This window comes from Lissotriton helveticus, chromosome 4_1 (genome assembly GCF_964261635.1).
Source record: "Lissotriton helveticus chromosome 4_1, aLisHel1.1, whole genome shotgun sequence".
NCBI classification, from domain to species: Eukaryota; Metazoa; Chordata; class Amphibia; order Caudata; family Salamandridae; genus Lissotriton; species Lissotriton helveticus.
The window spans coordinates 52434761-52506849 of record NC_136063.1 but is presented as its reverse complement, the minus strand read 5'-3'; the positions used below and the strand labels follow the sequence as shown (position 1 = coordinate 52506849).

Here is a 72089-nt window from a genome sequence, read left to right as displayed (position 1 = left end):
AAAAGGACACCCAGATGCACCACTGAAAGTGCAATTTAAAAAAATGTAGCAAATACACTTGCCCCAAAGGCATGTGTGTGTGCAACATAGAACTTTGAAAAATGCACTTTGTGCATTTTTCAAAGTTTTCGCAAATTACCATGCACTTTAAGTTGATGGTAATTTTTGTTGTTGCATTGCATTTAGGGAATTGCAATTTGTGATACCCTAAATGCAATCACAATTTAAGTAAAAATAGCGACTATTGCATTTGGAATGATGCAGCCCAAATGCCGACATTTCGATCGCAAATGGGCAGATACTGTGAATCTCCCTTTTTGCGGCCACAAAAAACAATGATGTATGTGCCCCAATGTCCTATCAGGAGTGTAAAGGGGCAGTTTCTGGGGATAAGTATGCACTGTGCCCTAGCAGGCATGTAGGCAGGATAGTGTCTGATCATAGGGAGGCTCTGTGGTCTTGCAGATTTTTAAAGGAGCAGTTTCAGGTAACATGTGGGCACTGAGCCCAAACAGGTGTATAAAGGGACAGTTCCTGGTAGTAGATAAACCATGTGCCCTAACAGGTGTGTAAGGGACAGCCTCAGATGCTAAGTGGGCACTGTGCCCTAGCAGGCGTGTACTGGTGGAGTTTCTGAAGGCAGGTAGACACTGAGTCCTAGTATGTGTGTAAGAGTGCAGTTTCTGAGAATAGGTGGGCACTGTGCCACAGCAGGTGTGTAGAGAGGACAGTCTCTGGTAATATGTAGGCACTGTGTCCAAGTAGGTGTGTGAGGGGTTCAGTTTCTTGAGGCATGTGAACACTCTTCCCTAGCAGGCATGTGAGGGACAGAGTCTGATGATAGGTAGAGATTGTGCTCTAGCAGACTTGTAAGGGATGCTCTTTTTTGAGGTAGTTGAACACTGTGCCCTAGAAGGAGTCTAATGGGGCTGTTTCTGCATATTGGTGTGCACCGTGACCTAGCAGGCTTGTAAGGAGAACTTGTTGATGCCATGTGTGCCCCCGATCTTGGCATGGAGTTGGTTTCTGCAAGAAGTTGGGACCCCAGGAACCAGGTCTCACACCCAGAATCCTGCATGTTCCTGCTCAATGTCTAAAGGGTGTAGGACATTTGTAGGGGATGAGATCCCTCCAGCGGCTGTGGATCAAAAACTGTACTTTACTCAAAGTTGTGTGCCTGACCTTCACCAGTCTCAGCTGTGCACCGCATCTTTACCTTCAGCTGAAGAATAACAGAGATCACTAGGATCTGCCCGCCAGGGCCATACATTTGTTCCCTAAGTGGGATGTGTATGTCCAGATGCAGGTCCCTTGCTCACTGTGCCACTGGATTCTTTTTTTTAAGTTCAAAATGATTTTATTGAATTATTTTGTAAACAGAAGAAATAGACAAATACAATACAAAAAAAAAAAATCTTACACGCGTAAATGCTGAAATTATGAGCAGAAAATGCAATAAGCCAAAAATGAATAGGAAGGGGGAAAAGAGGGGGGGGGGGCGGGGGGATGCACTTATCATAGAATCATAAACTAAAACAATATAGAGTCACAATTAAATTGAAAACAAAAAGGATGGTAAATGAGGGGAAATTAATCATCAAAATACATAAGGGAATACTTAATCATATCATCGCATAACATACGAATCCATAGGAGACCAAAAAGATTGAAATGACTGCGAATTGTGAATAACGCCTTTAAGAGAAAGCTGAGCACCTCTTCTTGTAAAGATAATCCATGACCACCAAGCATGTACTGAAAGAGAAGAAGCATCTTCCCAACAAAAAGTAATGGATTTTAACGCAGCTGTAATAAAAAAATTAAATAACTTTGCCTCTGACTCACTAAGAGGAAGGGAAAGGGCAACTGATTTACATAGTAACATAGTATAAGAAATATCATCGTGTAAAGGTAAAATTTTCAAAATGACATTCCAAACCTCTCTCCAGAATTTCATAATAACTGGGCATTCAAATAACATATGACGAAGTGACCCAGAATTTGAAGTGCAATGCCAACAAACATCAGATGGTAACAATTTCGCATGGCATAATCGAGATGGGGTCCATAGGGCGTTAAATAAAATATAAGCATTCGTCTGATAAAGAGACACCGGAAGCCAACCAGAGATACTGTTAAGCCATATGGAGGACCATGTGTCATCTGATAGGGAGATGGAAAGTTCAGTATTCCAAAAAGATGATATTGCACCAACATTGGAGCCCTGGGAGGAGGTACATTTTTTATAAAAAACAGAGACAGCTTTGGGGGAAGACGTAATAGCTGTAAGGTAAATAAATAGGTCATTAGTGGTGGAAGAGGGAATACCATTGGGAAAAGAATCCAAAATTGAATTACATAAAGATTGGTATTTTGAGAAATCAGAAGCTGGGATATCAAATTTCAACTGTAGTTGCTTAAAAGGAATAAAGGCATTTCCACAATATACATATTTAAGATAAAAAATTCCCTTTGAAATCCATGAGGACCAGAAATTAATGCTTCTGTTTAGTTTAAGTAAAGCACTATGCCATAAAGACAAGTGGACTGTAGCGAGTAAGGGTCAATCAAAATTAGAATCCAAATCATTAATTATTAATCTAGAGGATTTGATTATAGACGACAGAGGCACAATCTTAGATGCAGAAGACATTGACATCAAAGAGGGCAGTGAAAAGGGTCGAACTATTGAAGATTCGATATCAAACCAAACTGGAGGTTTGACCACATGTGAGTTTGTGAACCATAAAGAGCTTTGTTTTAAGATAAAAGCTTTATGGTAGAGGTAAAAGTCAGGAAGGGAAAAACCAGCCTGGGACTTAGGGAGTTTTAATTTCCTGTAAGCAATACGAAGGACTTTTGTTAGACCAGAGAAATTTAGATAATAGTTTATCAATATCTTTATAAAATTTGAGAGGAAATTGAGTGGGAATCATGGCTAATGAGTAGAAGATTTTTGGTGCAATATTCATTTTTATAGCCTCCATTCTACCCCACCAAGGGAGATAAAGGGGAGACCATTTGGACGATTTGTTTTTGATATAGTCAAGTATAAAATCACTATTTAGTTTTAATGTAGCTGCCAACGAGGAGGCAAATAGGATACCTAAGTATTTCAACTTACTGTTATGCCAAAGAATATCGGTGTTTGGTAGCATATCCGGGGTACAAAAAGCATTCAAAGGAACAAATTCTGTCCTACTTACATTTAACTTATAACCTGAAACCACCAAATATTTTTCAATAATGTCTAATAAGAAGGGAACAGAGGAAAGAGGATTACTAATAAACAATAAAACATCATCTGCATAGGCTAAAGTTTTAACTGTGACATCATCAGCAATACCCTGAATATTATCACTGCATCGGATATAATTAAGAAAGGGCTCAATTCCAATTAAAAATAACAGTGGGGAAAGGAGGCACCCCTGCCTAGTACCTCTAAAGAGGGAAAATTGAGTGGAAATGTGTCCATTAATAAACAAACGAGCAGTAGGGGCAAAATATAAAGCAGAAATCATACGAATAAAATGAGCACCAAAATTAAAAGATAATAAAGTTTTAAATAAAAATTGCCAATGAATTTTGTCAAAAGCTTTTTCTGCATCTAAAGCCATCACTCCCGCAGGGGAAGCAAGATGTGGACTTTGTTCAATAACGTGTAACAGTGATCTAGTATTATTAGCCGAGTACCTATTTTTCATAAACCCAGATTGATCTGGATGAATGATGGAATGAAGTATGGGAGCTAATCTAGTGGCAAGGATTTTAGCATAAAGCTTACAGTCCTGGTTAATTAGGGAAATGGGACGATAATTAGCAACCAGGGTAGGGTCCTTATCAGGTTTGGGCAGAACAATGATTAGAGCGTCCGTAAAGGAGCCCGAAATAGTGCCAGAGGAACCAAAATGAGAAAAAAGTGCACTTAAATAAGGTAAAAGGTAAGACTGAAACTCTTTATAAAACTCAGCTGGGATACCATCTGGGCCTGGGGATTTATTCTTGGGAAGTGACTTAATAGCAAGTAAAATCTCATCACAAGTAATTGGAGAGTCTAAGCCTATTCTGTCTGAGGGAGAAACTTGAGGTAAATTACACTTACTTAAAAAGGAATCAATTAAAGAATCATCACAGGGGGGTGGTTTACTATATAGGTTAGAATAAAAATGTAAAAATTCTTGGACAATATCATTATGGGAAATAGCAACTTGACCTTGAGGACCACGTATTGATGTTATTTGAGTTTTATCCTTCTTGATTCGTAAATAGTTTTCAAGATGTTTTCCAGATCTATTGGTATTAAAGCGAAATTTAGCATTAGATTTTGTAAGTTGGAGTCCTGCTCTAGTACTAAGTATTACAAAAGGGGATGATGGACGGAGCGTTTGTACAAATCAAACACTCACCCCCAGTCAACTGATCTGGGTTTAATCCATCACCATTCTTTAGTTCACTCAGCCACCCCAGCTCAGACATGGCTATAGGCAAATCAGTCTGACCCTGTGCCTTCTGGGAACAGTCCAGCCCGAACTGCCAAGCCATGTCTTCCCTGGACCGGAAACAAGCATCCTGGGACCGGTTTCGGATTCATAATCCTCATCAGCCAGGCTATCTTGAATCCAGTGGCCAAGTGAACAAGGGACTCACGTCTGAGCATACCCTGCCACACTTAGGGCGAACAAAGCGATACAAAAGGGGATGATGGACGGAGCGTTTGTACAAATCAAACACTCACCCCCAGTCAACTGATCTGGGTTTAATCCATCACCATTCTTTAGTTCACTCAGCCACCCCAGCTCGGACATGGCTATATGCAAATCAGTCTGACCCTGTGCCTTCTGGGAACAGTCCAGCCCGAACTGCCAAGCCATGTCTTCCCTGGACCGGAAACAAGCATCCTGGGACCGGTTTCGGATTCATAATCCTCATCAGCCAGGCTATCTTGAATCCAGTGGCCAAGTGAACAAGGGACTCACGTCTGAGCATACCCTGCCACACTTAGGGCGAACAAAGCGATACAAAAGGGGATGATGGACGGAGCGTTTGTACAAATCAAACACTCACCCCCAGTCAACTGATCTGGGTTTAATCCATCACCATTCTTTAGTTCACTCAGCCACCCCAGCTCAGACATGGCTATATGCAAATCAGTCTGACCCTGTGCCTTCTGGGAACAGTCCAGCCCGAACTGCCAAGCCATGTCTTCCCTGGACCGGAAACAAGCATCCTGGGACCGGTTTCGGATTCATAATCCTCATCAGCCAGGCTATCTTGAATCCAGTGAAAAAAAAAACAACAAAAAAACAGTGTTGGATCTAGCCCTGATCTCTTGACTGGGTGAGAGTACTCTGCTTAATTCAGAGACTCTGTCCATCACCACCCCTTGTTGTAAATAATTTTGTCCACCCTAAGCGTGGAAGGGTATACTCAGACGTGAGTCCCTTGCTCATTGCACCATCAGGATTCAAGCAAGCCGGGCCGAAGACGGCTGAAATGCCAGAAACCGGTCCCCGGAAGCTTGTTTCCTGCCCAGTGTAAGAATTGGCTTTTGTAGTCTGGTCTGCCCTGCTCCCATGATGCACTGGGCCAGGGACAGACTAAGTTGCATACAGCCAGGTTCTGAAACTGGGATGGTGCAATGAGCTAAAAAACGGTGTTGGATCTAGCCCTGATCTCTTGACTGGGTGAGAGTACTCTGCTTAATTTAGAGACTCTGTCCATCACCACCCCTTGTTGTAAATAATTTTGTCCACCCTAAGCGTGGAAGGGTATACTCAGACGTGAGTCCCTTGCTCATTGCACCATCAGGATTCAAGCAAGCCGGGCCGAAGACGGCTGAAATGCCAGAAACCGGTCCCCGGAAGCTTGTTTCCTTCCCAGTGTAAGAATTGGCTTTTGTAGTCTGGTCTGCCCTGTTCCCATGATGCACTGGGCCAGGGACAGACTAATTTGCATACAGCCAGGTTCTGAAACTGGGATGGTGCAATGAGCTAAAAAACGGTGTTGGATCTAGCCCTGATCTCTTGACTGGGTGAGAGTACTCTGCTTAATTCAGAGACTCTGTCCATCACCACCCCTTGTTGTAAATAATTTTGTCCACCCTAAGCGTGGAAGGGTATACTCAGACGTGAGTCCCTTGCTCATTGCACCATCAGGATTCAAGCAAGCCGGGCCGAAGACGGCTGAAATGCCAGAAACCGGTCCCCGGAAGCTTGTTTCCTTCCCAGTGTAAGAATTGGCTTTTGTAGTCTGGTCTGCCCTGTTCCCATGATGCACTGGGCCAGGGACAGACTAATTTGCATACAGCCAGGTTCTGAAACTGGGATGGTGCAATGAGCTAAAAAACGGTGTTGGATCTAGCCCTGATCTCTTGACTGGGTGAGAGTACTCTGCTTAATTCAGAGACTCTGTCCATCACCACCCCTTGTTGTAAATAATTTTGTCCACCCTAAGCGTGGAAGGGTATACTCAGACGTGAGTCCCTTGCTCATTGCACCATCAGGATTCAAGCAAGCCGGGCCGAAGACGGCTGAAATGCCAGAAACCGGTCCCCGGAAGCTTGTTTCCTTCCCAGTGTAAGAATTGGCTTTTGTAGTCTGGTCTGCCCGGTTCCCATGATGCACTGGGCCAGGGACAGACTAATTTGCATACAGCCAGGTTCTGAAACTGGGATGGTGCAATGAGCTAAAAAACGGTGTTGGATCTAGCCCTGATCTCTTGACTGGGTGAGAGTACTCTGCTTAATTCAGAGACTCTGTCCATCACCACCCCTTGTTGTAAATAATTTTGTCCACCCTAAGCGTGGAAGGGTATACTCAGACGTGAGTCCCTTGTTCATTGCACCATCAGGATTCAAGCAAGCTGGGCCGAAGACGGCTGAAATGCCAGAAACCGGTCCCCGGAAGCTTGTTTCCTTCCCAGTGTAAGAATTGGCTTTTGTAGTCTGGTCTGCCCTATTCCCATGATGCACTGGGCCAGGGACAGACTAATTTGCATACAGCCAGGTTCTGAAACTGGGATGGTGCAATGAGCTAAAAAACGGTGTTGGATCTAGCCCTGATCTCTTGACTGGGTGAGAGTACCCTGCTTAATTCAGAGACTCTGTCCATCACCACCCCTTGTTGTAAATAATTTTGTCCACCCTAAGCGTGGAAGGGTATACTCAGACGTGAGTCCCTTGCTCATTGCACCATCAGGATTCAAGCAAGCCGGGCCGAAGACGGCTGAAATGCCAGAAACCGGTCCCCGGAAGCTTGTTTCCTTCCCAGTGTAAGAATTGGCTTTTGTAGTCTGGTCTGCCCTGTTCCCATGATGCACTGGGCCAGGGACAGACTAATTTGCATACAGCCAGGTTCTGAAACTGGGATGGTGCAATGAGCTAAAAAACGGTGTTGGATCTAGCCCTGATCTCTTGACTGGGTGAGAGTACTCTGCTTAATTCAGAGACTCTGTCCATCACCACCCCTTGTTGTAAATAACTAGTACTAAATATAGCATTAAATTCATAACGATGCTTTTGCAGTTTAAATTTGAGTTGAGGGTCATTAGAGGAAATAAATAAACGTTCATATTTAGCAATTTGTTTTTCCAAATGTTTAACATTAGAGTTAAATTGCTTGTTCTCATGGGTCATAATAGAAATAGTGGCACCTCTAATGTAGGCCTTAAAGGCATCCCATCTATTCACAAGTGAAGTTGAACCTTCTGGGTTGAGTAAAAAATAGTCTTGAATAGCTTGTAAAAGTTTAGACTTATGCTTATCATTAAGTACTACATTCGTGTTCATACACCAACGACTTTGCTTGGCAAAAGTAGAGGAAATATTTAAAACAAAGGAAATAAAGGCATGGTCCGAAATATCAATATTACCTATAACAGGGTTGGTGGCTGATTGAATTAGTGAAGGCGAAAGCAAAAAATAATCAATCCTAGAATGAGAATTATGGGGATTAGAGAAAAAGGAAAACCATTTATCAGTAGGAAAAGGTAGCCTCCAAATATCAGCCAACTTGGTTGTGTGAAGGAAAGATTTAAAGGCATGAAAAACTTTAGGAGGTCGGAATTTTGTAGTGGAAAGCCTATCTAGTAACGGATCAATAATCATATTAAAATCCCCCCCAACAATCAAAGGAACCTGCCCCAACTTCAGAACTTCAGAAGTTTAAGTGGACCAAAACGAAGGGTCGTCAGCCGTAGGACCATAAATATTAAGCAAAAAGAAGGTTGAGTCATAAATTTTAACCTTAACCACTACATATCTACCTTCTGTGTCTGCGGATTTAATAAGAATCTGACAGTGCAACCTTTTTGCAAATAGAATTGCAACACCATTTTTCTTTCCCTGCGCAGGAGAGGAAACAATATTATCTACCCACTTTTTCTTCATACAGTGTAAAAATTTTGTCATCAACATGCGTTTCTTGGATGAAACAAATATCAGCTTTGCACTCACCCAGGTAGTCCAAGATTTTAGTGCGTTTAACTGGATGCCTTAAACCCTTAACATTAAGTGAAACAATTTTAACATTATGAGTATTAGCCATTAGGAATTAGGAGGAAGAGGATAGAAGAATGAAGCAGAAGAAGAGAAAATGAAAAACAGCCATGGAAAAGAGCGACTCTATGTAGAGAGTAAGAAAAGGAAAGACACAATAGGAAGAAACACAAAAGGAAGGAAAAATGACAAACAAGAAACAGAGACATAAAGAAGAATACAGAGACGCACACCCGTTCCTCAAGCATGGCCATGAAACCGTTGGAGCCCGTGAAGAGAGAAATATTTAAATGCCAGGATAAAGTAGATTATACACGTTCAAGTAACAGGATCATGAGTGTCCATTGACAGCGAAGCTTGTTGTTCCAGAAAAAGACGAAGATCTTCAGGACGATGAAAAGATTTAGAGAAGGTATCTTTCCAGACTCTCATCGTAGAAGGATCAAATAGACCATACTTAAAACCAAGGCTTCTCAGTTGTGGACGATAAGAGGAAAATTCCTTGCGAATAGCAACCGTTTCCTTAGCAAAGTCTTGATGTATAAAGATTTTACAACCATTCACTAAGAGTGAGGGAATGTCTCTTGCTGCTTGCCTGATAAGGACTAAGTGATGGTGTCGCAAAACCTTAAAAATCATTTGCCTCGGCTTAGTGTGGCGAGGATTTCTATGCGAGCGAATTCTGTGAGCCTTATCCACTTCAAATTTTTCGGGGAATTTGATATTCAGGAGGCCAGGTATTAAAGACTCTAGATATAAACGACAATCAGATCCCTCAATCTCTTCAGGCAGGTTGAAAATACGGAGATTGTATTGTCTATTACGGTTTTCCAATTCCAGCATTTGAGTACGCATTGGTACTATTTGACTCACCAAGGGTGTAAAAGAGTCCAATTTATTTTTATTGTCCTGCATTTTGATAGCATTATCAGATATTTTCATGGACATAGAAGCCACATCTTTGTGAATATTTTTCACTTCAGTCGCAATAGTATCAGTATTCATGCGCATCGCTTGAATTTCCTCCAAAATTAGAGCAAGTGACTGTTCAGAAGAGTCAACAACATTAGATTTAGATGGAGTAGGCGATATCTGCTTTTTTCTTTTAATAGCAGCCAGATTTTTATTTTCCATCTTGAGGTGAAAAAAGAACCGTTTGCGTCAGATAAATACAAAATATGAAAATACAACTCAAAATTTGATAAATGTGAGGGAAAAAGGACATAAAATTCCCTAAAAGCTCTTGAAAAGGACTGGGGCAGCAGCTAAACTGGGTCGTGGGTTTGGCCGGGCCCAAGCCAGGCCCTCTCTTTGTCAGTACTCCACCCCCTATGCAGAGCAAACCGGCAGAAGCTGGAGCAGAGGCAGGGGAGAGAAACCAAGGAGCCAGCTGAGGTACTTCCCCACAGCGAAATCGCCCGAAAATCAGTCACAAGGTAGGAAATAGTTAGAAAAAGGAAGCGCTGCTATTGAAAGAAGATTCCTGACAGGAAAATCGTCGTAAAGCGGCTAATTAGGCTGGTGAACTCACGGAGCTCCGGTGGCGGCGGCCATCTTGGTCGACGCACTCGCGCGACTCCTGTGCCAGTGGATTCTAGCTAGCCTTACTGATGAGGTGTAATACAATGGAATTTCTGGACTAGAATGAAGCATCCCAGGATGCTTGTTTCTGGTCCAGGGAGGGCCTGGCTTGGCAGTTCAGGCTGGACTGTTCCCATGAGGAACAGGGTAAAGACTGATTTGCATATGGCTGGGTCTAAACTGGGGTGACATGGTGAGCAAAAGAACAATGGATTGAACCCAGATCTCTTGACTGCGGGCGAATGTATGAATAATTCAGCATTCGATCCATCATTTGTTTGCGTAACAGCCAAGGTCATAAACGCTTCTCCTGCACTGGGTGGGAGGTCAGGGGTCTCATAAGAAAGAACATCAATCCTACCTCCTCCCTAGTTAGCAGGTCCCACCAGCATTTTATTTACTCCTTGACTTCGTCCTTGGAGATCCTTTAGTTTGTAGAGTGTTCTATATAAAATCTAAATAAGTGAATACCTGATATCTCAACTCTGCCTGGTGAGACGAGGATGAGATGCTTCTTATCGGGTCTTCCATGCCAAATTGCTCTATACAAGAATGAGGCCTCTCTTGCCATTTCCCTTCGACACAAATGCCAGGCACAAGGCACTACATGGGACCTGGTGTATGTGTTTTGTGAGTCCTAATTTATAGAAATTTAGAAGTTATGTCAACCCATAAGTTGCCGGTCCATGAAAAGCAGATGGCACCTAACTCAATGCCTCACAGATCCTACTAACGCTTAGGGTGTCCAACATGAATCCATTTAAGTTTAAAAGTGGAGACGGACTTCCCACTCCTCAAGAGTTCACTCCCAAAGGAGAGAACACCTACTGTCCCATATACACTCTCCTCAGTGCCTTGAAGCCTGCCTTTAACATTCACCATCATATAAGCGAACTCGGACTCAGGATTCCTGTCTGTCTTAAAGAACACTCTTACTTTGGCTACAGACATACTCCTAGGTGTCTAGAAACCTGTCTTTAGCATTGCACCCTCTTATAAGAGTACTCGGACATGTTTCTCATGATTCAAGTCTGTCTCTAGGTGCGCTTTCTGTTGGCTTCCAGGCACACTGCTAGGTGCCTAACATCCTGTCTACTCTCAGCTAGGCGGTACAAAAGGGGGTGTTGATGGACGGAGCATCTGAACCAATCAAACACTCACACCCAGTCAAAAGATCTGGGTTTGATCATCACCGTTCTTTAGCCCACTCAGCCACCCCAGTTCAGACATGGCTATATGCAAATCAGTCTGTCACTGTGCCTCATGGGAATCCAATCCAATCAATCATGCCATTTGTATAGCGCACTACTCACCCGGGAGGGTCTCAAGGCGCTTGGGGGGAGGGGTATGCTACTGCTCGAACAGCCAGGTCTTGAGTTGTTTCCTGAAGGCGAGATGGTCCTGGGTCAGCCGAAGGTGGATGGGGAGGGAGTTCCAAGTCTTGGCAGCCAGGTAAGAGAAGGATCTTCCTCCGGCGGTGGCTCTTCGGATGCATGGTACGGCTGCAAGGGCGAGGCTGGTGGACCGTAGTTGGCGGGTGGGTGTGTAGAAGGTCAGGCGGTCGTTGAGGTACTTGGGGCCCAGGTCGTGGAGAGACTTGTGTGCGTGGGTGAGGAGCCGGAACGTGATCCTCTTGTCGACGGGGAGCCAGTGCAGGTTCCTCAGGTGGCTGGAGATGTGGCTGCGTCGGGGGACATCCAGGATGAGTCGGGCGGAGGCGTTCTGGATGCGCTGGAGTCTTTTCTGTAGCTTGGCTGTGGTTCCGGCGTAGAGGGCGTTTCCGTAGTCCAGTCGGCTGGTGACGAGTGCCTGGGTGACAGTCTTCCTGGTCTCGGTCGGGATCCAGCGGAAGATCTTGCGAAGCATACGCAGGGTGTTGAAGCAGTCCAAAAGGGGGTGGTGATGGAAGGAGCATCTGAACCAATCGAACACTCACACCCAGTCAAAAGATCTGAGTTTGATCCATCACCATTCTTTAGCCCACTCTGCCACCCCAGTTCAGACATGGCTATATGCAAATCAGTCTGACCCTGTGCCTCATGGGAACAGTCCAGCCCGAACTGCCAAGCCATGTCTTCCCTGGACCGGAATCAAGCTTCTGAGGACCGGTTTCTGGCATTCCAGCCGTCTTCAGCCCGGCTTGCTTGAATCCAGTGGCAAAGTGAGCAAGGGACTCACGTCCGAGCATACCCTGCCACACTATGGCGGCCAAGAGCGGTACAAAAGGGGGTGGTGATGGACGGAGCATCTGAATCAATCAAACACTCACACCCAGTCAAAAGATCTGGGTTTAAACCATCACCGTTCTTTAGCCCACTCTGCCACCCCAGTTCAGACATGGCTATATGCAAGTCAGTCTGACCCTGTGCCTCATGGGAACAGTCCAGCCCGAACTGCCAAGCCATGCCTTCCCTGGACCGGAAACAAGCTTCCGAGGACCGGATTCTGGCAGTAATACCATATATATAGCCATAGATTAATATACTGGAGAAGCTCCTTGAAGACGTAAGTTTCTCCTTTTTTCTTTTCTTTAGGATTAATTTGTTGTTCTCCTCCTGACTGCACGTATTCCTTCTTAAGGCCACAGAATAGAATTTTGGCACAACTAAGATTAAAAAAAATAGTTGAAAGTTTAGGGACATTACCTTAGATTAAATACAATTCCTTTCAATATACTCGTTTTCAGAATTACAACTGGCAGGCATGAAGTTGTTCTAAAAACCTGTTTTCTAAAGGTAAGTATTCAAAGGTTTTACTATGATCTCAAGGGTGTGACTACAGGTGCTGCCACACTTCAGAGTAGACCATGATGAAAAACACTGCCCACAGTAGGGTATGTTTGAATGCATGAACGTGTACATGGCAATTGTCTCCTCACATTTTCACAAAATCATATGTGATGTTTCGGTGTTGGCTTGTAGTGATACACTAAGGACCATGTGTGTCGATAGCATTATTACACCAAAAAATAAGGCTTTGATGTTAGCATTGACATAAAATCCTTAATTTTAATGCATTTTTTCATATTTGTCTCTAGGTGTAAACATTCCAATAGGTAAAACTAAGGATATAGGCTTCATCATCCAGAATAAATGATTTCAGGTTAACGGCTTAGGTCATTATGGATGGGACATATTTGCCCCTAGCTTGTACCATGTATATTTTCAAGTATTCCCAGTTCCCTGCGTCCATATTAGTAACTTGTGGTAAAAGGCCATGTACCCTGCATCCTTATCAGTAAGTCCTAGTAAACTTTCAGGCACTCTGCATCCTTGCCAGTGATAATATGTAAGCACTCCATGCACCCTACTTCCTTCCCAGTGATAACAAATAGGTGAGTCATCCATTGTCCTTCCCACTGATAACTGATGAAGTATGCTAGACACCCTGTGTTGTTCCCAAGGATAACAGATAAGCACGCCAGGTACTTGTGTCTTTCTTAATGATAACAGGTATCTAAAACCCTCATCAACAAGCTCACAGCCATCAGCAACACATCCATCACCACAAGACAAGTGGAAGCACGCTGAAGTCAAAACCGTCCTCAAGAAGTCTTCCACCGACCCCAACTAGCTAAAAAATTACCAGCTCATCTCCCTGCTCCCGTTTCTCGCCAAAGTCCTCAGAAAGACATGGACGTATCTGCGTGAATCACAGCACCGAAACCGCCCTCATTTAGCCACTGATGACAACAGAACCCTCCAAGACTGGGGAGAAGCAGCTGCCTTGATCTTCCCTGACTTTCTGTGGCTTTCACACTGTGTCCCATCACACCTTGATCAGAATCCAGGAGGATGCCCTTAAATGGATCATATTCTTCCTCTATCTAGAGACTGTCACAGAGATTCCGCCTTCCACCATTCACCTCTGAACCCAAGAACATTATTTGCGGCATCCCTCAAGGCTCATCTCTCAGCCCTACTCTGTTAAATGTCTAAATGAGTCCCTGGCCAACATCGTGGAAAACCACATACTCAACATCATCTCCTACAGAGATGACACCCAGCTCATACCTCTCTGTAGCTGAAGACTAACAATAAGGTGATGGTTTAAACCCAGATCAGTTGACTGGGGGTGAGTGTTTGATTTGCTCAAACGCTCCGTCCATCATCCCCTTTTGTATTGACTAACAATAAGGACCAACTTTCACCTGTGTATGAACAGCGCCACCAACTGGATGCAAAACAACTGCCTCAAGCTCAACACAGACAAGACTGATTTACTGATCTTCGGGAACAACACCTCCCTACACAATGACACCTGGTGGCCTGTTGCACTGCAACACTGCAACACTGCTCCCACCCCCACAGACCACACTCAAAACCTCAGCATCATCTTGAACCGCAAACTCACCATGAAGAACCTGAACAAAGCAGTCTCCTCTGCCTGCTTCTTCAACCTGCACATGCTTTAAAAGATCTTCTAATGGCTCCCAATCCCCACCAGACACACTGGGCCAGATTCACAAAGGCAATCCAAGACAAGAGTCTAACTTTACGACTTTTGGTATTCACTGAGGTCATTTACGAGTCATATCTTTACATCCTGCACTCAGGCCAGAATCTCCAATTTGGGCCGCACTCTCTGGCTCGGACCGTATGAAGTGTAATCAAAGGCCCGGAATGCAATTTTTACAAAAAGCACATTAGGAATGTGTGATAAATGGTGGAGGAGGTCATGAAAATCAGTTTGGGAAGGGAAAAGGACGTGGTCAGGCACTACATCATATCCCAGAAAAGTTTGCACATTTGCATTATGGTACATGCAGTCCACAATTTGCACTTCAGTCAGTGTTGACTGTAGTGTTACAGCAAAGTTTGGTGTAACTCTACAGTCAGCACTGAGTGTTTTAGGCTCTCTTTGATTTCTGACAGCTTAACAAACCTGCTTCCATTGTCTCACTGTTACCAAAGGTACTTCTGGGACAGGTGCTGTCACATCAAGGAGACACTCAACTCTGCGACTATGAAAAGAGTGTATCCAGTTATGGAGATCTCCACATTTAAAAGTTGTAGCTGTCACCAAGATGACTTGATACAGCCTATGCGCAGGATTATGGGACCTCGGTGTATAGGGGCTAAGCCTTCCTACTGCCTAAGAGCCCACGAGCCCAGGACCGACTAGCTATAGTGTCTCACTCACTCTCCTATGCACAAATGTAGAAATAAATGATTAGGCAACCCAGAACACAACACTCCCGTAGCTCTAAGGAATCTCAGTAACATGACACACCTTTTCGCTCACACTCTCATATTTGTCCACAATAAGATTTGACGAGAGACAAAGCTAGTTTAAAATATTTATTTTGACAAACGTGCTCTAAAATGCAGTATACGTGCCACAACCAGAAGCAAAATGCATAATATCAATACAGTTAGCATTGCAGCAGGGCCATATATTATAAAGGGAAATGTCATTTTATAAAAACAGTGGATAGAGGACTATAAGGCCTAACCACCCTCTTATATAATAGAAGATCTCTGTGCTTTGTAATCAGACCCCATACCTCAGTCCATAGATCGTATTTCTACATCACATGTGTGTGTTGCTCTTCTCCCTGGAAATGTCCCTCTACAAGTGTGTGTTACCTAAGCATGTATCCCCTAAATATCAAAGTATAAGCTCCAGAAAAAAGCAAAAATAGCTGCTGCGTTATGTTTTGTCTAAGTGCTAGGGCCTGACCAGAACTGAATAACAAGTGTCAGTATTTATTGACCTTGCTAACAATGTTTAGACTAAACTCCAGGAACAGGCAGGGAATGAGCCCAGCAGAGAGTTCTCATGCGAAAGGCATAAACAAAGACATGTAGGGTTGTGCGCAAAAGCAGCATCATGGCTACTGGGCTCATGCTAACGTAAAGATGTTGACAATGACTCCAGCAACCATGTGATTTTTTTCAATCGTTTATTGTTGGATTAGTAAAAATAATTACAATATAAAAGAATAATCCACATTTACAAAAACGTGTTGTTGTTAATATACTTCGTAAAAGGTAATTTTTAAAACTGTTCCTCAATTCCCCCCATAAGCTGCACTTTTAGTTTTGTTAGTCTTAGGCAAGCAAATGTGGGAGTTAAGATCACGTTAATAGATATCCGGCCATGGTCACTTTTTTTTTTTTTGTTCACTGATTGTCCTGAAGCTGTTTTCTTACTTCAATCATGAATTTGAGGCCCGACAGGCCAAGATTGAAGAAGATCCTCCCAGCCAGGTTATTACCGCCTGCCAACATGTTTTTATATTCAGTTTGATCAAAATGTCCCGTAAGTACAATCTTCTTGGTGCCAAAAGAGCAGGGCACACACAAAACGAATGAGGTAGGGTTTCATTATAGTATCCGCACAGTCTGCATTGCGGGCATTCTTCTTGGTATTTCCAGGACGGTCTTAGGTCCTTAGAATCATGAAGACCCATTCGGTAGTCTGTGTAGATCTTTTTTAAATATAGGCTAAAGTGGCTTGCCAGATAAGTCTGAGGTTTTTGTAGGTTATAGGAGGAAATTACAGTCCAGGCATGACGTCGGTGGGTCAGTGTTTTTTTGTCCTCTAGTAATGATTTCCTTTTTGCTGATATATTAGCTGTTTTACTAAAGTATGCTTGAGCTGTTTTTTTGTTTCAAACTTCTTGTAATTCCAGCATGGACAGGAAAGTTCTCAAGTAAGTTGCCCACGAGTTTCTCGAAGGCACAGCAGCATCGATATTTATTTCTTGCCAACAGGTTTGATTTATTGACTCTGGTTGAGCTAAACGGAGTTTGTGGCATAGCTTCACAAATCTTGACATGAACCGAAATGTTTGATTTTGTAGTCCGAATTCAAGACGCACTTGAGCCGCTGATGCTGATTTAGGTAGTTTAAATACAGCCTTATATATTTTGTTTTGTAGGTCGTTTAGTAAACTGGCCTCCCCTAATAGCCATGTTACTAATCCGTATTACAGTGGTGGTAGAAACTGAGTGGCCATTACTTTTAGGAGGTGAGTATGGTTTGGGCCATCCATTTTTAATTGAAGTTGCCTGTAAGCGTAAATTAGCATTTGTGACTTTGCTTTTATTGCCAGTGTGTGTTCTTTTTTTGAAATACCTTGGCCGAGAGTCACACCCAGGTACCGATAAAATTTCTGTTCTTCTAACGCTAAGTTATCAATTGTCCATTTAAATTTGATGTTCTTGTGCTCCATTAGTCGCACTACTTTTGTTTTTTCCCTGTTTAATTCCAGGATTTCTTGGTCTAAGTAGGATTGTAACATGTTTATTAATCTTTGTAGCCCTATTGGAGTTTTGCTTAAAAGGACAATATCATCGGCAAACTGCAGAATTGGTATTAGAACGTGGCCGAGTTAAGGTGCGTGGCTTTCGATTTGTCCTAGATATCTGCCTAAGTCTGCAAGATATAGATTAAATAGGCATGGGCCAGGGCACAGCCCTGTTTTAAGCTGTCCAGTGTTTCTATTTTGGATGTTAAACTTGTTCCTTAGCCTTGTTTTACCCTAGCCCATGTGTCCGTATAAAGAATCCTGACTGCGTTTAGTAGATTATTTGGCAGCCCCCGTTCTTTGAGCTTTCCCCAAAGTCTCGACCTGCTCACTCGAACGAATGCTGCTCTTATATCAACAAAGCACCCATATAGCCGTTGGTTCTTTATTTTGGCTCTCTCCATTAACAGAGCAAGGGCGGTCAAGTTTGTTGTTGTCTCCATCCCTTGTCTGAAACCGATTTGAAAGCTGGGGATTAGGTTGTTGTTTTCCACCCATTCTTGGATCTCCTCCAAGAGGCATGAGGCGTAAAGTTTTGCTTCCACGTCTATTAGGGAGATCAACCTGTAGTTCCCCGGAAGTCTTTGTCACCCTTTTTAAAGATCGGGTGGATGATGTTTCCTTTCCATGATGTTGGCATCTGGGTACGGGTGAAGACTTGGTTAAACAGAGCTGTTAGAGGTTTAACCCAAAAATCCTCATTGTGTTTAAATACGGCGGTGGGAAGGCCATTTGGTCCTGGTGCACCTTCGGGTTTACGTTTTTGTGAAAACCTTTTTACACTTTCGCTGGAGATTGTTGTTAACTGGTTATTCACCCGTTTTTCACTGTCTGTATCGGTAGGGAATATTACCATATCCAATGATCCTACTAGATTGCTAGATTCCGTTTATCTTTTTAGGCCTTGAGTCTTATCGATTGGATGGGGATCCCTTTTTAAGTAAATGTTCCTTACATGCTCTTCCCAACCACCGTTGCTAATTCCGGGGTCCTGTGACATTGTTTTGCCGTTGTTTAGTTTGTTAATGATGCCCCAGAAGTCCTGAGTATTTTGCTTTTTGCTTGCGAATAGCAATTTTGCCCACACTGCTTCTTTGTATTTGGCCTTTGCGATCCACACCATCTTACGGTATTCTCTTCTCTTGCTCCTAATGAGGTTGTAATTTGGATTAAATCCCTGGTTTTTGTTCCTTAATTCCTTCCGTTGCTCCCGGGCAATTTTGCTCTTTTCTTGCCTTAAGTCTTGGTTAAACCAAGGTTCTCTCAGAACTTTAGTGCCATTTTGTGGAGCGGGAGGAGCGGAGTGCTTGTAGGTCAAGGCCTCTAACAGTTTTTCCCAATTCTTTACGTGGTTTCCGTCTTGCTGATGTTCATATTTTATCATAAATGTGCTTGCTGTTTCTTGGATAGCTTTCGTTTCACGGCTTCTCCATCTTATTCTTCGTAAGTTAAACTTCTCAGGTTGTTGTAGCAGGGATGTTAACTTTTCGGACCAGGTAACCCCGATGTTTATTCATGTGATTTGGGGAAAGTGTTCACTTTCTATACGTTGGACTATCTTATAGTCTTCAATGACATCTAGTAAATTGTCACTGATTATTGTAAAGTCAATTGTTGACATGACTTTACCGCTCATATATGTTGGTACTGACGTTGGAGCTCCCATTTTCGTCATTTTTAAAATTGTTAGGCCCAGTGTTTGTAGTGTTCTCAATGAGAACGGATTGTTCCCATCTCGTGGTATTGTCTTCAGATTGTGAGTGAGTGTACCGTTGCTTGTTAGGTTAGAGTTGAAGTCCCCTGATATAATCAACAGGCATTGGGAGTTTGATTTCTGGAAAACTTTTATGAGTTTGACGAGTGTGCTCATTTTCTCTTTTTTAGTTGAACGATCTTGGTGAATGTAAACATTTATTAATAGAAGTTGCTGCTGAGGTTTTCTAGTAATTTTTGTTACTTGGACCCAACTCAACCCCACGTCCTGATTCTCAGTTTGCCAATTATATTTCTGTGAGGCATACTTCGATAGCCCTCCACAAGGATGTCCATAATTGGACGATCTCTCTGCAAGTATATGGTGTTCTGAAAAACCTGGGATTGCCGGGTGTGACAAGTTCCAGGTCTCTTGTAGCAGAATGATATCGTAATTTTGAAAAAAAGATTGAGTCTCATGGTCCTGATCCATACTGCTAAATCCGTGGGTGTTCCAGGTGCACATGTTAATTTTACCCAATGATTTCTGTCCGTGCATTTGTCTTGGATGTTTATGTCTAGAGATAATGTTACATCTGTTTTAGGTACTCTTTTAGTATCTTCAGGATCCATGACCAGGCCTGGTTGATGCTAGGGGGCCCTCCTTTGTGTGCCTGGTTTGGATAGATATTTGTTATTCCAAGCGTTTTCTCCTGTGAGGCTGATAAGGCATCAAGGAGGCATGATGACTGCTTACAACTTGTTAAATTCTCCCCTCTTAAGTTGGGTATACTTTTCAAAAGGGGGTATGGATATATGTGTTGTATAAGGGTTATTCCCCAACACTCAAACGATCCTCTGTTGGCACAGATCTTGGCGGCTATCTCCTTGGAGGCCCAGGTAGTCACTGAATCTTCGATATCTGGGTTATCTTTATTTTGACGGAACTCTACCGCTACCATGTCTTGAGAAACCATGCCCCTTAGCTCTGGAATTACATTGATTAATTTTATTAAGTTTCCTCTGTTTAGTGTGTCCTGCCTACCCTTAGTTACGTATTCTGGTGTAAATGACAGAATTGGATCGATTTCGTCTATGGAGGTTTTTTGTATTCCTTGGGAGGTGGGTACGGGAGGTTTGATTCCACTTGCAGGGCTAGGTTTGATTTTGGGTGCCACCTGTCCTGTGTGGCCCTCTTCCCTGGTATCCTTGGTGAGTGCCTGTCCTCTTTTTAAGGATAGATTATTTTTTACTTGATCTTGGTTTTTGCTTAGGGCTATGCATTGCCGGACTTGTCCGTTTTTTATGATCTTAATAGGGGTGGTATTCTCAATCGGTTCTTGTCCTCCTATTGTTTTTAAGTTAATTCCCACCTGTTCACAAGGTTTGCTTTGTTTTATGCATTGTCTGTCATTTCCGTTTTTTATAATCTTGATTGGGGTCAAGTCTAACTCTGACTGACCAGGCTTTTTTTCCTGGTTTCGGTGTTTCCAGTTGTTGTTCGGTGTTCTGCAGGTGCTTTCTAGTAGTGACTCTGTTGTACGGTTCTTCTGGGGCGGGCTGCCCTCTGTGGCTATGATTGAGTCTCCTAGTAGCGGTGAAGGTTTTGCTGAAGGCTTCGTTTGGTGGTGTTCCATTGTTGTTGTTTGGTATAGATGATTGCTTATTTAGCCTGTTTAAGTTGGTTCTAGCAATGGGTGGTTGCAGGCACTGAGTCGGTCCTTCGAGAGTTGTTGGGTATAGTTCATAGTACTGTTCCCACGTTGCCGGTTTCTCAAACAAGAAGCTTACCCGGTCGGATTCTTGGTCTTCTGGCTTGTTAATAGAAGTGTTTGATGAACTGGCTATTGTTGCATGGTCTTGTCTCGGGTCGTACTTGGGTATTGTGAAGGGATTCTCTGTGGCAAACAGTTGGTTACCTTTTGGTTTGGGCCTTGCCTTTCTTGCGCGTTTCCTTTGTCTTTTTGTTAATTTGTCTTGGGGCTGAAGGCCAAAGTTGCCCGGACATTTGGTTGTTTGGGTTTCCGGAATTAAGGTTTCCTTTATCTGGTCTTTTGTATGGTACTCTGGATTTGGTTCCCTGTCTCCCTCTCTACTGTGTTTTGGTTTAGTTTGGACAATTAGGGCATTTAATTTATCCTTGCTGTTTGTTTTTCTAATGAGTCTTGATTGACCATCCGCTTGTTCCCTGTTTTTACTGCTCCGAGAATATCTTTTAATATTTCGCGGAGAGACACATGTGTCTCAATGATACTCCCGCAGTCACACGCACTTTGTTTTATTGGAAGTTGGTCAATGGTTCCTTTATTGGTCGAGACCTTTTTGGGGAGATCGTCCAGGTTTCCTTTGTTTGCCAATAAAGATATTATTGAATCAGTCTTGGAGCTGATGTATGCGATGTGCTCTGCAATAATATTTATGAGGTCAATTTGAACTTCCATTTTGTCGGACTGATAGTTAAGCACCTTTATGGCCTGGTCCAGGGTACTGATTAGTGCGTTCCCCCAGTACACATTGGGTTCTTGACTGCCTATACTCCCTTTTGGGTCATCTAAATGTGTAGTCGAGCTTGCTGACGAAATGGAAATTGGCATCTGCATGATTCCTTTAGTTACTTTACCTCCGCAGTTAAAGCTGTCTTGTATCAGAATTCTATGGTTGCGACTGTGTTCCATTAAATTGTGTGGGGTGTATGCAACTAGGCTCAGCCTTGGCTCCTTAAGAGTTAGATCCTGTGCTGGATTAAGCCCTTACGAAGACGTTCTTAGTGCTGACCTAGTTGTGGTTTTGGCCAAATTTAAGTCACTAGGCACTGAGAGGGGATGTAGCCAGTCATCCACCCCTTCTAGCCTCTGATTTGTTTGTTCTTTGGTTCCTCCTAAGGGTGTCTCTTTACGTTGGTCTTTACATGGATTGTCGTAACTGTTGTCCCCCAAACTGATTTTGTTTTTGGAGTTGTTGAAAATGATCTCCAGAGAATCTTTTCCTGGGGATGTCGAGGAGATCAGTGAGGTTTGTTGTTCGCTCTTCATAGCTGGCATTCTTAGTTGTTGTTTCTCTTCCTCCAGTCGGTTTAGCTACGGCTCAATTTCGATCAATGATTGGTTAGATTTGTGAACCAGAGCCTGCACGATTTCCATTTTTTTAGGTGTTGATTGTTCGATTGTTCGGAGCGTAAAGCGAAAAGAACTGTTGTAGGGTTATCAGGTGTTTGTTCTATTGCCGGCTTGCCCACATTTAAGCTTCCCGACCGACTTGATGGTTTTAGCTTGTCGGGCCAGATAGCGCTCAGTAGGTTCAGTGCCTCCCTTGTTGTTGCAAAGAGTGCGGATACAGGGTCTTTCAGAAAGAAGAATTTATTGATCTTCTGCTGTTTTCCTGTAGTTGGTACAGGTTTATCTGGTGTCTGAACTAGTCCTTCTGTCTCGGTTGCCCCCTGGGCTTCAGACCCCCCCTTCCGGACTGCAACTGGGGAGGGTTTTTCTTGGAGGGACTTGTCTAGGTTAGATTTTTTCATTTTTTTACTGTGTGGAGCTTTATTCGGTGCTGCTTGCCGTTTTGTTCCTGAACGCATTCTCATTGTTGTTTAATTGATTACATTTGTGCTCTGGTCGATTGACGGCAAGAAGATGTGCAGTTAATTGGTAAGATTATGGCTTATCAGGCTTGTTGGGGTTGTTGATCCTTTGTCGACCTTGCTGCCCTTGATGATTCTTATAATAATTCTTATATTGTTTTTCTTATGTTGTTGCACGTACAATATGACCCTTAAATGTCGGTTTGGTTGGTTCAGTGGTAATTGCGGATCCTGTTGTGCTGATTGGCTGCTTTGTACCCTCCGTTGGACTGTTGGGCTGGTGGCCGTTGGCAAGCTGCCAGACAGCTTCCTATAGGCTTCCTATTGGGTGAGTAGAGGGCTTGATTGTGAAGGTGGGAAATAGATGTTAACTGTGAACCCCCCCACTACGGCTGCTGGCAAAAAAGGCAAAAAGGCAGTGAGGGGGCTTCAAGTAGGTGCACAAGAGCGCAAAGGGGCTAGACACGAGCGGGGCACTCAGGGGGGGACCGCGGGCTAGATCAGACCTAGTCGGATCTGCCTAGTCAACCCCCCGGGCTCTTACTTCGTGGCTGCCTCTATCAGCAGCCGCGCTCGTGTCTTGTTCCTTGCCCCACCCTCAGAAGGGGCCTCACCTTCTTTGTGCTCCGAGTCCCGGTGCCGGCGTCAAGGCTGAAAAGCCCGGCGGCTTCTGCAGGGAGACGTGTAGGATGTAAAAAAACGATCCCACGCTGTTGCCGGTGCTGATGCCGACGCCGGGGAATCACTGCCCGACGCCTGCTGCCTGCCTTCTCTTTGGGACGCGGCTGAATCGGCGCTCGTCCGCGGCTAAGGCTAAGTCTCCGCAGCAGTTTGCAGCGGCGGTTTTGCTCCTCGCTCCTCACTCTGCTCCTTGCACCTTGCTCCTCCGACCACTGGGAGTGCTGTTTTCCCAGCAACCATGTGATGCCCTCCCCTTGGCCAGGTTGTTGTGCATAGACAAACAGGTATCAAAGATAAGCAGAGTCAAATAGTCTCCTTAATATTAGAGTTAATCGAAAAAGGACATATTTAACAAATGTGTAAAAAAAATGTTTTATTTTTATTTTATATATAATTGTGGTCTAGTCAGAATATACCAAAAGAATGCATGCAGCGTGAAATGCCATGTTCTCAAAAAGTGATATAACAAGAACACAAATGCCAGTACTGATGCGTAATAAACTGATTATTTCATCCAATCATACGTGATACTCTCTGTGATTGGAAAAATAATTTGTATTCTTTGTTTCTTAGACGTTTTAGGATTCAATTTCATAAAAACACATTATCAATTCATGCTCTTAGTCCATTGAACAATTAGACAAATTTACAAAGACCACATTAAATTACACACACATATAACATTGATATTTAATCACATATATGAAACAACAGTCAACATAACATTTGACAGACAAAACTTAATAAAAATACAAGCTCAGGTACCAAACTTCATAACACATTAAAAATGACAATGACTGAAAAAGAAAAAGAAAAGGAAGTGCACGGATGAAGAGGTTGGAAAAACTTATTTCAGATCCAGTTCTTGGTTTGAAGAAACTGTACAACCTCATACAGGGCACTGGCCAAACAGTGTGTTATTCATGTAACCCAAGTGCTTTTATCCCTAAAGATTCAAGGGCTTGGTCGTGAAAATACATAGAAAAAGGTTAACCTGATAGTGAATTAATGTTCACTTATTGGGACAGAAAAAAGTTCAACGCGTTTCGAACCCCTGACCGACTTCAAATGTCCTCAGGACCTGGAATAAGAGTGCTGGAAAAATGAGAAAAAATAGTGCTTGTGTTACCATTTATATAACTCCATTCATCCAGGCACTCCTTCCCTATTCATTCTGTTTCTAAATTACCTTGTATGAGATTTCCAACCTCTTGCACAAAAATGTCTGTAATGCTTTACTTAAGACAACTGCAGAAAACATAAAAAGAAGAAAGACAGGGAGAGGACTGTGTCAGTGATAATAGTATTATTCATAATGAGGATTTAGTGTGGCGGTGCATGGAGCAATTACTTTGCTGCTACTCGGAGTTTGAAGCGGTAGCTATCGTAGGGTGTCTTCAAAGGTCTATTTGTGGCTGAAGGAGAGGTATGGGTCCATTTTTGCTAGAGCACCAGTATTGTGCCTGCATGTATTTTAATGCCTTAGCTGGTACAGAAATTAGGAAAAAAACGCCCACAGGTTGCATTTTCCCTTTTATAAGTACATACTTGACATTGCAAATATAATACTAAGTTCCTCTTTTAGTATCACTGTGCGGATTCCTACAACATTAAAAAAAAGCCAGGAATCATTTTTTTTTTATTTAAGTTTTTTATTGACCTTTTCTAACTTACAAAGAGACATAATAGCTTGCAGTACATTTGCATTTTTGCACCAAACACAATCATAATGCACAAATTCACAGCCCATATGGCCATATTATATTCAGAATTATCAGCTGACCCCCATGACAGCTCGTCTTCCCACAATGTTTTATATTCAGTTTCACAGTGTGTCCTGCTTCTTTCCCACAGCTCCAGTTCTCTTACCGCCTCCCTGACCCACTGATTTAACATGATTACTGGCGTTCTGCCAGGCTAATCTCAGCAGGTTCATCTGGCGGTATCTTGCAGCGCCCTCCACCTTTGCCCTCCCTAGCCCTCTCCTTCATGTGCAGGGGTATGCTTGCTCTGGGTGTCATTGTCTTTTGTCACAAGGTATGTCGTGTATAGCACCCAAAAACATTTGGGGTGACTACGTGGTAGAAGAAGCTCACTATAGTTCTCGGTTTGTGAGCTTCAGTACATCATGTTTCTAGACCAGTCGGCCATCATGGAGTCGGGCCCCTAGCCTAGCATATCACCACTCTACGCCTGGCAATTCACAGACCCATGTCCATCAGTCTTCTGACTGCTTTTGGGAGAGGATTAGAGTACCCTAATAATGATGTTAGGTGATCAGGTGTAAGTGTGTTTTCTATGGCTGCCCATAGTTTCTTAAAGACTTCAACCCAGAAGTTGGCTATTCCTGGGCACAGCCAGGCTAGGTGTAGGAAGCCCGCCACTTGTTCATCTGCCATGCAAGGCGAGCCTTAGTGTTAAATATTGGAGGGATTTGTTAGCATGAGCTGAAAGCCATTTTGTATTTCTGGCAGCCATTTTGTTTGCTCACCATATGCTCTGTCCTCAATCAGTGTTGACTGCTCTTGTAATCTGCCTAGAAACGAACTATATTTAGCATCTTCCACCTTCGCACATGCCCAGAAGGGCCTAGCTAGTAGAATGCACCTGCTTCTCTAGTATAACTGTCAGGCTATTTTTGCTGCTGTATGGAGAAGTATTTCTCCTCCCACTTTGTTGAGCAAGCAGATCTTGTATGCCCATCTTAGTCATTTTTGCATGCTTACATGTGCCAGGACTGCCCCTTGGTCTTATGATGACTATGTAACCCTAAGCATATATGAGGCATCTGTTTTCTGCACTCCTCAGACTGCCTCATTCAGTTGCTAAGGCTTCTGTGTGACGTAGTCTGACTCATTTGAAGTTAATAAAGATGCTCTTTTATATTTCAGCTTCTGTGCAAATTTCTTCTTTGTTGGTTTAAAAGGACCAAATATCAGTTGGTCCCCTGAGAAGGATTTTATTTTCTACATTGGTATAATGTTTTTTCCAGTACCCAAGGGACAAAATATAAATCTTTGACACAGTTTTATTTGTGGGTTCAGTTTTAAATACAAATGTGAGCGGGGCCAGTTCAGGAGGCTCCCCTGGGTCGCTGCCCAGTAGGCCCAGCAGTGCGTGTCTCATTCTATGAAACTGGAATCTGTGTAGCAGTGTGGCATTCTGTGCATCTTCCCCAACCTCCTCCCAGTTCTTTGGCGTACCCTCCAAGAACAAATCTCCATTCGTCTGTACATTAAGCGAGCAGAGCTCCTGAGTAACCCCTCTCTCCCCGCACAGTGTATCAGGTGGTCCATGTATCCAGTGATGGGCATGTTCACACTGTGCTGCCCTTTAATATACGTCCAAGTCTGGAGCCCCCAGCCCTCCCATACTATATGGAAGTGTAAGGATGTCCCACCTAATCCGAGCATGTGTCCCAGCCCAGGCAAGTATTATCAGTAACGAAGTAAGTGTACAAAAAAACGAACCAGGGAGAACCATTGGAATATTTAGTAAAAAGAAAAAGAAAGGAGGGAGAATTACCAATTTCATTATTGAGACCCTGCCAGCCAGCGATAGCGGCAAACTGATCCATTTATCAATATCATCTTCCATTTTGCTGATAGCAACCCCGTAGTTCTCTTTAAACACCAGCTCCGTAGTGTGCTCCTTGACAACTAGGTATTGAACTGGGTCCATCATCCAGTGCAGCGGGTAGTCTGGGGTGATTTGCCTAGTGTCCAGGGTGGGGGGGAAGATCATGGATTTTGTCCAGTTTTCCTGTAGGCCCGATACTGTGCCAAATTTCAGTACTTCTCTCAATGTAGGATACAAGTTGTGCTCAGGTTCTCGCATGTAAAGCAGTGTATCGTCAGTGTATCTGGATCAGTTTGTAACTCAGGAAACAAATCTCTCTATGTCCATGATATTCCTGCAGTGCGCAAGCCAATGGCTCCTCCACTAGGGCATATAAAATCGGGGATAGTGGACACCCCTATCGCGTGCCTCTAGTAATATGAATTGGGGCCATCACTAGGTTTCATACCTTAACTCGAGCTGTGTTAGAGTTATACAGTACCCCTATCATTTGTAGAAATTTTTCACCCAAACCCATTCTGGTCAAGACCTGCTTCATGTATGGCCACTCAACCGAGTCAAATGCCTTTTCCATATCAAGGAATATCGCCACTGCTAGTACATCTTGTCTACTGTGCCACCTGTTCTGGGGCCACTAGTGTCGGGACCAGCGGTGTTAGCCGGGTCACCAGAATCTTTGCGTATATCTTAGTGTAAACGTTCAGCAGCGACAGTGGACAGTACGACGTGCTTTCGGCCGGCGACTTATCTGGTTTCAGGATGGCTACTATTATCGCATCTCTCATTGTCGGTGGCATGGCTCCATCACCACACATCTCTTCAAACATTTTCGCTAAATGCAGGACCAATAAGTCCCTAAATTCTTCACAGAAGTGGACAGTAAGCCCATCGGCTCCTGGCACACTGCTAGATTTCATCCCTGAGATTGCCGCAGTTATCTCTTCAGTCTCCAATGGCCGAAGAAGGTGCTCCCAATGCTCATTAGTGAGCCTGGGCAATTTAAGGTGCGCCAAGTAATCTAAGAAGTCATCCTCTGTGCCCGCACTCTGCGAGCGGTATATGGTCGAATAGTACTGCCTAAATCGCTCTACGATCTCTGCCTCATCCGTGAGGACCTCCCCATTGGCACTTTGTATCTCTGTATCTAATGTTGCCTCTCTGCGTTTCCTCAGAGGCAAGGCTAGGACCGCTCTAGGGCACTCCCCCTCCCCATTGACATGGGCTGTCGCATACTTTCCAAGGTGTTTAATCTTTGAGTCTGCCGTTGCGTGGTATTCTGCTAACAATGCTTGGAACTCGGCTGTAACCCTCTCTTCCGTTCCGCCTAGCAGTCGTGTTTCAAAGGCTTTAAGTGATCTCTCCAAGTCTGACAACCATTTGAGGAGGGCCCGCAGGACTTCCGTGTGCTTAGACATGGCCATGCCCCGGATGTATACTTTAAAGGCTTCCCATACTATTGTGAATCTGTCCACAGATCCTATATTACATGTGGAGTAGGTGTCGCTAGCTTCTGCTAATTCGGCTTTGAAGGCTGTACCTAGCAGTGAGTATGTCGGGAATCGCCAGGTAAATGGAGGGATATATTTCTGTGAGGTTTCCACTACAAGCAACAATGGGGAGTGGTCTGAGAGAGTGTGTGGTTACACCACGCAATCTCGGATACCGCCATATATGTTCTTGGCTGCTAGGCAATAATCTATCCTGGTATGTAAGTTATGATATGCAGAGTAGTGTGTATCTTCCTTTGTTAGAGCAGCATTGCTGCCAGACGTCGTGCGTCATGGCGTGTGCTGATGCAGTAACGTATTTCTCCGAGCCTCCCAATCTATCTAGTTGTGAGTTCAATGCACAATTAAAATCTCCACCCCAGAGTTGGTTCCCCCTCTGTATTTCTGCATCTTTTCAAGCAGTGTTGCATAGAGTTTTGGGTTTTCGTAGGTGGGACCGTATAAATTGACCAGTATCAGGTCTACACCCTCCCCCCGCATCTAGAAATCGCAAATCTACCCTCCTGATCAGTATCAAGTGGTTCCAGTTTGGGGGTAGATTTAGAGTTAACCCACATGATAACTCCTCACGTATGTGTGGTGAAGCCAACCATATTTACATTCCCCTGTAACCCTCTGCTGCATAGCATGTTACTGTATGGGGGCAAGTGTGACTCCTTAAATAACGCTGGATCAATCTCATGTCCAGCAATATAGGCCATAACTTTCCTTAACATTCTGTGATCGTTGAGGCCTCTAACATTCCATGTTAAGGCTCTGATCCTACTGTGTGTGGGACTGTCTTGGGTAATATGATCTGCCATCATGGGGGATGTGCAATCTTTATCCCATTGTGCCGTATCCTGCCTGTCCAATATAATCTGCTCTGATCTCGAACTGTACCTACATCCGAGGCAAACTTACATATAATTAGTCTCTGTACCCCACCTCCCAAGTCAAGCATCCTCCAACTCTGCTATGAAATTCCCTCATATAAACCCCATTTACCATATTAAACTGAACATGTACCAGGTAATCACTTAACAAAAAATGCAAGAAGATTTAGATTGGTCCCCGTGGTCAACACACATTTGCAGATGTTGCCTGCCCCTTCCTTTTAATATACCTTTGTAGGGTGTAGTTCCCCTTTCCCTGTCGGCCATCTGGTGTGTCTAGAGCATCAGGAATTGTAACTGATGCCCCCATTGTCTTCATTCACTCACTGACATCCCAGTCCTAGCAGCTTCTACCCCTTGTTCACTAACCCTACCGACTATACAGCAGGAGCCAAATTGGTAACTTTACGGGCCCCCTTATAATCCCTTCTGAACCTATAATATCTATGCATGGGGTGCGCACCAACGCTGAATAACAGCTCCCAAGTGCAGTCCTCTTCTCTGATAGTCTGTCAGCTTCAAGTATTATTGCCGGTCGTCTAGGCCTTCACCAGTTGCTTCTTCCAAGCTGCGCTGCTCTGGACTGCTCCGCTTTTCCTTTGACCACTCCTTCAGGGCTTTCATCAGCAGTTTGGAGTCTGTGAAAATCTTGGATTTGCCCAGTCAATTAACACGAAGTGTCGCCGGGTACAGCAAGGCATAGTCCAAGTTTTGTTCCCTCAGCTGGTGTTTGAGAAGCCAGGATACAGTGAGATGGCAGAACCCTCGCACTGCAGTGTCTGCTTTTCCCGTGCTGCTTTCAATGCTGCTTCCCTGTTCTAGTAGTTGAGGAATTTCGCAATTCTAGGCCTCAGTGGGGCACCAGGGGCAGGTCTCGGGACCAGCGACTGGTGCGCTCTCTCGAGTACAAAAATAGTGGAGAATGTTTCACTGCCCAGCAAGGTGACTAAAAGCTTTTGTACAAAGAGTGCAATATTTCTGACCTGTGTAGATTCTGGAAGGCCCCTAATTCTTATGTTACTTCTTCTTGACAATGCTTGCATGTCTTCCGCCTTCTCTATTTGTAGAGCCCTGTCCATCTGCTTGCATGCAGTGTCCAATTCAGTTTGGGCTTCCTCCACTTCTGTTATTCTGCGCTCCATTATGTCCTGCCTCTCTACTTGTTTGTCCATTCTTTCAGTCATTCGATTCATGTGTTAGGTGAGCGAGTCCAGTTTAGTGTCAATCGTGGACAGACTTTTTTGCATGGCAGTGAGTATTACACGGATATCTTCTTCTTCTTGTTCCGGTGTCTCTCCCCTCTCATTGAAGGCTCCCTCATGGGTGCTTTGCCTCGTTCTGGATTTTCCCAGTTCAAAGGAAAGTTTGGGCTGCGCCTTGTCAACTTTGCCCAAGGTGACTGAGCTGCGCTGGGCGGTGGTGGCGCGGGCAGGCCTTATTCAGTCTCTGTCCGCTATACCACCCTCCGTTGGGGCGCAGTAGGTCTTGTCTTGTGCTCTCCCGCGGAAAATGCATTGCGGCCCACCTAGCCCTCTTGGTGTGTCCTAGGGGTTGGTGCCATCTTAATTGCTCCTTATGGCAATGTTAGTAAGTTACTCCCCCCCTGTAGCTCAGTTTCAGCAGGTGACTGTTCACTGCCTCTCCCAGCCTCCCACTCTCCTCATCCTCAGTCGGTGCTGCTGGTTTCAGATGCTAGGTTTGGGAGGGTTAGAACCACCAAGGTGTCCTTGCAGACTATCGTGCCAGCCGCCCCGGCTCTTCCCTCCGCAGTTTATTGCTTCATCGCCGCTTCATGACTCTCTGGTTTGGGGTCTCCTCTGAACCCAGGCGAGAGGCCCTCAATGCTTCCCCTCACGTCAGATCTGCCGTTTTGCAGGCCTCACCCAGGTCACAGCCTATCTGTCAGGGTCTCCACTTGGTGCCGGGCCCTGCACGCCAACCGCTGTTCCACCTACCAAGCGCTTTGCAGTAGCTTACTGCATGTCCCATCTTCTCTCCAGCGGGGGAGTGGGAGCTCACCACGGGGACGGCACTGCCCCGCTCCTCTGAAGAATTCAGTGGCTCTCTGCCGGTGCGCAAGCTTCTGGAGCAAATTGCACCCCGGGCAGCCACAGCGCCGATTGCACGGATCGCTGGGTGCCGATGCGCTCCTCACATCAAAGCCCCCTTGCTGTGCGGCTGTATTGTCTCAGCATCGTGCAAGAACTCACTGTCCACAACTTCTTAGTTAGCAAAAAAGGCCACTTTATTAAGACAGGTGTAAATAAAATTCTGATCAAACATCTTTCAATTCATTATTTAATAAACCAAAACTTCCCTCAGCTTATCTTAGCATTCTTACTAAAGAGGAAACCCCCCACCAAGTTAACCCCAATAAACCCAGAAGCAACTGTCGATTGTCGATACCCCCTCCTTTCCTTTAACTGCCCTTTGAGGATGGACCAACCCGCTCCAGGCTGCCCACCCCCCCTAAAATCCCGCCAACCAGGAAAACCAAATAGAGTTTTCCTGCCCCACCAAGACAATTCAAACACGTTCATTAGAACACCACGGATGCACATCCAAAAGTTTAGCAATCAAATCCCGCAATTCCAGGAAATAGAAAAACTGACCCATCTGATAAAGGTGGACCCAATTTTCCCGAAAAAGGTGTTGTTCTTCAAGCTGTAAATGCGTGTGAACCAAAATATGAAAACCAATCCCCGCACAAAAAAGTCTCATAGCTGTTTCAGTTTCCTCTGTGCTCTTCCCATGGCTGCTTGCTCACGTGCTCCGCTCCAGTGCAATCGTGGTACAAACTCCGTCCAAATCACCATGGAGCTCAACCAGGTGACGGTGATGATCGCCAGATCCAACGATCATTGGTAGTAAAGACAGGCCAGATAGAGCCACCAGATTGTTCTTGCCCAGGTGAAGTACCAGTAGATCTGGAGGCCCCCCACGCACATTGCAGACAACAAAGGAAACAAACTCCCCAACGCATTCCCCCTGTACCGTGCCAGAAAACCCCATATGTAACAACGTGGCGACCAAGCGCTCTCCCGCAAAATCCGCTGCTCAGCAGAAAACGCGGCCTATATAACGAAGGAGTTCCCACAAACCAAGTCGTCCTTGTACCTTGAACAATCCTGTGCAAAGAACCTAGGCAGAAAAAACATGGATTAACAAGAAAAGAAGAAAATTGAACTATTTTCTGACATACTTTTCACAACATTTCAACAGCCATCTCCCAATTCTGCAGATCTGCGACCAATCCCACCCCAAACGGGCAGCCTCAGTCGCCGCCCCAAGGCGAAAGGGATGCGTCCCAAAACCAAAGGATCCTCCCCCAAAGCCAACAACCTTTCTCAAAAACAGCCAACAACTGGCCAATAGAAATAGGACTCCCGTCAACGTGAAAGAAAAACAACACCAGGCAGAAAACCAAGAAGAAAACAAGAAGAAACAAGATCAAACCCAAAAACCTCCCACTCCTGAACCGGCAACAGAAATCCAAACCACTCCTCCCCAAGAAAACCTATTTGCCTCTGCCCAACTGATCAGTCTTAGAAACCCTCAGCCAAAGTCTCAACCAAACACCCTCCACAAAGACCATATGAATAGTCATTCCAACCCTGGTTCTCAAACCCAATATCTCAGAAAACCCGGGATGCCCCAAAAATACCATAGAAAACACAAACCAAAGTTTGGCACACTCAAAAGCATCATAATAACAAGAGGGCAACTTAAGCAACATCTTCTGAAGCAAAGCAAACTTCACTGGCTGCCGCAACCGTGTAGATCCAGCTCCCCAGACGACCCCCATGAAAAGGAAACACATTACCAAATTCCAAAAATACCTGCCATGTTCACAGATAACTCTGTCCCGTAGGTTCAGCCACCGAATTCTCAACCAAATGGCCAATCCCCAATCCTGAAAATGGGAATTGAGGAGCACTCATAAATATGAACAGAAAGTAATCTAATTTAATCCAAAGGTGCTACTCTACGGAGTTGTGTTTGGCTGACACAAACTAGAGCTATCCTTATTAAAGAGAAGCAGGAAGACCTGCTTGTAGAGTGCACGCCCATACGTACTGTAGGATCTGAGTCTGATTGAGCTCTGCCCCAGGAGCCAGTCTGCGGGAATCCGTCCACTGAAAAAAACAAAAAAAACAAAGCGTCCTCTATACAAACATTAACTTCTGGGATATGTCTCGCTTTGAAAACAATATTCAGCCATAAACACCTCAACATGAAAGCACGCAGCAACTTCAGCACACGCAAATCCTTTGCTCTCTGCCTGTTGAGCAAGGCAACCAACGCCAAGTTATCCACATGGAATAACACAGCCCTGTTACGAAAATCCTCACCCCAGACATACAGAGCCAGCAGCAGTGGAAATAGTTCCAAGAAGGTAATACTGCGGCCCTGACTCTGCCATTGTGAAGGCCAACTGCTGCACACCATTGCCCCTCCCAGAATATGCCAAAACCGTTGGCACCAGAAGCATCCGTGTAAATTTGTACCTGCCAAAAACGTGTCTTCATCCGCAAAAACAAAGACACGCCATTGAATTCTTTGAGAAAAGTCAAGCAAATATACAAAGCTGCCATGACAGCTACAGAAATGCGCACTCGATAATGGAAGAGACATGCCCCAGACAAAGACATACCCAACCTTCTACAAAATGCCCGACCAGCACGAACCACTCTACAATGCAAAGTTCTGGTAACCTAACAACTGTTGTACTTGATGAAGCTTGAACTTACGCAGCTTCACAACAGACAACAAAAATGCAGAATGAGGGGACCCAGGGAGAGACCGGCTCGCGCACGGCTCTCCCTGGGTCCCCCCATGTACCGGGCATACGCCAGTCCCCAGCTCTACTCATGGGTGTTTGCTGTTAGCATTTTCACCTGCTCTTCCAGCTTCAGAATCCTTCCGTGCACCACGCAGGAAACTCCCCTCCGTATGACGGGATTCCCCTCCGCTCATTCCAGACCAGGCACAGCACCGCTCTCCCAGCCGCTATAAGCCCCATGACGCAGCTCCAAGTCTCGTTGTTTCCTTCAAGTTACTCTTTAGTGTGGCTGTTTCAGTCGTCGCAGATGGTGTCACAGCGTGATGATTACACTGTCGTTTCCGAGCCCAGGTGTTGATTCTCCTCCTGATGCAGGATACCTGCCGAATTTGTAGATACATGTTCGGAGCTCCCAGTCGAGGCAGCCATCTTCGGCTCAGTCATGCTCGGCCTCCTCCACTTTCTTGCTTGTTCATTGTGGGTATTTGTTCAGCAGCATCTTTGCCTTTAAAAGAGTCCATGTCTAGTTCTCATGTTAGCATTTCTAGCTATTGCCTTTTTGTCATTGCTTAACTTGCATGTTCTCATTACTGGGCTTCCTCTGATGACCCCTCTTTTGATGTACACACCATTAGCATTCCATTCCCCCTATGGCCAGGCTGGTGCAGTGCAGTTGCTTGTATGTTTAGTTCTTGCTATAATTATACTACATGAGAGACTGCAAAACCCATATGAAAGGCCATCTCTAATTTCCTTATTACAAGTGACCTGTGTTGTCATTAGTCATCTGTATACATTGCATAGCCACTCACTTGTATTAACAGTTCTGACATGACTACCAGCAAGCAAGGGTGAAAGGCCAGTCAGGGACCAGAAGTACAGCTGAGATTTAAACAAGGAAAATAGGAACTGGCTGTCCTTCATCTGATATGTTTGCCTAAAATGAAAAATGTTAAACAAACGGTAGGTAGTTCTGGCAACATTGTATATTTTCTTGTTCTTTTGATCATTCCAGGAAAGACACAATCTCTCTATTATTCAACACAGTAAATCTGACTCACAAGGAACCTATCTTATGCATAGTTCATATGTGTGCGTGACAGCGGAGTGTGAATTTTAAAACAAACTGAAAGAGAAACCATCTCTGCCCAGTGGTGGCCATTCTTAGCATTCTTATCATATCAAAAGATAACAAAGCACAGTGAGCCCTGTGACAAGGTTGGTTAGTGCCTTAGAGCACAGTGACACCTCAATTACACGTTATTTACTGCACATTATCTTTAGTTACCTGTGAAATGAGGAAGGGTGCAACGCATGAACTGTCAACAATGTCACAGAACTGGTCCCAGGAGGCACTGCCCAGAATCACACGTCAATCATGCAGAGACATGAAACTTTCCCTGATGGTGAGAATTCACTGCCTTATTCAGAAACAGTGCAGAGCTGATAACAAACCAAGGGGCAGATTCATCAAGAGTTTGCAGTGCCACGAAATGGTGCAAAGCTGGGAAAGGGGTGTGGGGGGGTTAACATGGGTGTCATAGCAAAAGCATCAATTCAATTGAAGCAACATGAGACCTGCAAAGATTATCAGACTTTATTTCACTTAAAATAGTAACACCTCATGCACCTCATGCAGGCAGGAAGAAAGTGATGTAAATGTTTTTATTTTCCAATCATCTTGCACATTGTGGTCTACATTTACTTTTACACAATAAATGAAACACTAAGCCATATTAGCTGTTTTATCTTGTATATATTGAATATTTTTTATATATAATGTTTAGTCTACTATAGTTTATCTGTAGTCAAAAATGTATTCATGTAGTCATGTTTGTTTTTGTAAAATATGATGTAATCTGGTATTCCGAACTTAAGTAGCTGTGTTGTGAGTTATTTTTTGAAAGATGTTAATTGTCCTATTATATATAGTGAATCTGATTCACTATATATAATAGGAGAGTAAATACAATAGTTGTTCCCAATGTTATGTAATTTTTGGCCTATATTTGCTTATTGTAATTATTTTATCTAATTGGTTACCAATGGAAATTTGTTGCACTGCTGTATTGTCCATCCCCTTGGAACTGTGACTTCTTAGCAGGGTGGTCCCTTTTTCTATATAATGATCCAGTAACTTTGTGCATGCCCAATACCTCTCTTGCACTCAATCTGTAGCGACACCCCCTGGCCCCCTCCTGGCATAGACAGCTAATATTAACTACACAACAGTGGCTACCTTAGCAAATCCACCTGTCGAAGTTACTTGGTTGTTACCTTCATTTAAGGAAAGCTCAGGAGGACAGGGTTACAGTGGGCACTTACATTGCTGGAATGTTGTTTCCATGGATGGCAATGATTGAATAAGTTGTTTACAAGAATATGAATTTACCATGAAAAAACAAAAGACAAGATACATTTGGCAAAAAAGGAAGAGTTGGTTTAACTAAACTCTCTAAATAATACACGGTTCATTATATTTAATCATCGACAGTAGAGCATCAATATATTTTATGCCGGAGGAGAAATATAACAAACTATCTCCATTACCACAAGTGATACCATCGAAAACCAAATTGGGCACTTGGGCTGCATTTACACCCTTTAAAAGTAAAGGTTCATTTGTAGTGCCAGTGAGGCACAAGAAAACCGAAGTACAAACTCCCATTCGCATTCCTCAAGTTACGGCGTCAAGTTCCATGTTGTGAGCTTCAGCACAGCTGCTAATATGGGACTGATATCAGTGAACTACAAGATGAATTTTCATCATGAAATTGTAAGTCATTTACCTTCATTATCTCATTAATATGGAGAGTTCAAGCCCAAAAAAGTAGAATTGTGCAATTGCATTTTAATGAGGATCTCTGTCCTGTAGCTCGAAGACACAGAAGAATTTCCTTTCATTCACAAGAAGCTGGAACCCAGGGCATCAGTTAAGCATGATATCATTGAACGTCCTACTGGTCCTACTCCCTGGGTATCTCCCATAGTGGTAATACCCTAACTGAACAGTAAAGGAGCTGTACGCATCTGCATGGATGAATGTCAAGCAAACAAGGGAACTGAACGAGAACGACTTACAGGTCCACACATTGCTGACATGATAGCACAACTGAATAGTGCAAAGGTCTTCTTATTTCAATAAGGTTTACAATCAGTTGGAACTCAGAGAGAATTGTAGGTACATTACAATCTTTTCGCAACATAATAGTCTGTTTCGATACAAAAGACTAAGGGGTCCATTATGATGTCGGGCGAATTTCCACCGCCAGGTTGACGGTGGCTACCGCCAGCCTGGCGGAGGAAATCCGCCCGACATCATCAGCACAATTCCCCTCCGCCATATTAGGATGGCGGAGGGGACCGTGGCGGTGCGAAACACCGCCCCCCTGTTTTCCGCCCCGGTCGCCTAGCGGCCGGGGCGGAAAACCTGTAACATGGTGGCGGTGTCTTGTAGACACCGCCCGCCATATTACAATGTGCATTTCACTTTGCATTTCCGTGGCGCAATGCCGCCACGGAAAGGCATGCGGAGACTCCCTGCGGGGGCCCGTTGCGGGCCCCCTGGGAGTCGTGGCTTGGGGGGTTGCACATGGGGGGTACCTATGGTACCCCCCCACATTTCAAAGTGCAACATGGCAGGCACCGCGCGGTGCCTGTCATGTTGCACTTTGAAATGAAAACGTGCACTTTTAACATGGCAGCGGCGGAGATTTCTGCTCCGCCCGCCGCAATTGCACCCGTACAGGATGCGCCCGCCTGTGTGGCGGGCGCATCCTAATGCCCAGATCGGGACCCCTGCCCTTAAGGCGGGCGGTCCCGGGTCCCGATGTGATGGCGGGCGGACTAAGTCCGCCCGTCATCATAATGGACCCGTAAGTGTTGGTGTGTCAGCTACAGAGATAATTCAAGCTGTCATAAGAAGTATCATACAACCTGTTGTAAATGCTTTCAACTTCAGCAATGGCACTAATTTTCAGGGCTAAACGGAAGGCACACGTCAAAGCCAAGTGTATTGGTTACTTGTTTATGCATGTTTGATGATACATGCTGAGAAATGTGACTTCAATAAGACATAGCTAAAATTCGCATCTTTCTGATGGGGGTATGACACCAGATTCAGCAAAAGTACAAGCATTGTCAACTGCCAGTCCCCCACAAGATGTAACATTTTGTGTTATTCCTTGGCATGGTGAGGTACTGTTCCATATATGTACAGGACTTTGCCGCTATAAGTGCTCCATTGAGAGAGCTAATGAAAAAGAATGTTTCATTTCACTGGTCATATGAATCAATCAATCAATAAATCAATCAGGGTTTATAGATCGCTAATACTTAACTATGAGGGTCTCAAGGCAATGGGGGGCTGTTGATCTATCTGTTTGCTGGGTTTCTGCCAAAGAGCCAGGTCTTAAGATCCTTCCTGAATTGGATTAACAACAGGATTGCCTGAGGATGGAGAGGCAGGGTTTTCCAAGTCTTGGCTGCGAAGTAGGAGATGGATCTACCTTCAAATGAATGCGAGCAAAGATGTAAAAGAATCCAACAAACTATTGTAAATGCTACTAAAATGACATACTTTGATCCAAAGTTACATACAGAAGTTGTTAATATCACTAGCCCAGTCAGGCTAGGTGCTATCCTTGCACAACACAGAAGACAACCAAATAATCCAAGACCTATTGTGGTCCATTCAAGCAAACGTTTTTCCCAGACTGGACATGCTTATTTGCAAAACTGAAAAAGAAACTTTAGCAGTAGTGTGGGCTTGTGAACATTTCCACATGTTCCTCTATGGGAAATGTTTCACGCTTGTGGCACACCATCAAACATTGCAGATCATATTTGGCAATTCAAAATCTAAGATGCCTCCATGCATTTAACGTTGTGGTCTACAATTACAAAAGGTCAACTACACAGTTATGCATAGTTCAGAGAAAGATCAAAACCCTTCCGACTACTTCTCCAGAGTGCCTGTACAATGTCAAGGTAACCCATCTAAGACACCTGAGACCTACATAAAAATCATTGTGAAATCAAAATCTATCTACAATTTCCTTGGAACAAATTGTCACTGCCAATAGTCAAGATAATTAAATGTTAAAACTGAAAGACATTATTACCCATCAGTCATGGAATTCACATACTTGATCTCTTACCAGTGACAGTGAATACCAGAAATATGAAAATGTGGAAGAATAACTGTCCATGACACAAGAGGGAGCTATCCTGAGGGGTTCAAGAATTGTCATTCCAGAGAGTCTGTGACAGTAGATAATTGAAGTGGCATATAAAGGACATTGGGGAATCGTTGCCACTAAGCGACCTCTTCAAGATCAAGTCTGGTTTCCAAATCTCGATAAATGAGTTAAAAGAGAGATGAAGGCATGTCATCCATCCAACTGCCTATCATCAACAAGCACTCAACACCCCTTAAGCATGTCAGAGTTGCCAAAGTTGTTGTTTCCTTTTTTGAGTCAACTTGACAAATGGACTTCACCTGATGGCAATTGTGGACAAGTACTCTTGCTTTCCATTAATTGAGGATCTCCAGACTATCTCTCAGGAAGTAGTCACTGAGTGATTAGATGGCATCTTGGCGACATGGGGCATTTCCCCAAGTTTAAAATGTGACAATGGCCCACTTTTCAATAGTCAAGTATTCCGAGATTTTTTCAATCTGCTAAATGTGAAGCTTCAGAATAGCACACCCCTTTATCCACAGGCTGATGGCCTTGTTGAACGTTTTATGAGAATGTTAAAGAAAGCTGTTCAGCATGCTACAGTAGAAAAGCTGGACCTAAAGACTGTCTTGAATTCTTCCCATTCAACTCTTCACTCACCCACGGGTGAAAGACATGCAAAGGATGTTGTTTTCACAAGAGGAGATCGAGTACACGTCATGCAGCCAAGAAGACGTAAATCTGATACACCATTAGATGCCAAGCCAATCCATGTTGTAATCAGCAAAGGTCACATGGTGACTGCCCAACGTCCTATAAAATTGATTACTTTAGACTCCTTGCATTTCAGACATGTGTCTCAATGCTCATCCCATTCTGATGCCAACGTAGAAACTGTTTCAGAACAGAAAAGTGAAAAACCCCAGACTGCCAAAGCAGATCATGGGCACTCCTATTGCTGATTTACAGTTTCCGAAGACACGTTCAAGACAAGTCAAAGTGCCACAAAGACTTATTAAAGAGCTTTGATTGTTCAAATTTGTGTTAATTAAAAAATTTATATATATTTAACAGAGAGGGGGATGTAGTGTTGTGTGAGTATGTCTGGCAGATGCTTTTTGACACTTGTAAAGACTTCATAGAGTGATGACTTAAGTGTTTAAATGTGGTGAAGTTAATACATATTTAAAACATTGAGTTCACGATTACATGCAGACGAATAAAGATTAAACATGAATGGCCATGCATTCAAAACAACAACAAAATAATGAGTGAAGGCAAACTATTGTCCATAATCAAGCACAATGGAATCAGTTGATGTCTTCCCAAATGAAAAAAATTGTTGTTTTGATTTTAGAAAGCAGTTCTTTTAGTTATTTTAATCCATAGATCAACTAAAACACAGCATGCAATGGACAAGACCGCCAATGAGTTTCGTCCTCTTAAGGACTTCTTCAGGGCTTAATGGGTCAATGGCATTGCTCAAAAGTTCATAAAGGTGTAACTCTTGTTTGGACAATCAGCTTTGTTATTACAATATGTAAATAGATAGTAATTCTCTTAAAGTCAAGTAGCGGTGTACAGTCCCATGTTGTTTTCTGAACTAGACACCGCTTCAGAGACACATGGGACACTTATCCCGCAGGCGTTATCACCTATGGAGACACATATATTGTGGTCTCTGGTGTTTGGTCTTCTTTGTACCTGGCACCTGGACACCGCTACTTGACTTTAAGAGAAATACTACCTATTTACGTATTGTAATTTCAATCTGATTATTCACACAAGAGTTACAACTCAATGAACTTTTGAAAAATGCAATTAACCTATTAAGCCCTGAAGAAGTCCTTAAGAGGACGACACACATAGGCAGTCTTGTCCATTGCATGCTGTATTTTAATTGATCTATGGATTAAAAGAATAAAAGAAACCGCTTTCTACAATCAAAACGACTATTTTTTAATTTGGAAAGACACCAACTGATTCCTTTGTGCTTGATTATGGACAATAAATTGCCTTCACTAATTATTTATTTGTTGTTTTGAGTGCATGGCCATTCATGTTTCATTTGTTTTAGTGGTTTCTTTAACACTTTTTTGGGGGCGTATGGAGGTCACATCCCAGGTTCATTGCACCTTGTTCCATTCAAAATTGTGGCCACATTATATGATAAACAACTGGTGCAGAATTCATTGCCCTGATCCTTCTTTTTTGTGTTTCAGACGAATAACGATGTGTAGTCATTTACGGGTACCCAGGCTTTGGGGGACGCTACACAGAGTACTGAACTTGAAAGCAAACTGTTCAGATGGTGTAATTCATAGCACATTGAGTACATAGGCTTTGCTGTCACGCTAAGGACAACAGTGACAACATACATGCTTCCTGCAAGGTTAATTTACCACTTAAGGGAGATGGAGGTGGACTGAGATAAATCAATATCACTCAGAATAATACTTTGAAAGAGGGAAGAATATTCATTGTACATTGTTAAGATCTGTCCAATACCGATGTATATATGAGAAAGGAGACACCTAGCATTAAGGGCAGGTATAATAAAACTGGGAAAACCGATACAACATTATGATTGATGGGTGAAAATATGTGGCCTTGAAGAAGTGTTTCAATCACAAAATACCTACTTCCCAGATCTTTAATAGGCTGAGATTGAGTTGGACTTTTATGCCCTCAATGGGAATGCCAAGATGTGGGTCCATTTTTGCTAGCCAGCCAGTATTGTGCCAGCATGTATTTTATTGCTTCAGCTGGTACAACAATCAGGAAAAACGCTTTAAGGTGGCATTTTTCCCTTTTATAAGTACATACTTTACACTGCAAATATAATACTAAGTTCTTTTTTAGTATCATGTTGCAGAATCATAAAACAAAAAAATGCCCAGAATAGTTTTTTTAGAATGCTGTCAAAGCTGTGCGTATTGCAGGATAATTTTGTCACTGGAATGAAGCTATAGCCGACTGATGAGCCCCAATCAGGGTGAAACCAGTCCTTGGTTGTTTGTGTTCCTGATCAGAGAAGACCTGGCCTGGCAGTTTTACTTGGAGCAGGGTCAGGATTGATTGTCATATGGCTGGGTCCAAACTGAGGTGGCATGATGTGCTCAATAAAGAAGAGCTAGGATGCATTTCTGAGTTGTTAGCCTGAGAGTAATATTCTTTTGTAAACTTTGATTTATGTGGATCATTCTACCACCTATATTGTGTTTGTTTGGAAGAGACTGGGGATTGCCAGACGTGACTTGTGTGATGACCCTAGAGATCCTACCATTAAGCCACAGGTATCTGCTTTTAAGCTAGGAGTAGGGAGAAGAGGAACAAAAGATGCTATTGCATAAATATACATAACGTCAATATGTATGGGGGGATGAGCGTATGTTCAAAGCGTGGATTAAGTGATTCATGTGTTGATGCTGTGCTAATGAGAGGAGGGCAGGAGTTGTCAGTTTCTATGAAAGTGTGTCTGCCAATCACTGGTATGATGTGGAGTTTTTAGAATTCCAGGTGCATTCAGATGTTATGAGTCTTTGCTGAAAGGAAAGTCTTGTTGCTATGACAGGGTTGGGTTGAAGCAATTAATTACTTTTTAGAGGGAGAACTGTAAGTGGTTCTGACGATCAACACTGCAGACATTTGGTGTGCTAAACAGTTCAAGTTTCATCCGAATAAGGGATTATATTGTATCATAAATTACACTGCAGGCAATGCAGAGGACTTTGATGGCGGGCATCTGGGCCTGGCTAGCCAGTAGAAGGCTTGTCTGCTGTGGTTGTGAATGTGTAGGTATTGTTTTTTTTTTACCATTTCTCTTACTCCTTTCCATATTTCTGTCTTTATTTCTCTTGCTTTCTCTTCTTTCTAACACCTTCTATTGCTCATCAAATTTATCTTTTTTCTTTCTCACCTTCTTTATTCATGTCAGCGCTCCAAATAGAAGTAGTACAAATGTTACCATGGAAATGCTATAATATCCATCACTAATGCTTGCAAATAAGTATGTGACCAACTCCAAGTATTGTGAAATGACATAATTACTTATTCATGTTTTGCATTATTCCAAGTCCAACCTTCCTCACCACAGTCCTTGCACAGTCAGGTAAACTGCCTTCTGGCAGGCACTCTGTACATGTATATAATAGAGAATAAAAGACCTTTACATAGTGAGAGAAACTAATCTATCCAGTGTAGGATAGCTGAATTCACCAACAAATATGGCTTCAGCCACAGGGGGCACCAAACATCTATGCATAGTTCATATGTGTGCGTGACAGCGGGGTGTGAACTTTAAAACAAACTGAAAGAGAAACCATCTCTGCCCAGAGGTGGCCATTCTTAGCATTCTTACCATATCAAAAGATAACAAAGCAAAGAGAGTCCTGTGACAAGGTTAGTTAGTGCCTTAGAGCACAGTGACACCACAATGACACATCAGGCACTGTGCATTGTCTTTAGCTACATGGGAACTGAGAAGGTTGCAACACTTGAAGTGCCATCAATGTCACAGAACTGGTCCCAGGAGGCACTGCCCAGAATCTCACGTCAATCATGCAGAGACATAAAACTTTCCCTGATGGTGGGATTTCACTGTCTTGTTCAGAAACAATGCGGAGCTGACAACAAACCAGGGGGCATATTCATCAAGAATTTGCACTGCCACAAAATGGTGCAAAGCTGGGAAAGCGCTAGGAATGGGATTTAAAAGGTGAACTTTGTCAGCACAGATAGCGCTGGGGGGGGGGGGCGGGGGCGATGGTAGCATGATTTACTTCGACACAACAAATGAAACACTAGGGGGCATATGTAGGTAGCCGTTTGCGATTCGCAAACCCCGAAATTCGCCGAATTTCGGCGTTTGCGAATCGCAAACGGCATTTTGATATGAAGGTGCATATTAGCACCTGCTCAAGCATTTAAGAAACGGCAATTTTGTGATTCCTTAAATGCTATGTAGCAGTCAATTAACAAAGGCGATTCAGGCTTAAGGAATCGCAAAATACCACCTCATCCAAGAAGATGGTATTTTGCGATTTCCTTTAAAAAAGAATTCAAAGTGCCATGTGGGGCACAGACATGCCCTTAGGGCATGTCTGTGCGCCACATGTACTTACAGGCACATTCCAGGGGTGCAACAGGTGTCCTTTGGACACCCTGGCACCCTTGGAATTGCGATTCTCAAATTGCGATTTTCTCATTGATTTGAGAATGTATCCCCCTTCATTCCTATGGGCCTCTTGGCCCATAGGAATGAATGGGACACTCATTCCTTAATCGCGATTCGCAATTTGCTAATCGCAATTAAGGAATAATAGGTAATTTCCATTTTGCGATTCCCAAATAGCGATTTTTAAGGAATCGCTATTTGAGAATAGCAAAATGGAATGTAGGTAATATTTCGCTTTTTTTTTGCGATTCTCAAATAGCGATTCCTTAAAAATCGCTATTTGGGAATCGCAAAATGGAAATTACCTACATATGCCCCTAAGTAGTTTATCTGTAGTCAAAAATGTATACCTATAGTGATGTTTGTTTTTAGGATATGAAATAATCCGGTATTCCAAATGTAAGTAGCTGCATTGTTGAGTTCGTTTTTGAAAGATGTTCATTGTCTTTAAACGCTTAAGGAATAAACTTGACTCATTATATTATATGGAGGAGTAATTAAAATGGTTGTTCCCAATGTTATGCTATTTTTGGCCTACAGTTGCATATTGTAATTATTTTATCTACTTAGTTACCAACGGAAATTTGTTGCACTGTTGTATTTTCCCTTTCTTTGGAACTTTGACTTCTTAGCAGGGGTGCACTTTTTCTAAACATTGATCGAATAACTTAACGCATGCCTCTCAACTCTCATGCACTCAATCCATAGCAACTCCCGCCCTTCTTGGACAGATAATATTAACCACACAACAGTGGCTTTCTTAGAAAATCCACATGTGGAAGTTATTTGATTGATACCTTGATTCAGGATTTACCAAGGGCACTTACATTGCTGAAACTTTGTTTCCTTGGATGGCAATGTTTGAATCATTTTGTTGCTCAATTTTGGATTTACATTGAAAAAACAAAAGACAAGGCACGTTTGGCAAAACAGAAATAGTTGGTAATAATGAAACTTTCCGGCAGGGAGAACAGATTCAGAGTCGGGATCTGAGGTCTGTCTCAAGTACAATTAATCTGAGCACCATTATATACATTTCTTGGAGCATCATAAACAGTTTGGAGATCCTTTTTTAGGAAAAGGAATGTGGGCCTGGTCCTGGAGTATTACATATAGCCACCTGATAACAAATGCATGTGGGCTGTGACCTTGTGTTTGTCACAATGAAGTCCAGGGGGTAGTATGTACAGAAGTCCAGCTTGAGGAGCTCTTTATCAATGCTTTCACTGTGTGTACTGTGTTCTGATTTGCTGAGTGTTCCTAACTTCATGTGTCCTTTGACTTTATGGTGTTTTGGCAATAGGCACGCTCCTCCGGCCATGTGAGCTTTATTGTGGCCAATCTACAAGGACCATTGTTGAGTGATCACACCTATCTGTGGGATCAATATGAGTTTCATGTTCACACGTTTGTCTGCCGGCTACTTGTCACCCCATCAGTGATCTGTTAATGAGTTGCCTCAGGCCTAGTTCACAGAGCATGCATGACAACGTATTCCTGAGTCGGGGTTGATAGGGAGATTATGTCGGTTCAATTCAGCAATAGTGATGTAATTTCATTTTTACAAACAAATGTATCATTGTGTATATTAGCATTAACTTTTCCAATATTAACATTCCCCCTCTAGTTGAATCCCCAACTACATTATTTACCTCATACTTCATGACAGTCACATTATTGGGGGCTTGTTGTTCTTTATTTTTTACTATTACTGCTTCCCTAGCTACTTGCATTCTACCCAATTTGAGGACTGCAATTTTTAAGAAGGAAACCCCCACTAGTAGGAAACCATACAAAAACTATGAGAATATGAGAACGGGCAGCAATCACATACAAATACCTGTCAACCATCAGGGAGCAAGGAAAACCAGTATGCATACCATTCCTGCTCAGAGGCACCTCCTTCCTTAAGCATGTCTGCTTGCAAACAGTGCAGTGCTTGGATGGAAACATACAGGGTCCCAATATCCATGTCATTACCTAGGATAAATGTGCCACGGGACACACCAATCTTGGCACACACCACTGCCTCTATTGCGATCATCATGTCCTACACATATCGATGTTGGATCATCAAGAGGCGGATGTCTCCTAGATCTTCCTTGATCACATGAAGGCCAAGCTCAGTGCTGTTCATCATTTTGAGCATTTACCACCTGGTTATTTGTAACAAGCAATCTTTCACTTTAGTTTGCACAGTGAATAGCATAAAAATATTCAGCTGTTCTTTTCTCTCAAGCCTGATGCGCCTTCTTCTGTAGCAGTTGTTGATACAACTCTGAAAGTTCTTCTCCAGGAATTACCTGGGTCAGGGCGTGTGGTGACAAGGGAGCAGAGGCCGCACCAACTGGGGACAAGCTAAGTGTAGGCAAACTCGCTGCGCTGTCAGCACATATCCATCAGTGTGGAGGTGCCCCATTGCATGTCCAGTATGTGTGATGTTGCACCACAGTTTCTCATTTTTGCCAAGTGGAATCTGAAAGTGTAAGTTTCAATTAGGGGTTGCCGTTTCTCTTCCAACTTTTAAATTCCCATTAGGTACTCCAAGATAGGCTCAGGTAACATCCTAACCTTTCACCTATAGCCGTCTCTACATTACACACATAACAGTTTTTGGGACTGATCTTTTACCTAGTTCCGTCACTGCGCACAGGACGTGGCGTTTTCCCTAGTAAATAGCCTCATACATTATGAATGAGGATTCATGGACACTCAGCAGGACTACCATCTCCTGCATAATAACTATGTATACGGTTCATTCCCTACGCCACCCTAAGTCTGACAACCGCACAGCAAGGTAGAACCCCTGAGGGTACAGCTTTGGGTATATAAACATCACATCTTGCTGAGATAGTCAGAGGACAACAAGGACTTCCCTGCCGACACACTGAGGCGATAAGCTAAGGTTGCTGCATGCAGATTCTCCAGCTCGCAGTGGTCTGACATCCCATGCAGGGTGTCCATCTCGAGACCAAGATGGGTTCCCACAGTCTCTCACTGCTGGAAATGGGGTAAACGTTATCCTAGCTGGATTCTTGGCACTATACCTACATACATGCTAGGTACACTTAGGTGCATCTAGTTATGGTTGCATGGTAGGAGTATGCATTTTACTGCCATGTATTTTAAACACTTGCCTGTATTCATGGTTTTAGCAAGATGGCAGAAATCTACCATCCTTTTACTCTGTTAGTACTTATCATTTATATCTGTTACTGTCTAATGGTTGTTGCAGCATACCTATTATACACTAGAATGACGCTGGTTAAATAAATGCTTATTGAAAACGTCCCCACCGTTTATTCTGTGTATCTCTCTGAGACAAAGTGAGGGCGAGTGACCGGGCAAAAAGTAATGCGCGGTTTCCATGGTCCTGAGGAATCAGGGTTGTCATGTTCAATAGTTGCCAAAAAGTATTCTCTTCTTGGTAAGAGGGGTTGCTAGTGGCACTGTGAGCTAGCTGGTATATGTTGTATATTGGTTCTTCATGTATCATGGCTGACAGTGGTCATTCGCCCTTCCTTTGTGTTCTTACCTCCTCAGCCTCTCAGAATACCTGTGAGTGTTCTAACTTGTACTGGAGTGTTCTACTCTTGTCAGTCAATGGCCTGTTCAGCTGGTGAAGTGTGCGCTCAGCTGTGTCTTAAATAAAACTACATGTAACTTAATTGGAAGTGTCCTGAATCTACTTACAACATTTTGGAGATGATTTGGCTGAGCAGACCAGAGAGGAAGTCATCACACCTTCGTGCAACACCTCGCACCCAGAGCCCACGGAAGTCCACCCATCTGTTGCCAGTAATGTGGTCATAAGAAACAAGAAACCTGAGAAATGGAGGAAAACTAAAAAAAAACTAAACTAAGGATAAGAAAAGAAGAAGCAAGTACCTCACACGTCACTCGCTCCAACCGTGAGTCAATTACTGGTCTGTGCTTGTCTCCTCTGAATACAGTCTCTTTATTCTTCATAAATGCTGAGCCTGAGCAAAGATAGGATCCCAGTGTTTGGCAGTAATTATTGACACCTTGAAATGAGTTGATCGAGGGCATGGACCGGACCCCAGTGTTATCTGATGGTGTTGTTTGGGGGCAAAGGTCAGGCCCCGTGTTAACTGATAATGAACACAAAACGGGAAGAAAAAGAAATTACACACGAGTTACTCCTGATGTCACTCTTCTGAATCGTGAGTCAGTTACCGAGTGCGCGCGCTTCCTCCTGCATGTGCGATCTCTGCATAATCAAACCGTTGCCAGGCAACAGTGTCCCGCGATTCCTTCTGCATGCGCGATCTCTGCTTGTTTAAAACATTGCAAGCAAGAGCGCCACAATCTTCCTTGTGCCACTCCCGCATATCCGAGCGTTGCTAGGAAGCAGCGTTACCATGGAGCTGCGTCTTGGCGCAGAGCATGGAGGCCACCTTGTGTGTCGTTAAATCAGAGAACCTGTCAAGCAGACACACGTGATCTATGGAACAATGCAAATCAGAGCCTCACTTGATAGTACAAGGTGGGATCACAGCAGCTACAGTTGTACCATGAGACATGAGACTCATTGTCAGTGAAATTGCTCCCCCTTCCTCAGGAGAACCACCATTAAGCGAGGCCTGCTCCAGCACTTGCACTCACATGTTTGCTGGTGTTCGAGGCCCTCGTCCACCCACAGGATCACCTGCGCCTAGTCACTGGTGGTCCAGTGGACCCCTGTTCTCCTTTGCTTCGCTCCACTCTCCTTTCCATTTTCTTCACTCGTTTTTGCTTCTCCCTCTGTCCCTGCTGCCGAGGAAAAAAGAAATTGAAGACAGAATCTCCACCCACGCACACAGCAGCAAAGAACTCTTCAACATCATCAAGGAGTTCGCCCAACCTACCAGTGAGTCCACTGACATCTCACCCTCACAAGACCTATGCGACAAACTCAGCACCTCTTTCCACCACAAAATCAAGAGCATCTACGACAACTTCGATGAAGACAACCAACACACTGAACCCTCACCAACCACCCCGACACCATGAAGCCAAAGATCAACAACTGGACAGCCCTCACTACGAAGACACAATGAAAATGATGAACTCCATCCACTCTGGGGCCCCCACGGACCCCTGCCCCCACATAATTTCCAACAGAGCTGCCAACACCATCGCACCCATGCTCCCCCACATCAAACACTCCCTGGAAACCGCATAGTTCCCCGATGACTGGAAACATGCCGCGATCAACCCCTCCTCAAGAAACCCTCGGCGGACCCCACTGACCTCAAAAATTACAGACCCATCTCCCTTCTCCCCTTCTCAGTGAAAGTCATCGAGAAACCCATCAACAGACAACTTGCCACATTCATCGAAGAGCACCACATCCTCTACTCCTCCCAATCTGGCTTCAGAAAAACCAACAGCATGGAAACCGCCCTCCTCGCCACAATAGACGACATCTGCACCCTACTGAACAAAGGAGAAACAGCAGCCCTATTCCTCCTCGACATGTCAGCGGCCTTCGACACAATCCCTCTACGCACCCTAATACGCAGACTCAATGATGCAGGGATTCAAGACAAAGCCCTCGACTGGATCCGCTACTTCCTCTCCGGCAGAACGCAGCGGGTCAAACATCCCCCTTTCCTCTCGGACCCTACACTATCCACCTGCAGAGCCCCCAGGGGTCATCCCTCAGCCCTACGCTCTTCACTGTCTACATGGCTCCGCTCACCCCATCTTCAGAACCTACGGACTCAACATTGTGTCATAAGCAGACAACACCCAACTCATCCTCTCCCTACCCAGCTAACCCAACGCCACCAGACACAATTTTCGAGAATGCATGACAGCTGTCGCAAAATGGATGCCTTCAACTAAACACAAACAAAACAGAAGTACTCATCATAGGACCACACACCGACACCTGGTATAACACCTGGTGGCCACCCACCCCCACGGACCATGCACACAACCTGGGAATCATCCTGGACTCCGAAGGCAAAATGGACCGCCAGATCAACGCTGTCTCGTCCTCCTGCTTTCACACCCTCCGCCTCCTATGCAAGACCTTCAAACGGACCGCCCTCAAACACAGAAAGACCGTCACTCAAGCCCTGATCACCAGTAGACTCGACTATGGCAACGCACTCTATACCAGAATAAACAAAAACCTTGAACATAGCAAGACTGGTTCTCAACCTGCTAAGACACTGCCACATCTCCCAAGACCTGTGCATACTCCACTGGCTCCCCTTCGAAGCTAGAGTCACCTTCAAGATGCGCACCCATGCTCAAAAGGCCCTCCAAAACACCGGACCAGCATACCTGAACAGGCAACTCAAATTCCAAACACCCCAAAGGACCCTACGATCAGCCCAGCTCTCCTGCGCCGTGGTCCCCTACACCAGAAAGACCAGATCAGGCAGCCACTCCTTCTCCTTCCTTGCAGCCAGAGCCTTAAACGCCATCCCTCGCCACCTCAGACTGACAACATCTCTCCCCATCTTCACAAGAAACCTCCAAACCTGGCTCTTCGAGAGAACCCCTCCTTGATGGACTGGAACAAACGTGTGATTGTGAGGTACTGGGTTTTTCAGAACCGGTACCGAACCGGTAACCCAGTGGTGTCAGGGTACACACCCAAAGACCTCGAGTACTTTCCTGATTTAGACCACAGAAACTCAGAGTCTTCTAGGTGAAGTCAAGGATCGATTTTATTGGCTGCAACCAAGTAACAGGTCCTAGAAGTACAACAACACGGGATGTATATTCTCAGGAGACTGCTCAATCTTACAAAGCCAGGCTTCTCTTTTTATACAAAATATTGTGCTTCAGGCAAACATTCTCCACATTTCAGTATACTATTCACATGTTTCCACTACAAAGAAAAAGCAGAGTCATGATGACAAGCCCACATTTCAGTTTGTCCAGCCCACAACAAATTACCCGGCAAGGCCCAACATTTCCATCAGATATCGGTGTACCCCCAATAAAAACGGGCACCTCCTCCTCGTAAAGCAAGTCAGAGAGAAAGGAACAGGGAACGGGTGGGAGCAAGATTAGGCAGGGTGTGTGTGCGATGAAAAGGGTTTATGACATGTTGTGCCTTGATGCTATCTCGTTCGGCCACTGGGAGAGGAACTGACCAAACAGGTTCGGCCTGAGGCAAAGGTTTCAGCTTGCCCAGGTCAGAGAAAAGTCAATCAAGGTGTACGTGTCCTTTGATATTGAATTTAGCTGTATTATAAGCCTATGTCAGGGCAACCCACAAAATGGCTGCCGTACACAAAATGGAAGCCAAGGGTTCAAGACGAAAATGACGATTTCGAGGTGAAATCGTCACTCGAATATGACGAAAATGCTTGTACATAGTGTACTAGCCATTTTCGGTCTTTTGATATAAAAATCGTCATGCTATGACGAAGTTTTATTCACGAGTTCAGAATTTTCAGAACTACAAACCCTCCTTTTGCCCTTACATAGGCAATTAACCTATCCTCATGCTAATCTGAGTCCAGGTCTATATTCCTAAAGTCATTGAGATGTTGCTGTAACATCATTCTATTACTTAGTTCGTCTTTTGATACAGGCTTCCTTACACATGATGTAACACAGAGGCCACATATTGCAGGAGCACACTGCACGCACAGACAGAACAGGAAAAGAATGGCTAAGACCATCCCAATGACCATCAGAACTTTCCATCCCCAGGCGGATATTCGTTCCCAGAACCATCCCATTAATGACCAATCTCCTTTATGCACATGAATAGATTCGGTAATCTCATGCAGTTTAGAGATGGCCTGGTACACTGTTGGAGCGTTATCTGCGATGAAAACACAGCAACTCGATTGGATCAATCTACATACCCCACTTCGGTCTGCAAGTATGACATCTAATGCGACCCTGTTCTGAAGGGTCATAAGACGATCCAACTGGAGCTCAGCAGTCAAGTTACTAAGGGCACCAGCAGTTTCAATTACGGTGGACTCAACCACCCTTGTCAATTGCCTTATGTTCCTGCTGTTAACCATGGGTCCCCAGAACGGCAGAAAACCCTTTATGAAGTCCCCAAATTCTTGTCCTGCAGTGTCTTCTTCGCTGAAGACACCTCTAACTATCCTTGTCCTGTGGTAATCTGCCGCCGCTGTGTAGGTGGGAGGCAGCAGGAACGAAACAAAACATGTGCCCGAAAAGTCAGGGGGCAACCATGTATAGGCTCTATCATGGCAGATGAAATAGGTACCCTTAGCTGCTAAGAACGGAGGGGAAGTCTGAGATGCAAAAACCTATGTTTCAGTGCAGATGCTTTTCCCTAGCTGAGCTCTGGGATTCTTGCCAGTACCTTGCAGACACAGGTGACCCTGATGGGGTACAATCCAAATCGGGGAAGATCTCTTAGCTTGCTGTTTCTCACTCAGAGTAGCTCCATATCCGGTTACGTTCCATCCTATGTATACTAGTGTCTCATCTCTAGGGATAGTCTCGTAGGAAATATCGTCCTTAATCATGTCTACTATACCCTTGACTAGAGCACTATTCTTAGGATTGTCTTCCACAGAACGTAGGGGGTAGACTTCATATGCATAGATGAACATTGTTCTGTATGCCCACACAGAACCATTGTGGCTGAAAGGCAGGACCAGATAAGGGATACCTTTATCCGTTGTGTGAGGCATAAGACCACACACCCAACAGTTAGTTGTGTTCATTACTAGTTGGTGTTGGTGCAAAAGCTGAACAAAGGAGTTATTAATAAACTCTAATCTCCTAGCGGATTCGTGTTCAGGAAGGGGTTGAAAAGAGTGTGGGGAAACAGTAGAAGGAGGAGGTATAGGCGATGTAGTGGGTGCAAATGCTACTCGAAAAGAGAATAAAACATAACTTATTAAAAATATCATCACACTGAATAATATGAAAATGCACAATATCAAAAAGCTTTTCTTTGTCATTATTTTACATATTCGGTTTTTAAAGTTCACAGTTTTGGCAGATCTCTCCATCTTGAAAAACGCCATCCTCTCTAAAATGCTTCCCGCGATGGGAGGTTGTTTCTGCTAAGGAATGCTTCTGTCAGTCCAGGGCAACTCCCTTAGACCAACCAGAACTGTCGACCTAACGTCGTCATCTGCACCCCAAAGACTTTGGGCAATCGCGGCCCTAGCAGCGGAACCCGGATGGTGGTTCGAAAAAGAAAAATAAGCAAGTTTCTCAGATGGGAGAGCTGCGCTTTCAAAAATAGTACTTGGAGGAGAAAAAAAGAATTTTATTTGTCCATAGGTCTCGGCCTCAAATTGTATCTTTGCTTTCCAGGTATGGTATGATCTCGGAAAAGGAGTTCAGGCTCTGTAGTGTCCAATGGAACTGACGGCGATACAGCTGGTTGCAAAATGTTGTCGCTCTCTTTTTCAGTAAGTGTTCCTTTTACACGTGCATCACTGAAAGGCAGAAAACGTGGCACAGTTTCAGTCTCTGAGTCGGCGACACCCTTCTGGACCCACTGGTCGTACGGCAGAGGTAAAGGTACCCTCTTGCAGTGGACTCCGTGGATCCAGTGCTTCTTCCCTTCCACTCGAACAGCTGATCTCGTGGAAAGAAGGACGAGGTGCGATCCGGTCCACCTAGGCTGGTCGTTCTTGGTTCGCTGGAAATTCTTCACGAGAACCCAGGTTCCAGGGTCAATGGGGTGACCTGGAGTCTCAGAGACCGGAGGCAGGGTGTCATGGACCTGTTGGTGTAAAACACGCAATTTAGCCGTCAATTCGTACAAATAATCAAGCAAAACAGGGTGTTCTATTTCACTGAACTTAGTGGGCCTTGGCACTCCCCATATGTTGGCCGGGCTGCCAAAAACAATTTCATAGGGACTAAGTTTCACTCGCGAATGCACAGTCATTCTGGTTGATATGAGTGCTAAGGGTAGAGCATCAGGCCATTTAAGACCAGTGCTCGCTTGAATTTTGGCTAGTTTTAACTTAAGCGTGCCATTATAACATTCTACTAATCCAGCTGATTGGGGGTGATTTGCAGCGTGGAACTTTTGTTGAATGCCTAGGCCTTCACATACTTTCTTCATCACTCGACCCACAAATTCACTCCCATTGTCACTCCAGACCATTCTAGGCATTCCGAACCTGGGGAAGAACTCTTTCGCAAGGGCTTTAGCTGTGGATAAGGCAGTGTTGTCTTTTAGGGGATATGCTTCTACCCATCTTGAGAAGGCACAAACAACAATGAGTACGTATTTTAAATTGCTGCACCTCTCCATGTGGATGAAATCTAGCTGCAAAACCTCGAACGGATACGTAGGAGGTGCAAAATGACCAGCTGGAGTTGGGGTTCCCCTACCAGGATTGTGTTTCAGACACACCATGCAATTCTTGACGACATTCTCTGCACACTTGGGAATTCCTGAATTTTGCCATACTGGAGCCAACAACTTGCAAATCACTTTCACGCTGATATGAGCCATTCCATGAGCCATTGTAACCACTGCAAGCACAAATGCATCGGGTAACAACCATCTCTGATGCTCTGACAATTCAACCCAACAACCATTTGCATCCATTCTACCCGTACTTTCTCTCCACATGTTCAACTCTTTCTCTGTAGCCTCAGCTTGAATAGATTTCACACTCTCTATCGTGTCTTCACACATTCCAACATCACCAACCCATCTTGCAGGGCCTGCAACATACATTCGGCTCATCACATTCCTTGCAGTTTCTTTCGCGATTTCGTCAGCAAATGCATTTCCACGACCAACATCATCAGTCACCTTCTTGTGAGCACTACATTTCACAATCGCCACTTGCAGAGGCAAGGTCAGTGATTCAAGAAGCTCATTCACCAACTGACCATGCTGAATCTTAGCTCCATGCGAAGTCAGGAACCCATGTTCTTTCCACAATCGTCCAAAACTGTGAGCCACTCCAAACGCATACTGGCTATCGGTGTAGATGGTCACTTTCATTCCTTTTGACAACACACATGCTCTCGTAAGTGCAATCAACTCTGCTGCTTGAGCTGAATTATGTGGGATACGTGCAGCTTCAACAATTGTATGCAAAGTCGTGACAGCATATGCTGCAGTCGTGTCACCATTCGGGAGCTTGAAGCATGAACCATCCACCCATAAGGTACTATCACACTTTACAAGGGGAGTATCTAGGAGATCTATTCTCCCTTTCGTTTCTTCTTCCGTTCTAAGAAAACAATCATGCTGTTCTGAATCATCTAACTCCTCTACAATTGGCAACAACGTAGCTGGGTTGAGAGTGTTGCATCTTTTTATGTGCACATGACTTGCTAACAAGGTTAATTCGTAACCTGACAATCGCTAGTTAAGTGCTGTGTCTTGGTTCTGTTTAACAACGTGTCTACTGCATGTGAAACCATCACAACTAACATGTTATTCATCACTAGACCAGCAGACTATCGAATAGAAACAGCTGCTGCCGCTGTTGCTCTTAAACAACTCGGCAATGCTTTAGCTACCGGATCCAAAGTCGACGAAAAATATGCACATGGACGCTGCTTGTCTCCAAACAACTGAGTCAACACTGATAATGCACAACCCTCTTTCTCATGAACATACAATGTAAAGGGCTTACTGTAGTTGGGGGTACCCAACACAGGAGCCGAACATAATGCTGTGCGCAATTCAGAAAAACTTTTCTGACACTCTTCAGACCAAGGAACGGGATTGGGTGTATCTTTACACGTTAATGCCACCAAAGGTTTAGCTAATAACGAAAAATTTGGTATCCATTGCCTACAATATGATGTAATGCCCAAGAAAGCACGCACTTCTCTCTGTGTTCTTGGCACACTCAATTTCGCTATTGCCTGAATTCTTTCTGGGGTCAGTTTCCTTCCCTCCTTCGATAAGAGATAACCTAAGTAGGTCACTTCTTGTCGACAATATTGCAATTTTGAGAGAGACACTTTGTGATGCAAATCACACAAATGACGCAACAATGACAACGTGGCTTCTTTACAGATTTCCTCAGTATCTGCAGCAACAAGCAAATCATCCACATACTGAATAAGAGTAGCACCTTCAGGTAAAACAATTGTATCAAGCTGTGTCTTTAGAGCTTGACTATATATTGATGGACTTTCACAGTAGCCCTGGGGAGCACGTTTAAAGCGGAAGCTGCAACCTCCTAAACTGAAGCCAAAAATATCCCTGCTCTCCTCAGCAATCGGGATGCTGAAGAAAGCATTCTTCAAGTCAATCACCGAAAACCAGGTGGCAGAAGCTGGAATCATAGTCAATAGGGCAGTAATGTCAGGAACAACTGGAAACTGTGGCACAACGATTTTATTCACCTCTCTAAGATCAATCACAAATCTGTAAACAGGTGGCTGGGAAGGGTCAGTTCGCTTCAAAACAGGCAGAACAGGACTATTGCAAACGTTGCCTCTTGTCTCTTCAATCACATCTTTTTCAATCAAATCATAAATGATCGCTAGTAAAGCTCTTTCACCTTCACTAGAAATTTTATATTGGGGAATGCGTGGCATTTTAACATTGGCTTTCAATGTTACAACATATGGCGGTATTTCCAAAAGACCTACATCATTAGGACCAGTAGCCCAAAGAATATTAGGGAGAGATGACAATTCTGTTGGAAGTTTATCCCTTGACAAATACATTGGAGAAACCACTTTCTTACCTAAAGTAAGTTTTACTCCAGAAGGAGAACAGTACAAAGTCGCATACAATCTTTTCAGCAAATCTAATCCTAGCAAGTTTTCACCACAACCTGTTGTCAGAATAAGGGGTGCTTCGAATTCACAAGGTCCAACAGAAAGGGACAACGGGTCAGAAATCGGATTTCTAACTGGGGCGCCAGAAAAACCTACAGAAACATTCATTTCGCCAGACAAAGGTGCGCCAGGGAGTTTTGAGTGCATAATAGAACTCTTTGTAGCACCAGTATCCAACAGAAAAGGCTCTGACACACCTGATGTAATCACCTCAAAGTATGGTCCACTCTGATCTACTGGAACTGAAACAACTCCCTCTCTTTGTCTATGGCTGTCCTAGCAATCATTACCGTCCATATTCTCATCTTCTGCATAGTAATCATCAGTATAGTACTGAGCTGTCCTACCAGACGCGTTATTCTGCTGATCAAACCTATTCATAGAATTTTGAGGTGGAAGAGACTGTGTGTTCTGGGGGAAATTTCCACGTCCTGTACCTCTAGATGCTTGTTGAACACCTCGACCTCTTACACCAGAAGCACCATTTTCACGCTGTAATAAAATAGGACAACTATACTTGAAATGACCCTCTTCCTAACAATATGAACACTGATTGGGGCCTACAGGGACACGTGGTTGAGTATACTCGACTCTTTGCGAGTTCCTCTGATACTGTTGAGGCTGCTGATAGTTATTCTGATAGTTATTCTGACCACCATTATTCTGGCCACCACCACCACGTGGCGGATATGCTTGCTGTAACAGAACCTTCGTTTTCAACTCTTTAGTTTTCTTTTCTGCTCTATCTTTCTCGTCTTTGTCTCGATTTTCATAGTACTGTGCAGTAGCCAATATCTGTGCTGAAGAGGAAACTGCCCAAGAACTCTCTGAGTCTTTTAACTTTTTACACAACTCTGGAAGCAGATTGTGCACAAATTTATCGACGAACTGTCGCTGACCACCTTCTGTGCTCATATCTTGACCACTGTGGTCGACAAAAGTCTCTTCAAACCTGGTGAAGAAATCTGAAACCATTTCATCTTTCTTCTGCTTACATGCAGACAATTTATCCCAATTTACTCGCATGGCAGACATTAAAGTCTTCATGTAATTAATAATCCTACCAGGGAGGTCTGCTACTAAAGGCTCGGGTTTAGCACCACCAACTTGTCGGTCATCTGCAGCAGCAATATTAGCCCATGTGTCACCTAACTCCTGATCATGATCTGCATGACGAATCTTTCCCCACAAAGGCTGTGGAACAACATTCCCAAACAACATGTCTATATCTGCTAAATTCATGATACATGACCCAGCAGTCTGTGACAACTCCTTGTAATACCCTGCAGGATTTTTACGGGGATCAGGCAATGTTTGCTTAAGGGCCAAAACTTCAGCTCGCTTCCAAGGAACATGTACCCATACACGCTGAAAATGTGCTGGCACAGGTGGTGGAACATTACCAGGACCAGCTGCTACTGCTTCCTTCCATACTGGAGGAACTTCTCTCATGGGATATTGTCTTACCTTCTTCTTACCAGAAGAATCAGACTCAAACAACGACCTAGAAACACCTTCAGTCCTAAGCGATAACAACGTCGCAACTGCTTTCTTAACATCTGAACCCACAATTGCGCCTTTTGAAAACTCAAACCGTACATGGCTCAGCTCAGGAGGATTAGAGTCCAAATCATTTTCCTCTAAATCTTCACACAGGAAAACACACATTTTCTCGAAAATGTATCTCTGCTTCGATGTTTCCCACTGGGTGAAGACATCCATAACACATTCTAAATCATATTTTTCCGGGTCAGCAACCCATTTATGTGCCAAATAATTTAACGTTTCCTTCTCCCTAGAATCAGACAGTTGACTACGCAACTGCTTGCGCACTGTGTCAGGAGTTACACTCGTTGCACCAAAGAGAGGATGCAAAAAATTAGCGACAGTACTAGCCACTCTCTGACGAACAGAAGGAGAAGTCGATGAAAAGACAAGAGGGAAAGCTGGGTGACACGAGGCAGATGCAGAGGCAGTGTCAGGAGAAGTACCAGGAGTGGTAGTCGCTATAGTAGTCAAAGTTGCAGGAAGTAAAGGAGGAGCAAATGTAAAAGTCGGTGGCCCTTGAGGAGGCTGCACCGGAGGAGCAGGAGCCAGCTGAAGAGTAGCTGGTGGGTGCTGTGGAGGAGCAGGAGGCAATGCAATCACAGGTTGCGCAACTAAAGGTTGCGGAGGTGCCGTAGCATTTTGCGCATAGGGGGGTGGCAAACTTAATAAATGCGCCATTAACGGATCTTTTTCAAGCTCTTTTGCTGCATCTTGCTGAAGAGGCGGCAAAACTGGATAGCATTTATCTATTACCATTTTACGATGCCTGTGCAACTGCTCACTCATCTGTTCTTCTTCATTGTCGTTAAACTGCATAGCAGCTTGCATTATCGAAATTCCCCTTTCTCTCTTATTTTTCTTCGCTAATTTGATTTCCTTCTGTTTGGCTTCCTTACGCCATAGGCGGAAAGAGTCAAACATCTCCGGCCGGGCTTTCTTCTTAAAAAGTTTAACTTCGAGATTATCTAAGATTTCCGTGTCAAAGCTACCATATTGGGGCCATTTTAAAACACCATCTTTTCTGGTGTATTTGATCCACACTTCATTATATGTGATGGGGCCTACTCCATGTTTCACATACAATTCATAAGTTGGAGTTCCAATCGGAGGAACCGGACACGAGTCCTCCAATCGGGAATCCCTATTATTACAACCAAGACAAAACAAATTTTCAAGTCTGCTAAGACCAGGCATCTTCGCTCTCTAGTCTAGCTTCAAACTTCAAAGGATTATCGATTACAATATTTCTCGTGAATAAACGAGTCCTTTGGCTTTGGCACTTGCAAGTTCCAAACAAAGTGATCCCAAGGGGATACCCAAATTAAGACCAACTAATGACTGGGAGACGCTCCACTTATACTTAACTGAAATATCGATGACGTCACCTGAAGACTCGTCTATCGTTTCGCTCTACCAAACTTCAAGGGTCCAAATCAGGGCGATAACCAGGGCAGCAGTCCTTTGTAGCCATCGGGAAGCGGGGAACCTCGCAGCAAAGACTTTCGGACCACGTCGACATGCAGGGATCGATGAAGTGTTGGCCTTCCTCCAGAATTTTCTCACAAAGCTCCTCACGAACCTCTGGCTGGACCGGTACCGCTGGTATCGCCCCACGTTAGGCGCCAACTGAGGTACTGGGTTTTTCAGAACCGGTACCGAACCGGTAACCCAGTGGTGTCAGGGTACACACCCAAAGACCTCGAGTACTTTCCTGATTGATTGATTTGAATTTAAAAAAACACACATGCATTGTGATGGCTTTAATGGTGATGTTCAAAAGCACATAAAAAGTAAAGTCAGTGAACTCTGAGAAAGAGTGTAAGAGGGCGGGGTATATAAACAGGCGTGGAGGCGGTAGTGGTGGTTTAAAGGTAGAAGGTTTATTGAAAACTGATGTTGATGCGACAGGGCTTGGTGAAGGTTCCTCGATATCTGTAGGGAGATGACGGTTTTCTGGTGGTCTTCTCCTTGTCTTCAGGACTTGGTTGGTCTCCCCGGTGGCTCATAAGAGAAGGGGGAAATAAATGAGGGAACTGTGAGAATGGCAGCAACAAAAATGTTGGACTGAGTTTTCCCTTCACCACACCTTGGGTGTTTTGTGATAACCAATAGGGGAGTGACAGAGAACAGACTCCAGTGAATATCGTGGTAAGATAGTCGAGGAAGTAGGGACTTGGGAGCAATATTTAAAGTGCCTAGGATGGATGAAATAGAGTGTTCATAGGTCGCATAGCACGGTAAGAAACAGGAGCGTGCCATGCAACATACCAGGAGTCCATACAATCGTTACCCAGCCCACACAACACTATGATGAGACGGTCCAAGTATTTGCTTCACCCTACCCTAAGTCAACGCGTGGCTGGTCCCGAATACACAAACCCGAAAATTACACAAACACACCCTCCCAATCTACTTCCCACCCGCTTCCCAGAAAAAATTCCCTCGAGCCGATGTCACTCACCGACCCTGCCGCAACTCTTCCTAGAGTCACGGTCGCTCTCCATCATCCACCGGACACAACCAGTCCTTTGCACCAGCTGTCTTCGTCGACGTCCTGGTTGATGGCAGTCTCGGTCTCGGTCTCCGACTCCTCAAGTCCCGCGTCTTCCTTCCCAAGGTCCACGTGGTCCTCTATGGCTCCTGCCTCACCTACGGATCCCGCGTCTCCCTTCTTCGTCCGCACACTGCGACTTCCGTCTTCGGCGTGTGTGTGATTGCTCCACCCCCACCTCTTTGTAGCTGTCTCTAGTTTGTCCCTCCGTACTGCTTCCGGGTTGGTCTGTGATCACTTCCGGGTCTGTCCCGTCCTCGCATCCGTGTGCCTGAGGAGAGACAGCAAAGGAGCGTGGTGGTTGGAGTCCGCTTGCAGGGAAACGAGAGGATATCACACGGGTACAGTCCTCCTCTATTCCGGTATCCTCCTCACATCGAGCTTAGAAGATTTCTGTCTTTCAACAAAATGAATGTGAGACTAGCATCCCCGAGAGATGGGGTCATACTGGCTATAAAGAGCTGTACCGATACTGATGAAAACAAAGGTGCCCAAACTGTGAATGGGAAGAAAGTTTCTCGCTTTGGACGGAGCGCAGAGCAAAGTCACGCAAATGCAAGCAATCCAAGAAGTCCGACAAAAAGAAATAAAAGAATAGGTAGCACAGAAAGCTGAAGAAGCGCAAAAAGGAGGACCCTGTTGATTCTTCGTTTGAAAGTGAGAGCGTGGATGTGAGCATTTCAATAAAAAAAGTAAAATAAGAAAAAGAAATAAAAAATGCCTGCACGGCAGCCACCATCATCTTCTGAGCAGGAGAGTGATTCATTTGATTCCAGCGATTTGACAGAGAGCAGCTCGGAAGCAAGTGCGGCAGATGATAAAAAAAAATCAGACTTAAAGTCATAAGAAGAGATGCCACTGTTCAAAAGTATAGAAAGACTATGAATGTCAAGAGAAGAAATGCAAACTGAAAAATTGGAGAGTGCATTTAGTACGTCAATGTTGACCTGGAGAAAACTCTTGCAAGTGAAATACAAACCTAATTAGAACCAGAACAGAGAACATAGAACTGGGACTCAACTTCAAAACCGGGAAAACGAAGGACTGAGGGAGTGAGCCCAGAACCGGGACAGCGAGCCCAGAAGCGGGTCAGTCACCTTAGAACAGGGACCCAGAACCAACAAGGTACAAAGATATCAGAACCAGAGGTCCCAGAACTTGTAGCAGAGGGGACAAAGGTCCCAGAACCGGCAATGGACAAAGGTCCCTGTTGGACTTGACCCTTCTGGCAGGTTCACCCCTAAACTTTTTGCTTTTAATTGTGACCTGGTGTTAGTGATTTTTGTTTTTTGCGCACTTTACCACTGTGTCGCAGGTTAAAGTGCGTGCGTGCGTGTGGTAAGGGTGGCCTGCCCTCCCATAGGAATGCATGGGGAAAGTATGTGTCCATGTTAGTTCCTGATGTGTGGGGAGTGCAGGCTCGAGTTTGGTATGTGCGGAATCGTGTGATTAAATGCTGTCCGATGTTGTGTGTGGCGTGAATGTGTCTAGTGTGGAAGTGCCACTTCTAGAAGTTGGTGTGCCTGTGCAGTGAATGTGCTGGCTTGTGATTGGCTGGAGCTGGCTGGTGTGCCAGGCTCCAGGAGTGAGGATGGGTGTGCCCCGGTGGTGAATGGGAGATCTGCATGTTGATGGCTGGGGAGGAGTGCACCTGGGACCTGAATAGGGCTGAGCTTTTACCCACACAATGCTGGCTCCACCCCCTGTGGTGTGACTGATGACCCTACCCATCCTGTGAATAGGCAGAGGGGCAGAGCAAAACAAAGTGCTCAGGAACCAGTTGTATCTGGTTCGTCCCTTGCCTGCACCCTTGTAGACAAAAGGATTTACTGTATAAAAAGGGACTGTGTCCCCTTGCAAAATGTTCTCTTCCTGGATCCTTTTCTTGAGGGGGGCTGCTGCTGCTGGGCGCCAGGAGGACCGCCACTGGGGACTGCCTCCCTGCCTGGAGGGCCCTGTGAGCTGGATCCTGGGCCCAGCCTTGCCCCCCTGCCTGCCTAAAGACTTTCCTGGACTTTTGGACTCCTGCCTACCAGCCCCTGGGAAGTGCTGGCCTCCCCCTGCTGAAAATAGCGCATTTGTGCCGCTGGAGCGGTGATCCCTGGCCTAAGGGATCCCCCAGCGTGTGGGGGGATTACCCCTCTGTTTGCTGATTTACGGCACAGGTGCCCACCCCGCTTATATGCCATTTTTGTGCCCCCTAGCGCTTAGGAGCACTTTCTTTTCATTTGCTAAGCCCTGTTCTTTTCATTTCACGGGTGCCACCCCGCTTTAGCCTTTATTCCGCGGGTGCCCACCCCGCAGTGTTGGCCGCTTAGGGTGCCGATCGAAATCGGGGGCTGTCCCCATAGGTGTGCGCAGTTCGAGGGAGCCTATCCCTCCTCGTGACCGAAACCTCGCTGCAGTACCCAAAAGGGGACGCCGCGCTGCCCACGGCGACCCGGAAGTGCTCTATCCCAAACCGGAAGTCAACGGGAGCCCACCCCGAGCTCCGGTGTCAGGAGAAGAAGTGCTGCGGTGCAGAAGGCTCCGTGAGTAAGAATAGCCCCTGCGACCGGTGAGAGGGAGCACGGGAGCCTACCCTGCCTCCCAGGACGTCCTGGCAGCCAAAACAGCCCCGCAGCCTCAGGAGAGAAGCCGCCACCTGGAGGAATAGGCGGGGCTCCGGTGTGAGGAGCAGAGAGCCCCCACGTGTAGCCGCCGTCCCAGGAGCAGACCGGTGAGTCCGGGGGGCAGTTTTCGCTTTGTTCCTAGAGTGGCCCCGGTTGTCAGAGGGCCGCTCCAACGAGTGGGGCATTTGTTGAGAGCCCTGAGAGGCTCCGGGGGCATTGGCATATTTTGAGTCCCCCGAGCGAGACTCCAATGAAGGCCCAGCATTATTGAGAGCCCACGGGGGCTCTGGGGGCATTTTTGTGATTCTGAGTCCCCTGAGAGGGACTCCAGCGAAACAGGCATTTCTTGAGAGCCCACGAGAGGCTCTTGGGGGCATTTTTGGGTGGTAGTGCGGCCCCAGCGGGCAGTGGGCCGCTCCCCCCAGTGAGATGACAGTGTTCAGAGCCCACGAGGCTCCTTTGGCCCCAGTTGTTTAGTTAGAGCCCACGAGGCTCCAGGGCCCACAGTTCTCTCAAAGCCCACGAGGCGCCCACGTGTGTTTGGCCCCATTGGTGATTCAGCTGCCCAGCACTTAGTGGGCAGCTGCTAGGTTTAGGTTGAGAACTCTTGCGCTGTTCTCCTTTGGCTGCCTGCGCACCCTGCCCTGACTTTGCTGGACAGATCCCCCGAGAGGCCAGGTTGGCCTGGGGTCAGTTTTATATTGCTTTGGCACAGATTGTGTACCTGCCTAATGTGATTGATGGAATGCTTTTGCCCATGCCTCTAAATATGTGTTTTTATGCCTAGGAGGTTGTTTGCCCTAGAAGAGTGATGCTAATGAGGTCATGGTGCCCTGCGTGATATTTACCTAAGGTGTTTTAGGATTACGTAGGTGGTGTTTACCTGTTACCAGTGAGTACTGGTTGTGTGCTACATGTGCTAATTTTGGTACTACAGTTATGATATGTCCTACGTGCTAGTTCAAAAAGTGATTACTCCTGACAGTGGTCCAAGTGGCCCTGTCCCATGTAAATAATCCCCTCTACATTCTGCCCGTGCCCATGGCACCGTGTAAAGTATATGTTTATTACCTAATGTTTGTGGTATAATACAAAGACTATTTTTTATATATGTATGACAAAGAGAGAGGTAGGGAGAGTACTCTGACACTCTTGTTCCCCGGTCAATATTCAATAAACAAAAGAAGAGTGTCCATGGAGAAAGGACTATGCCGTTCACGGGAGCACCAGAACAACCACACTGGGATGTTAAGGAAGGCCCTCACTCACCACCTAGTGATGACATGCTTCATCATCGGGCCCCACCAAAGAGACCGAGTGTCTCTTTGGTGTGCTGCAACGCCAGGATTACTGCGGAGCGGGATGGTGAGTAGAGGGCGTGTTGCGTGCAAATGAAAATTAGTGAGTGATGGAGGTTTAAAAATGTCAGTAGTGTATCTGAGATAACACTTTATTAAATGATCACTAAAGACAATGGATTTAAAAAATGTGAGGGACCAGTCCACTTTAATTGAGTGGTGGGTTCCTACAGAGTAGTCGACATGTTTCTTGCCATTGAAACGGTGTTAATTTACCCGGCAATTCATCAGGACTGGGTGTGAAAAAACCCCGGCGGTATGGGCACGCTAAGGCCCACCCTTACCTAGGGACGTGAGTGTGAAAAATTAAAAAGGTGTAAAAGTGCAAAAAAATTAGGAATAGAAACTTATTCCTAATTACTCCTGGTTTAGGAGGCTTCTACTGATCGTTTCTGCACCTAGAAGGAAGGGGACAGAGACATACAAGTAGAACAAGACAAACATTTAGAATTATTACTGGTTGTCAAAGGTTCTGTAGTAAATAACGTGCTCCAAAGGAGAAAGGCATTCTAGCTGTGGCAGAATAGCGCTATGGTTAACACCACCTGATAGCCCCGGGTTCGCATGAGCTAGGAGAGGTGTCGTGTACTATTCGTGGTACAAACTAGAAGTGACTAAGGGATAAAAACAGTGAAAATCTTCATAGAAGATCGTCAACCTTGCGATCAATATAGAAATATGTCAAGATCGCCATCAAGTTAAAATTGTCTCACTTTTTGGGTGTTGTGAATAAACACCATGGGTCTCAGGAGGGGGGTGGAAGCGTATTCGGCACACCCTGTAATATGGCAGAGCAAAGGAAAACAAAAATGATATTATAATAGTGTAAGCCCCTTGGAAAACGGAGCGCGATCTGTACTTAGCTCTATTTTCAGCAGAGAACTCCCACTTACGCCCTTGACGCTCGGCACCCGTAGTCCACCTACGTCACCCTCGAACCGGACCCCGACGATATTAGCGCGGGCTCGGTTCTGTGCTTAAAAGCAAAACGGCAAAGTGGCAATTGCTTCCGGGTGGGCGTGGCCAAATGACGTGTTGTCGAACAGAGCGTTCGATTGGTTCAGACTAGCGATCACGAGGTTACTCGTTGCTAGGTGCCCCGTGTAAACACGGAAGGGATTGTGCAGGGAGCGTAATCGGTCATATGATTAAGCGTTGCCTGGTGACCTAGTTGAACAGAAAGGAGTCTGCTTCTGATTGGCGGATGCACGCCGTGCTGGCTCTGACTGTCGGTAGTGAGTTGCGAACCGGCGCATGATAGATACCATTTTATTCAAAGCTAACCCGTGAGTGTCAGATATATGCAGTGTTCAGACAGCTATTGGTAAACAGTTCGACACACAGGTAAACTTAGTAAGAAGGTCGTCAATATTGCAACTAGCTCCCGTCAGAATCAATGGAAGGGGGTTAAGGTTATACTTTAAAGAGCCCGTTGGTAGTGCTATGTTGTCTCGAATCTACTGACTCTAATTCGGTTCACTTGATTACCGTATTCCACGGAATATCGTCCTACAAGGTGGGTACCCAATCTGTACACCCACCTTTGTTCCTTTTCAAAAAGGAGATTGGGAAGGTTCAGGGTGCCAGTCACATGCTCGATGACAGTCCAACGCAGGTCGTTGGGAGTGTGATTGTGCTCCAAGAAGTGGCGACTCATTTTGGTGGTCAGTTTTTTGCACCTGATATTGGAACGGTGTTCCCCTATCCTTTGCTTAACTTTGCGGGTCGTCATTCCTACGTATCGTAGGTCGCAGGAACAGGTGATCAGGTAGACAACATTTTGCGTGTTGCAATTGGTGTGGCATTTCTGTGTCCATACCTTCCCCGGTTCAAGCTCCAGAGTTTTTGTGTGTGTCGTCAAATGACAAACACTACAGTTAGCACAGGGGAAATGTCCAGTGATTTGTGGTAGACCTCACATTTCCGTGATTGATCTTCCTGCGGTTGTTGCCTCAGTTTTGGGTCGAGTGTGGACAAGGGTATCTTTGAGGCTGCGCCCTTTCTTAAAGGAGAACAAAGGTTTTTCCCAGTCTGGTTTGATACTGGACACAATGCGCCAATTTTTGTTGATTGATTTTTTCAGGTAGTTGGACATTGTATTGTGTGTGGTTACACAGGTCAGTGGTATGGTTTGATTGTTGGTAGACCTGTCTTCGAGGAGAGACTCACGTGGTTGATTGCGAGCCCTCTTGTAACCCTTGTTCAGTATTTGGCTGGGGTAGCCTCGAGACTTCAGTTTCTCTGTTAGATCAGCGGATTGGATCTTGAAATCATGGAGCTCAGAGCAATTGCGTCTGATTCGCAAATATTGCCCATAAGGAAGGTTTTCTTTTAAGGGTCTGGGGTGAAAGCTTGTGAATTGTAGTAGGTTATTGCGAGCTGTTGGCTTGTGGTAGGTTTTGGTCGTCAGCTTTGTGCCACAGATCTGGATCGTTACATCCAGAAATGTGACTTCTGTCTTGCTCATTTCAGAAGTGAACTTCAGGTTTATGTCTAGTGTGTTAATCCAACCTATAAACGCCTGTAGTTGTTCATCATCGCCTGTCCAAATAATCAGGACATCGTCAATGTAACGTCTCCATATCTTTATGGATGACGTATAGGGGCTATTGGGTTGCGTGATATGTCGTGCTTCAAAATCAGCGACGTACAGCCCAGCCACGCTGGGAGCAAAGGTACTACCCATCGAGGTCCCAGTAGTTTGTAGATAGAGGTTGTCCTTGTAGGCAAAGAAGTTCTCCTTTAGAGCTATGGTGGCGCAGTCTAGGATGAAGGTTTTCGAAGCCTGGTAATCCCAGTTGATGGAGTCTAAGGCCGTCCCCAGGACCCTGATAGTGTCGTCCTGGGGAATGCTGGTGTACATACTCTCAATGTCTAACGTCACGAGTGTGACTGTGTTCTCTGGGAAATCAATTTTTTGAAGCAATTGAAGTAGACTTTTGGTATCCTTCAAGTAGGATGGTGTATTTTGTACTAAGGGTTTGAGATAGTAGTCACAAAACCGCGAGAGTTGTTCTAACAGGGAGCCGATACCTGAGACAATTGGTCTCCCCGGAGGTGGTAACCGGTTTTTGTGTGTCTTCGGGAGAGTGTAGAAGTAAGGTGTTCTGCCCTCACTCGTGCTCAGGAAATCCGCCTCATTCTTGGAAATCTCCCCGTTTTCTTCAGCTCTATTGACCAAGTTGGTGATACGAGCACTCAGCTCATGTGTGGGGTCTTGTAATAAGGGGGTGTAGTTCCTCCTGTCTGCCAGGAGAACGTCACATGCCTTCTCATAATCTGTTGTGTTTTGAATGACCAGTCCGCCCCCCTTATCTGCTGGTTTTATAGTGATCTTGGGGTCATTTTGTAGAGATCTCAGTGCTTGGTATTCCTCTGTGCTGAAGTTGCAGTAGGTTGGACTGGCTTGGTAGGTCTCAAGGTCCATAAATACTGCTTGCTCAAAAGCCGTGATAGCTGCAGGCACTGTCTGAATAGGAGGGTTGAAAGTAGAGTTTAATCTCAAACCGGTGTCACCTTTTCGTTGTGCTTCATTTGGGTCTTCTTTTCCTTCAAAAAACGCTTTGAGTTTTAATTTCCTGAAAAATGCTGCGAGCTCACAGTGGAGTTTAAATTTGTCTGGGCGGGCAGTCGGAACAAAGCCCAGACCTCTCTCTAGAACTGAGGTTTCGGTTGGGGTTAACACCTTATCAGATAAATTGTTTATGAGACTCATATTCCGCTCGTGCCTGGTTGTTGTTGTTCCCTGTTGCGGGTGTGGTTGCTCACTGCATCGTCGGTTTCCCATGACACATGGTTCATTGGCTGGCCCGTGCCTCTTCTCTTTCCCCTTCCTCTCCTGCCCTGGCCTAAAAAAGGCTGGCGGTAATTGGGTTGGTAGTTGGGAGGAGGAAAAAATCCTGGGTTCCAGCCCATCATGGGATATGGTGGTTGGTGAAAGGGGAATTGGGGGCCCATTGCTGGTATTTGTGGTGGCCCTGGCCATCTAGGTGGTTGGCTATAGTAGCCCTGTTGGCCACGATTGTTACGATTGCCCCTGTTACCTCGCTTTCTTCCTTGTTTTGCTGATCCCGTACTCGATCCACTGCTGTTAGATGTGTTATCATCTGACAGGTTTTTGTTGGACGGATTGTTGGAGGATGGTGTATATGTTGTAGCTGAGTATGGATAAACTTTTTCGTATTCAAATTTTTTCAGATCTTTCTGGAATTTATTGACTTTAGATTGTGTCAGGTTATCCTTATACTCATTCAACTCTTTATTTATCTCGTCCAATTTCTTCTTGTAACCAGTTATTGTTGCTTTAAATTTGGACTCGGTTTCCTGTATTTCAATTTGTAGGGCATCGGAGAGTCTCAAAGCTGTCTTAATAATCAGAACAAGCCAGTCGCGGGTACAGTGCCACGCGATCATGGCCCATTCTTTCCTGAACGTAGCATCATTCAAAAAGATTCGGGGGGCATTCGTGACGAGTAGTCCTTGTGGTGCCTCGTGGTTCACACCCAGTCCTGATGAATTGCCGGGTAAATTAACACCGTTTCAATGGCAAGAAACATGTCGACTACTCTGTAGGAACCCACCACTCAATTAAAGTGGACTGGTCCCTCACATTTTTTAAATCCATTGTCTTTAGTGATCATTTAATAAAGTGTTATCTCAGATACACTACTGACATTTTTAAACCTCCATCACTCACTAATTTTCATTTGCACGCAACACGCCCTCTACTCACCATCCCGCTCCGCAGTAATCCTGGCGTTGCAGCACACCAAAGAGACACTCGGTCTCTTTGGTGGGGCCCGATGATGAAGCATGTCATCACTAGGTGGTGAGTGAGGGCCTTCCTTAACATCCCAGTGTGGTTGTTCTGGTGCTCCCGTGAACGGCATAGTCCTTTCTCCATGGACACTATTTTTTATATATACCCTTGTGTGGAGTTTTCTTTGTGGGGGGCCTTGGGTGTTGTTGCTGGGTGCGCGCACAAACGATGCCTCCGGGATAAGCCTGTCTGCTCGTGCCAAGCTACCAAGGGGGTGAGCAGGGGTTATCTTGGCGTGTGACTCCCTTGCCCTGGCTAGAGTGGTGGTTTCTGCCTGGCTTTGGCGCAAGCCTTAGCCAACCAGAAATCCCATTTCTAACAGTCCCAAAACCAGGAGGAGACAAAGATCCCAGAACCAGGAGGGGATGAAGGTCCCAGAATCGATTATGGACATAGGTCCCAGAACCAGTACCAAAAGGGGGCAAATGTCACAGAACCATGGTGGAGAGCCGGGACAGAGAGCCCACAAATGGGACAGAGGTCCCTGAACCGGAACCAGATGTAAGAAAAAGAAAAGCAAGACTGGGCAGAGTGCCCACTACCAAGAACCTAAAAGAAAACTGAGATAGAACCCAAAAGTGCTGTATGAGGCCTAAAACCATTGAAAGAATCCCAGAGCCTGAGAAAGTGAACCTGAACTGGAACAAATCAACCCACAACCAGAACAGACTGTCCACACTCGAAGAATCAAATGGACAGGAGAACTGAAGCTTGAAATGCTACTCAGTATTGAAGCGCAGAAATGAATTTACAAACTACTGAGGACCTAGTAAAAAATATATATATCATAAAGGACATTGTGATCATATGTCAGTCCGAAGCACTTCAAGTAAGAATACAAACTCCTAACATCACATGTGGTACTGCACTTGGAAATCTCTGAGAGTACCCAGGACTGTGGTATCTGCTGTTGGAGCTCTACGGACCTCACAACCTCACAACTTAACTTTAAAAGAAATCTGTAACAAAAGCATGGAGGCATCTGTTTAGCTGTTCATCTTCAACTTGGAGCGGAAAACGGTGACGGACAGAAACAGATTGAAGAAAGTGAACTGTCTCTTCCTGCTTTTGGTAGACAAGGACAGATTGGAGAAAGAGGACTATCGTCTTTTCCTGTTTTTGTCAGTCTAAGGGGAGTTGGTGGTGGTGGTGATGCCTGTTAGCTGTTTTGGGTGATGTATCTAACCCCACCCTTCACTTTTGACACTCTTTACCCCTAAACGCTCCTTTGCCTTCTCAAACTAAAAAGAGTTCAAGACGTCGTAGACCTCCTACCTGTCTTAATTATTATTGTTGTTGTCTCCCATACATTATGCTTAATTTTTGTGATTTATTTATTTATTTACTTTTTCTCTGTAAAGGAGGAAGATGTGTTCTATTTTGGTTCTTCATGTAACATGGCTGACAGTGGTCATTAGCCCTTCCTTTGTGTTCTTACCTCCCCAGCCTTTCAAAATACCTGTGAGTGTTCTAACTTGTACCGGAGTGTTCTACTCTTGTCAGTTGATGTTCTGGTCAGCTGGTGAGGTGTGCGCTCAGCTGTGTCGTAAATAAAACTACATTTAACTTAACTGGAAGTGTCCTGAATCAACTTACAACAGTATACAGGCTAACATACCCGGTAGGGGTGTCTAGAATCAGTCTTGCACTAATTCTACAGTCTCTGTTGTCTAAACGCGCAGATTCTATATAGGTTTATAGGAAGTACACGGCATGGTGCTGCCAACCTTGGTTTGGTACTCATTTAATGGTCAAATCTGAGTAGTTCAGTTGTGCTGTTCTCAGAGACCCCTACTCACATCCCCCCAGAGATATCTGGAGTGGGGAAGAAAACAGGCCACCACAGCTGAGTAGGCATATCCTATGTATTGGCAGTGGGTTAATAAAACTTGCAGGACAAATTGTTCCTACGTTGTGCATAAAACCTTATCTCAGTTTCCTTGAAATTCTCCTTTTAAAACAATGGCTGACAAAAACACCACTGTACTAGCCCAACATGCTGCAGTCAAGGAAGAAATAGAGGAACATGAAATAAACATTTCAGAAAATGTTAGAAATGCCATTACTCTG

At 44.7% G+C, this 72089-nt stretch overlaps 1 pseudogene; it reads left to right on the top strand.

Moving 5' to 3' along the window:
* Nucleotides 1-33476: 33476 nt before the first annotated feature.
* Nucleotides 33477-62176, top strand: LOC144827846 (uncharacterized; annotated as a pseudogene).
* Nucleotides 62177-72089: the final 9913 nt, after the last annotated feature.